The sequence below is a fragment of the Lithobates pipiens genome, unplaced genomic scaffold (assembly GCF_037356315.1).
Source record: "Lithobates pipiens isolate NorthernLeopardFrog02 unplaced genomic scaffold, aLitPip1_a1.2 Scaffold_13, whole genome shotgun sequence".
In the NCBI taxonomy this organism is placed as follows: domain Eukaryota; kingdom Metazoa; phylum Chordata; class Amphibia; order Anura; family Ranidae; genus Lithobates; species Lithobates pipiens.
Genome location: NW_027507718.1, coordinates 535035962 through 535108050, shown reverse-complemented (window position 1 = coordinate 535108050; position 72089 = coordinate 535035962). Strand labels below are relative to the sequence as shown.

At 47.1% G+C, this 72089-nt stretch overlaps 1 protein-coding gene and 1 long non-coding RNA gene across 2 annotated transcripts; both read right to left on the bottom strand.

Annotated features, from left to right (window-relative positions):
- Positions 1 to 2397: 2397 nt before the first annotated feature.
- On the bottom strand, positions 2398 to 10929 carry LOC143975721 (proteinase-activated receptor 1-like). Its single transcript, XM_077478223.1, has 2 exons — positions 10851 to 10929; positions 2398 to 5121 (listed from the first exon to the last, which is right to left on the bottom strand). The coding sequence occupies exons 1-2, from the start codon at positions 10873 to 10875 to the stop codon at positions 4109 to 4111; spliced, it is 1038 nt and encodes a 345-aa protein (XP_077334349.1). The 5' UTR covers positions 10876 to 10929; the 3' UTR covers positions 2398 to 4108.
- A 30219-nt stretch (positions 10930 to 41148) lies between these two features.
- LOC143976227 (uncharacterized) lies at positions 41149 to 67575 on the bottom strand. The gene is made up of 4 exons (XR_013272571.1): positions 67555 to 67575; positions 57154 to 57201; positions 46121 to 46138; positions 41149 to 41202 (listed from the first exon to the last, which is right to left on the bottom strand). It is a non-coding gene; the product is annotated as an uncharacterized LOC143976227 (long non-coding RNA).
- Positions 67576 to 72089: the final 4514 nt, after the last annotated feature.

Below are 72089 nucleotides of genomic sequence, written 5' to 3'. Positions count from 1 at the left end.
AATGAAGAGGACAACATTATCCTGGATGATGAGCAGGAGCCAGGCCACCACACCGCTTCCAGTTTAGTGCAAATGGGGTCCTTCATGCTCCAGTGTTTTAATAGGGACCCCCGTATAAAAAGCATAAGGGTCAAGGACCAGTACTGGGTGGCAACGTACTTAGACCCCGGTACAAACACAAAATGGCGGAAATGTTACCACCGTCACAGAGGGCTGTCAGAATGGAGCACTTCCAGGCCTTGCTTCGAGAAATGCTGCATTCTGCTTTTGCGTGCGCTGGCAGAGGAGCAATTCCCACTCCCAGAGAAGGAGTTGCGGGTACCAATCCGACAGCGCCTGCAAGAAGAGGGCGGTTTGAAGATTTGTTGGTGACTTCGGATATGAGGTCATTCTTTCAGCCAACCCATCGACAGGTGTCATCTCGATCCAGCATTAGGGAACGCCTAGACCGTCAGGAGTCTGACTACATGGGGTTAACGGCCGATGTGGACGCTCTGAGGAGTGATGAACCCCTGGACTACTGGGTGGGCAGGCTTGACCTCTGGCCAGAGCTTGCCCAATTTGCAATGGAACTGTTGGCTTGCCCCTCATCCAGTGTCCTGTCCAAAAGGACGTTCAGCGCAGCAGGGGGGATCGTGACCGATAAGCGTACTCGCCTAGCTCACGACAGTGTTAACTACCTCACATTTCTAAAAATGAATGAGGCATGGCTCTCGGAGGAATTCAACACATGTGACCATTAGACCATGTATATCTCTATAAACGATTTATTTAATCAAGCACACAGACCTTTTTTCTACATTTGGCTCACTTCCTTGTACAAAAAAAGCACACCGTACTATATGCCCGTACCCTCCTCTTTGAAGAGGTTGAGCGGTGTCATATTTTTGGAGCTTAGCAGCGAGTTGCTGGTATCAGTGCTGCTGTCAGTGCTCTCTATCTCGGTGCTGGTGTCAGTGCTCTCTATTACAGTGCTGGTGTCAGTGATCTCTATCATGGTGCTCATATCAGTGCACTCTATCACGGTGCTGGTGTCAGTTCTCTCTATCTTGGTGCTGGTGTCAGTGCTCTCTCTCTATCTCGGTGCTGGTGTCAGTGCTCTCTATCACGGTGCTGGTGTCAGTGCACTCTATCACGGTGCCGGTGTCAGTGCTCTAAATCACGGTGCTGGTGTCAGTGCTCTAAATTACGGTGCTGGTGTCAGTGCTCTATATCACGGTGCTGGTGTCAGTGCTCTATATCATGGTGCTGGTGTCAGTGCACTCTATCATGGTGCTGGTGTCAGTGCTCTCTATCTCGGTGCTTGTGTCAGTGCTCTATAACACTGTGCTGTTGTCAGTGCTCTATATCACGGTGCTGGTGTCAGTGCTCTCTATCTTGGTGCTGGTGTCAGTGCTCTCTATCACTGTGCTGGTGTCAGTGCTCTATATCACGGTGCAGGTGTCAGTGCACTCTATCACGGTGCTGGTGTCAGTGCTCTCTATCTCAGTGCTGGTGTCAGTGCTCTCTATCATGGTGCTGGTGTCAGTGCACTCTATCACGGTGCTGGTGTCAGTCCTCTCTATCTCAGTGCTGGTGTCAGTGCTATCTATCTCTGTGCTGGTGTCAGTGCTCTCTATCATGGTGCTGGTGTCATTGCTCTCACAGTGCTGGTGTCAGTGCTCTCTATCATGGTGCTGGTGTCAGTGCTCTCTATCACGGTGCTGGTGTCAGTGCTCTCTATCACGGTGCTGGTGTCAGTGCTCTATATCATGGTGCTGGTGATCATCTCCAGCACCCTCTTCATAGCCTACCCTGACCTTTCCTCTCCTCCATTGCCTTCATACTCTCCTGAGTCCTGAATTGTTAAAATTTCGCATATAAAAAAAGAATGCTTGTAGTTGTCGATCCCAGATTCACCTCATACATGTGTTATGTCAGTGGCCATGTGGTGGGACTATGTGTGCATAGCTAGTAAGTATTTTGTGGCTGAAAATATGACCTGTAGGTTTTTAAAGTTCGCCTGCCATTGAAGTCAATGGGGCCCGCCGCGAACTTTGCGGTTCGCAAACTTTTGGCTGCGTTCGCGTTCACGAAACGTCCCGTCGGAAGTTCGTCCATATCCAATGATCACATAAGCGCTGCACATTTCACCCAATTAGTGTAAAATCCTGTTTGGGGAGGGTCATTTCATATAATCCTCCAAAAAAAAAAATGCTAAACAACCTCTGATCAGACATGAAAGTTTATTTAGAAGAGAAAAGTTAGAAAGAAAAAATGATAAAGTAGAGAAATTAGAACACACCTATGGAGGTTGGACACAGTCAATGTGCCAGTTTTAATCTCTAATCCAGGACAGTCCCAACGTATGAATTCCCAAAATAGATCATTTTACATTTTAAGACATTCACTGAGGAGTTTTCACAAGTAACACATATAACAATGACAAGAGACATTCATTTCTGTTGTTTTGGAAGCATGACCACGAGGCGGACTGCGAAACGTCTCTCTGTACAATATTAGGAGACAAACCTCCCTACACACTGCGCAACAACGCGGTCCTAAGACATTATAACAAGACAGTCTATGGACATTCTAACAACATCTATTTGCAAACTAATTTCTAGAAAACAACAAACCTGTTATATAAAGAACCCAACACCAAGTATATACTGTAAGCACTGAATATTGAACCATTAGTAAAACCTATATGAATATATTTCTTAATAAAAGGCGTCATGGGGACCCTACTTCCCCTGATTGCCCTACTGTTCCCCAGCACCAGCCCTACAAGTGTTTGTGCCAAGTGTCACCGGGACGGGAGTCACTTTGGGGTGTGGTTGTATTCCATTGTTCTGTTGTGTCTGTCGGCTTTGGGAGAAAAATATATTAGGGGATGTATGTCTATGTGGTGGAGGAGGGGACTCCTCCAGCAGCCCCTCCCTGATGATAAGGCCGTTTACTGATTAGTAGTTTGAATACACCTGACCTGTATGTCTATTGTGATTGGACAGTTTACCCCGCCCCCCCCCCCGAATCCAAGGGAGGGGGAGTGTCTCTAAGTTGTATATCTGTGGTTACATGTGTTTAAAGAAAGAGTCTGATGTTTTTCACCCTACACTGAGTTACGGGTAGTGACTGGGTGGGCTAAAAGGGCCTTGGATCGCGTGGTGCCAGACAGGGGAAGCATTTATGGCAGACATAGTCCTGTTGAGGATGGAGATCCGTTACAAAAGGGATTACATTTCTGCAGAGGTTCCTCCTCATAAAGTTATTATTATTGCACAGGATGTATATAGCGCCAACAGTTTGCACAGCATTTTTTAATACAAAGGGAGTTAGTACAATTGCAATACAGGAGGATTACAAAGGCCTTGCTCAAGGAGCTTACAATCTAAAGGGGAGGGAGAGGTGGTACAAAAGGTAAAACCTGTAGGTGATGAACTGATGGTGGTCATCAACATACAATTGTTAGATGGAGGTGGGGAAGGCTTCTCTGAATAAATTACCTTTTTAAGGGTCACCTAAAGGCAGACAGGGCAAGAGATGACTGGACATAGTTCCAGAGGATGGGGGGTTCTGGAGATGTCTGTAGGGGAGCATGGGAAGGGGGGGGGGTGATGAGAGAGGTAGAGGTCTTGGAAGGAATGGATGATTCGGGCGATATCTTGAGATGAGGTTGGTGATGCAGCTGGGGGTAGAGTTGTGGATGGCTTTGTAGGTAATAGTTCGTATTTTGTATTTCATGCACTGGTCTACTGGAAGCTAATGGAGGAATTGTCAGAGTCGGCCAGCAGTTACAGATCAGTGAGTAAGGCGGATGAGTCTGGCAGCAGCATTCATGGTAGACTACATGGGGGGTCATCTGTGTAGAGGAAGACCAAGAAGAAGAGAGTTGCAGTAGTCAAGGCAAGAGATGAATAAGCTGTTTTGTGGTGTCATTAGTTAAAAAGGGGCACATTTTGGAAATGTTATGGAGATGAACGGGGAAAGATTTAGCCAGTGACTGGATATGATGTCTGAAGGAGAGATCGGAGTCTAGGATTACACCTAGCACCCAGGCATGCGTGGAGGGACTAATGGTTGTATGCTATTGATCTCTATGGTAATTTCAGGAGGCCTGGGAGTTTCAGGTGGTTTCTAGTGTCTCGTTTGTGGGGTTTACAAGTGGTGTCTGTCCTCTCTTACATCCCAGCAGGCTGTAGATGTGTCTCTGCCATTCCGAGGATGCAAAGTAATAGATCAGAGGATCCAGACAACAACTGACACTGCTCACACTGACACTGACGATGTAGACGACGTACAGGAAGTTACTGCCATCATTAGAGACCTGCAGGAAAAAAATGAACCAAATAACATTGGCTGGGCCAAAGCAGAAGACAAACACACACAACACAACCACAGTCAGGAGGACGGCCCGGGATCTCTTCTGAGCGCCTCCCATGCTCGGTGCACTGAGAGTGCGGATGATTCTAATGTAACAGAAGGTTGTACTAATTAAAGGTAAGAGATATAAAACTGCCATATAAATGGGGAAATAGACGTAAATATGAGAATTTTCAGCCACGTCGGCATCCTGAACATCATAACAAGTTGTAATATTTAGGCTGGGATAGTGTCGGGTTTGTTGCGCTATGAGAATCGGCACGGTGCTGACCATCGATATCACCCAGATGCTGCAACACACCAGCCAGGATCTTCTCACTGTGCGCCAGGGAAGGGACTGGACTGGGTAGACCAGAGCCAGGAACCGGTCTACACTCATACTCGTCATCAGCAGGATGGATCCACGCATGTTACAGGAATATGCGGCAGTGATAAATCGGCACATCCCTTCCCCCATCAGCCAGTTATTTCCTGAGAATCGGTACACAATGTGGAAAGGAAGAATACTAACAAAGAGAACATCAGCAGCGGCTAGGTTCAGCAGGTACACCACTGCCGGCTTCTTCACCTTCACCTTCACCAAGAACACGATGATCGCCATTATATTGAGAGGAAGTGACATGAGGAGAACCACGGTATAGATGGAGGGCACAAGCTTCGTCACCCACCAGCTGTTCATATACGCTTTAAATTCATTTATAAACTTTAATTTCAGTGCGTAGACCTTGATTGTTGAGTTCCCCGTAGTTTCATTACCTAAAAATATCAATATATGAGCTGTAAGTTATTGTACCGAACACTCCAATCAGACAAACAAGAAACCCATATGAATAATTCTTCCCCCAAGTACGAGATGAGGCTCTGTATGGAGGGTCAAACAGACTCTTTATTAGAACCAAAATTACAAGTCTTTATACACAGTTAAAGAGGAGGTTCCTGCCTTCCTACCTCCTGCTCATATTACTCTAAGGCCGCGTACACACGCAGGGACTGTTCGCCCAACTTTGTCCGCTGAACAGTGTTTCGGCGGACAGTCCGCTCGTGTGTGGGCTTTCAGCGGACAGTTTCAGCGAACAGTCCGCTGAACAAGGTTTTTCGGAAATTCTGAAAAACTGTCCGCTGAAACTTTGTTTCAGCGAACAGTCCCCTCGTGTGTAGGCTTGTTCGGCAAACTAAGTTCCGCGCATGCTCAGAAAGGATTTACACGCCGAAAGTTATAATGCAGTGTATAGGACGTCGTATTTTTCGTCCCGTCGTACGTGCCGTTCACGTCATCGCGCACGGTTTCAGCAAACTGTTCGTCCGTCGTGTGTGGCCATGTCCGTCCATGCTAATTTTGAGCGGACTGTTTGCCGAAACTGTTTGACGGACAAAGTTGGGCGAACAGTCCGCGCGTGTGTACGCGGCCTAACAATACACCTGTAACCAGAAACCTAATTAACATGAGCTAATTTACTAAATCATTTACCCAGACTAGGTTAGACTCAGAGACATGACCTTTAGGACAAACTTGCCGTCTTTTAGCTCAGAAGACACAATCAACACTATCATAAGTATAAACACAGGACACCTTCACACAATAGCAGAAGATAATTACAATTAACAATACAAACAGTGATCTCCCCCCCTCCCCCCTCAGCCTAGTAGACAACAAACTATAGTAGGAGTAGACTGTCCAGCCCCTACCCAGTTCTAGAGGCCAATGTGATCAGCTCTCTCAACTAACATGCTGAGTTCAGAATCAAACAACCCAAGAATAGTCTTTCCATATATTCTTGAGAGATATTGTTAATGAATATTACTGTCCCATTTGAAGTAATCCAATCATATTCTCGGGGTTCATTATTTTCTTGGTCACCCTGCGCCCAACAGTGACTCCCGTCACATAAAGGAACACCACTCTTTGGGAGATGTGTGCCTGGAGAGGTCTTGCTTCGGATTTGGGCCCATGTCTCCCTGAAACACCATGATTTGGGTCCTTTGTGCCCAAACCAGCAAATGACTGCGTTAGACTGTGAGACTCAGAGCAGATGTTACTATGATCCTCTCAAACCGACCTGATTCTGGGGTCTCCTGATATAGTCTGTTTATTGAGGTGTTATGTGTTTATTGTTAAGTACGTCTCTCCCATTGTGCGCCTCCTAGGTGTGCACCCCCATTGTTGAGTCACCTATTGTTTCTGTCTTTCTCACCATCTCTTGGAGATGTTATTAATATTGTGTCCAGGTTACCTTGTTATGGAACCATTGTGGGATGTTATGTGTTTATGTTTATATTAATGTGTAATGTACTTTGTATATCCAAGGTAGGTGGGCTTGGTGCCGAACGGTCTGGGCACCTAAGTTTTCTTTAAAGTGGCTGTAAACCCCTTACAACCACTTTAACCTACAGGTAAGCCTAGATTGAGGCTTACCTGTAGGTGCAAGAAATATCTCCCGAACCTAAAAGGTTTAGGAGATATTTGCTGAAATAGCGGCACCGATGTCTATGGCACATGCGCCGTGGACATCGAGCGCAGGCGCACTGAGCGTGCCGATAGTGGCGGCACCAGCATGCATGCACGGGAGTGACATCATCACGGCTCCAGCCAGTCGCATCAACGGAGCTGCGATACCCGGAAGTCACTTCGGGATAGATGACGGCGTCGGAAGAGGGCGAACGAGTGCCGATGTGGGGGCTTTGATCTCAGGTAAGTAATTCATAATGAGCTAGTATGCTATGCATACTAGCTCATTATGCCTTTGTCTTGCAGGGTGTAGTGGAGCATTATGGGAAATGTAGTTCCAAAACATGTGGGGTGCCAAGGTTCGCCATCGCTGCCCTAGAGAATAAAATGGCGGTCGTTGCAATGCATTATGTCACATCGTATTTGCGCAGCGGTCTTACAAGCGCACCTTTTTTTTTGGAAAAAAATACACTTTTTTTTATTAAAAAATAAGAAAAGGAAAGTTAGCCATTTTTTTTTTTAATATTGTGAAAGATAATGTTACAACAAGTAAATTGATTACCCAACGTGTCACGCTTCAAAATTGCGCCCGCTCGTGGAATGGCGACAAACTTTTACCCTTAAAAGTCTCCATAGGTGATGTTTAACCTTTTCCCGCCGAGCGTATGCAGATGTGCGTACTCGGCTTCCGGGGGGTATACCGGGATGATGCCCGCACCTGCAGGCATCATCCCGGTACCGTTTTGTTCAGCGGGCGATTGGCTATCCAGCCATAACAACCGATGCGGCTAAAAGCCACTCGGCTGTTATGCCGGAGGAGCGGGAGGGGACGTCCCCCCCTCCCGCCGCCTCCCGCCGCTGTTACCGGTGCTCCCGCTCGATCGGGAGCACTGATTCCTGTTGCGATGCCTCCGGCCGCTGGGGAGGAACTGGAACGAAGCTGTAATCGGCTTCGTTCCAGTCTCCTCATAGTAAACACGGAAGCGACGTCATGACGTCACTTCCCGTTTACTCGGTTGCCAATGGCGCAGGATTTAAAAAAATATTCGGTATTCAGAATCGCCGTTTTCGGCGATCTGAATACACTGAAGTGTAAAGGAGGGGTGGGGGGTCTTTTAGACCCCCGATCCCTCCATAAAGAGGACCTGTCACCACCTATTACTGTCACCACCTATTACTGTCACATGGGATGTTTACATTCCTTGTGACAGCAATAAAAGTGATCAATTTTTTTTTTTTATTTTAAACAATTTAGTCATTTTAAAATAAATAAAATAAATAAAAAAATAAAAAAACATTTTTTAAAGCGCCTGCCGTCCCCGCGAGCGTGCAAAGCAAAGAAAACGCATACGGAAGTCGCGCCCGCGTATGTAAACGGTGTTAAAATCACACATGTGAGGTATCGCCGCGATCGTCAGAGCGAGAGCAATAATTCTAGCACTAGACCTCCTCTGTAACGCTAACCTGGTAACCGTAAAAAAATGTTTAAAGCGTCGCCTATTGAGATTTTTAGGTACCGTATTTTGTCGTCAATCCACAAGTGCGCGCAATTATAAAGTGTGACGTGTTTGGTATCTATTTACTCGGCGTAACATTATCTTTCACATTATGCAAAAAAAATGGGATAATTTTACCGTTTTGTTTTTTTTAAATTCATGAAAGTGTCCCTTTTCCCAAAAAGTTGCATTTAAAACACCGCTGCGCAAATACCGTGTGACATAAAATATTGCAACAATCGCCGTTTTATTCTCTAGAGTCTCTGTTAAAAAAATATATATATATAATGTTTGAGGGGTTACAAGTAATTTTCTAGTAGAAAATATGGATTTTAACTTGTAAACACCAAATTCCAAAAATAGGCTTAGTCATGAAAGGGTTAAAAAAATTCCACAGGTTGCGTGCTTTGAGTTACAGAGGAGGTCTAGGGCTAGAATTATTGCTCTCGCTCTACCGATTGCGGTTATACCTCACATGTGTGGTTTGAAACACCGGTTACATGTGCGGGCGCTACTCATGTATGTGTTTGCTTCTGCGCGCGAGCTCGGTGGGACGGGGGGGCGCTTTCATTTTTTTTATTATTTATTTTCATTTTCATTTTTTATTTTTACACTGTTCTTTTTATTTTAAAAAATGGTGTCGCTTTTATAACTCTTAAATATGAGATCTGGGGTAAAAAAGACCCCAGATATCATATTTACACTAAAATGCAATAATAATAAATATATATATATATATATATATATATATATATATATATATATATTATATATATATATATATATATATATATATATATATATATATAATGTCCCTTTAAGAGCTATGGGAGAAAGTGAAGTTTTGACGTAGTTTCCGCCCTGCAATGGTATAGAGCCGAGTGGGGGTCATCTTCCCCTCGCTCGGCTACAAACCACAGAGGGGACAGGATCCAATCGCCTCCACCGCTGCTGGCGGCTCTGGTAAGCGGCGGAGGGCACCAGACGTGGCGGGAGGGAGGGAGGAGGGCCTGCCACCAAATAAAGTGAATCCACCGCTGAGACCACTTTTATCTGAAAGCCAGCCCCCCCCCCCCCCCCCCCGCTGAAGAAGTGGATACCGGGGTTATGGTAGCTAGCTGCTGCCATAACAACGATATTCCACTTCAAACAGCCAACGTATAACAACGGCGGGCGGTCGGCAAGTGGTTAAGGAAAGCATACTGACTGGCATGGTACCAGCTGATTGGCAAAAAGCTAATGTGGTACCAATATTCAAAAAAAAAAAAAAGAGCAGAGATACATGCCAGGAAAATACAGGCCAGTCGGCCTAACATCAATAGTATGTAAACTATTGGAGGGGATAAGGGGCTATACACAAGAACTTACTGATAAAAAAACAGCATCATTACTAGTAATCAGCATGGATTTATGGAAGATCATTCTTCCCAAACCAATCTGTTAAAATTCTATTAGGAAGGGAGATGTAATCTGGATAAGGAAAGGCCGGTGGACGTGGTGTATCTAGACTTCACCAAAGAATTTGGCACGGTACCCCATAAATTCTTCATCCACAAATTGAGGTCTGTTGACATTGATGATAGTGTATATACCTGGATAAAAAAAATGGCGTGCCAATGGGTGGTGATAAATAGCTTCAGAATGGCCTGGAGTTATAAGAGGGATACCCCCCGGGGGCTCTGCCTGAGGAGCAATCCTGTTTAATTTATTCATAAATCATGTAGAGGTTGGAATAAATTGTCCAGTCTGTTCAATTAGTGTTTGCTGATGACACAGAGCTAAGCAGGGTGATAACTTCACAGCGGGAGACTTTACAGGAAAACCTCGATAACCACTGTACCGAATCACATGGCAGTGTACAACAGCGCAGCTCATTGCATTGTTGTACACTGTCATAAATGAAGTATACGTTTGGTCATATAAAGTTTCTACAAAAAAGGGATCCATGTGATGTGGCGCACCACACAGCTCCCTACCTCAACTGGGAATGGACAGCTGCCAGAGTAATAAAGGGCTCCAGTAGCTGTCCATTCCTGAGAGTCCAGTATTGCACCACCAGCAGATGTTTATCGCTGATCATAGAAGAATGTGAAGAAACCTTTAACTTCATTGTGCTGATCCAGCAAATTTGGACGAAGAAGTCCAACCTCCTGAGAACATTCGGTCAACCTGGGCTTACCCACTATGTGCCCGGGTTATAGGTACCAGGACCAGCCGTGCCTTTGGTAATCCCAGTGTCCAACCTCTTAAAAACATTTGGGCGACCTGTGCTTACCCAGTATGTGCCGGGTTATAGGCACCAGGACCAGCTTTGCATTGGGTTTTCCCCAGTGTCCGTCCTCCTAGAGCACAATGTACACCAGAGACCAGACATTGTGTCCTCCAATCTATAAAGGTTTATACAAGTCCAAGATCACATTATAGACTGGTAAGCCCGTCAGATGCCTCCACCTCCTTTTCCTGCTATGTGAGATGAGTTTAACAAAGGCTGATTGGATATTCATCATAAAATAATATAATAAACAGAATAATGATGTCTTTACCTGAGATCTCAATGAAGTTGATCATATCTGATGTCTGTATGAGCCCATCTTCTGCTACAAGAACATAATAGAAAACCAGAATTCAGTGAGAACCTTGTATGTGTAGTTCTTCAGATACAATACAACACACGGTCAGGAAATAAGCAGAACATTCTCGGTGTGTCTGGAAACATACCACAGTCATCGCACATTGTATATATTGTGCAGTAGTGATGGCCGAACAGTTCGCCCGTCGGTCGTTTCGCGGCAATTTGGGCTGTTCGTGGTCCGCCCGATCGGCCCGGCGGACTTCCGTGTGTACTGTGTAAAAGAACTTTGACTTATGATGACACATCCATCATGGGGTACAGGACAGCCAATTGAGACATGACAGCACATGGACACTTGGACATTCCCCCTAACTTATAAATAGACCCGATCCGGCGGCCATTTTACATTCTTTCTTCTGTCACTATAGGGAGAGGTTGCTGTGTGGAGCAGGGAGAGATTGCAGTGACCCAAATCGCTAGCTATTTGGTACACAAAAGTTCTTTTCAGGACTGGTATAGGTGTTAAGCCCCGTACACACGAGCGGACTTTTCAACATCCAAAGTCCGACGGACTGATTCCATCAGACTATTCGATCGTGTGTGGGCTGCAACGGACTTTTGATTCACCAAAGTCTGACGGACTTTAGAATATGGAACATGCTTCAAATTTTTCAGACGGAACCCTGCCGGACCCGGTCCCTTCGAAAAATTCGCTCGTGTGTATGCTATTCCGACGGACTAAAACCGACGCTAGGGCAGCTATTGGCTACTGGCTATGAACTTCCTTATTCGAATCCAGTCGTACGTCATCACGTTCGAATCCGTCGGAGTTTAGTGTGATTGTGTGTGGCCAAGTCCGCTCAGCCGAAAAGTCAGTCAGAACTCCGTCGGAACTCCTTCGGAAGTCTGTCGGACATAAGTCCTCTCGTGTGTATGGGGCTTTAGGTGTATATAGGTTTGCTGTGCTACTGATTGTTGCAGCAGCCTGAGTGTCTTTTGTCAGTTTAGAGAAAGGGACAGAGCGCTGTGTGCTGCAGGGACAGTCAGTTTAGTCATTAGCTGTTACTATCAGGTCCACAAAAGTGCTATTCAAGTTATTGTTCCAGCAGCCTCTGTTTTGTCAGTTTATATAGGGACAGGCAGGAAGCAGTGTGTGAGGCAGTGAGGGTCAGTTTAAACAGTAGCTGTTACTATATTAGGTCCACAAAGGTTCTTTTCAGGACTGGTATCAGTGGTATGGTAATAGGCTTGTACACGTATAATATTCTTTCTTCCAAATATAGATAGAATATTATACTTGACTGCTGCCCTTCTGCTGCAGTCTGCTAATCATTCACAACCTACTTGTTCCACAAAGGTCCTTATAAGGACTGGTAACCTGGTGTAGGGTGCTACAGTACATAGGGTTGAGTGAGGTACAGTCTGCTATTCCGTAAGGACTGGTATAGGTCCACAATACATAGGGTTGAGGTGCACTACTGTTGACCGCTGCCCTATACTGCAGCAGTCCTTCATCGGTATAGGGACTGACGTACAGTCTGCTAATCAGTTACACACAACCTACTTGTTCCACAAAGGTCCTTATAAGGACTGGTAACTTGGTCTCGGGTGCTACAGTACATAGGGTTGAGTGAGGTACAGTCTGCTATTCTATAAGGACTGGTATCGGTCCACAATACATAGGGTTGAGGTGCACTACTGCTGACCACTGCCCTATACTGCAGCAGTCCTTCATCGGTATAGGGACTGAGAGTTTTGTCACAGGGTCATTTAAAAAATGACAGGCAGAGGAAGAGGAAAGCCCTTCCGCAGGGGTGGTAGGGGTAGGGCAGGAACAACAGGCTTGAGCCAAAGTGGGAAGTTGCAGAAGGTGCGTTCAATTTCTTTAAAGGACGCACCAGACTTGGTTGAGTGGCTCACTCAGCCTTACTCTTCTGCACCCTCCTCATCCTCTCGATCTGCACCCTCTTCTTAACTCGCTGCTATGTGCACCCCCAAAGACACTACCACCACCACCACCACCACATACCTTCCGCTTGAGTCACAGGAATTATTTTCCGATCCATATCAAGACATTTCTGATGCGCAGCCACTCTTGGTATTGGATCAGGAAGAGGAGGTAGCAACAACCGCTACTCAGCAGTCTGACGACAGTACCCAGTTCAGCCCAAAGAGGAGGTTGGTCCCCGGTGTTGCTGCCTACTCCGAGATCTCTACTTATAGCGGTGGGGAAGGTGACGTTGATGATGACGTGTCTAGTGATGTCACGTGGGTGCCCACAAGAGAGGAAGAGGAGGGGAGTTCAGAGGGAGATATGGACCAGCAGATAGGGAGGAGAAGCAGGAATAACTTACATTGCACAGGAGGGACAAAGCAGACTGCAAATGTATCAGGAGCGAGTCATCGACCATGTACGGTCACATCTGGCGCTCCCAGGACACCGGCACATGGCTCCGCAGTGTGGGCTTTTTTTAACGTGTCCACTGCTGACAATAGCGTTGCCATCTGCAATCTTTGCAGTCAACGCATTAGTCGCGGTAAGCCCAACACTCACCTAGGGATGACCGCCTTAAGAAGGCACATGGGCAGCAATCACCGAGCCCAGTGGGAGCAACGGAACACACAAAGCCACACTGCAGGCTCTCACCATCCAGCCTCGTCTTCTACTTCTCCTTCTCCTCTCTCCTCACAATTGTCCTCCACTCCACCTTCCATCACGCCAAGCTCACGTTTTTCTGGAAAAAGGCAGGCTTCCGTGGGCCTAATGTTCAAGCGTAAAAAAATGATGACGCCGGATAACCCTCTTGCCCAACGGTTGACGGCTGGCTTGTCAGAACTCATAGCCCGCCAACTACTGCCATATAAACTGGTGGACTCGGAGGCCTTTCGAAAATTTGTGCCCATTGGAACACCACAATGGAAGGTCCCAGGAAGGAAGTATTTCTCAGAGAAGGGCATCCCAGAGCTATATGGCCATGTTCAGCGGCAAGTGAATGCATCTCTGGCACACAGTGTCGGTGCCAAGATACATCTGACCACAGACACGTGGTCTACAAAAACACGGGCTGAGAAGGTATATCACTTTTACTGCCCACTGGGTGAACCTTCTGACGGCCGTCAAGCATGTATCCCATGGCACCCGTGTAGATTTGGTTTTACCGCCACGGATTGCATGCAGGCCTGGCCCTTCTTCTCCTCCTCCTCCTACTCCATCCTCCTCCCTCTCCTCCTCGGCTGACTCCTCCTTTTCCGCTGCTAGTGTCTCTTCCGCTGCGCCACCCAAGCTCCCCAGAACCTATTCGACATGCCAGGTGAGACGTTGCCATGCCGTGCTGCGTCTGCTGTGCCTGGAATCCAAGAGCCACACTGGCCCGGCACTCCTTTCAGCTTTGCGTTCACAGGCAGATCAGTGGCTAACACCGCTCAATTTGACAGTTGGTAAAGTGGTGTGTGACAACGGTGCCAATCTGCTTAGCGCATTGAAACAGGGCAAAATCCCGCACGTGCCATGCATGGCACACGTCTTAAACTTGGTCGTGCAGCGATTCCTTGTCAAATACCCTGGGGTCCAGGACATCTTGCGGCAGGCAAGGAAAATCTCGGCCCATTTCAGAAGATCTTACACGGCCATGTCTCGCCTTGCTGACATTCAGCGGCGACACAATCTGCCGGTCAGACATCTTATTTGCGATTGCCCGACGCGATGGAACTCAACCTTCTATATGCTTGATAGGCTGCTCCAGCAGAAACGTGCAGTTAACGTCTACCTGTATGAACTCTGCGGCAGAACAGGTTCTGTGGAGCTGGGGGGTTTTTTCACCGCGCCAGTGGCTGCTCATGCGTGACGCATGCAGACTTCTGCGCCCATTTGAGGAGATCACCAAACTGGTCAGTCGCAGCCATGGCGCCATCAGTGACATGGTACCTTATGCCTTCTTTATGGAGCGTGCATTGCGTCGTGTCATTGATCAAGCAGTGGAGGAGCAGGAGCGGGAAGATGAGGAAGTCGCAATGCTGGATGAATTCCCAGGGGGGGCTACTCTATCTGAGACAAGTCAACAACAGGAGTCTGAAGAGGAGTCAGAGGAGGATGGTGCCGGGGCGGATGAGGAGGAGCAAGAAGAGCATGCTTTAAACCTTTCTGGGATCCCTGTTGTGCGTGGATGGGGAGAAGAGAATGAAGAGGACGACATTATCCTGGATGATGAGCAGGAGCCAGGCCACCATGCCGCTTCCACTTTAGTGCAAATGGGGGCCTTCATGCTCCAGTGTTTTAATAGGGACCCCCGTATAAAAAGCATAAGGGTCAAGGACCAGTACTGGGTGGCAACGTACTTAGACCCCCGGTACAAACACAAAATGGTGGAAATGTTACCGCCGTCACAGAGGGCTGGCAGAGGGCTGGCAGAATGGAGCACTTCCAGGCCTTGCTTCGAGAAATGCTGCATTCTGCTTTTGCGTGCGCTGGCAGAGGAGCAATTCCCACTCCCAGAGAAGGAGTTGCGGGTACCAATCCAACAGCGCCTGCAAGAAGAGGCCGGTTTGAAGATGTGTTGGTGACTTCGGATATGAGGTCATTCTTTCAGCCGACTCATCGACAGGTGTCATTCGGATCCAGCATCAGGGAATGCCTAGACCATCAGGTGTCCGACTACATCGGGTTAACGGCCGATGTGGACGCTCTGAGGAGTGATGAACCCCTGAACTACTGGGTGGGCAGGCTTGACCTCTGGCCAGAGCTTGCCCAATTTGCAATGGAACTGTTGGCTTGCCCCTCATCCAGTGTCCTGTCCGAAAGGACGTTCAGCGCAGCAGGGGGGATCGTGACCGATAAGCGTACTCGCCTAGCTCACGACAGTGTTAACTACATCACATTTCTAAAAATGAATGAGGCATGGATCTCGGAGGAATTCAACACATGTGACCAGTAGACCATGTATATGTCTATAAACAATTTTTTTAATCGAGCACACAGACCTTCTTTCTTCATTTGGCTCACTTCCTTGTCCAAAAAAAGCACACCGTACTATATGCCCGTGCCCTCCTCTTTGAAGAGGTTGAGCGGCGTCATATTTCTACTGGGGCTGCTTATTATGAGGGGCTCCCACCATCCCTGTGCTGTGCTGACTTCCTCCTGGGGCTGCTTATTATGAAGGGCTCCCACCATCCCTGTGCTGTGCTGACTTCCTCCTTGGGCTGTACCTCTGCTGTGCATATTATGAGGGGCTCCCACCATCCCTGTGCTATGCTTATTATGAGGGGCTCCCACCATCCCTGTGCTGTGCTGACTTCCTCCTGGGGCTGCTTATTATGAGGGGCTCCCACCATCCCTGTGCTATGCTGACATCCTCCTGGGGCTACTTATTATGAGGGGCTCCCACCATCCCTGTGCTATGCTTATTATGAGGGGCTCCCACCATCCCTGTGCTGTGCTGACTTCCTCCTGGGGCTGCTTATTATGAGGGGCTCCCACCATCCCTGTGCTATGCTGACATCCTCATGGGGCTGCTTATTATGAGGGGCTCCCACCATCCCTGTGCTGTGCTGACTTCCTCCTGGGGCTGTACCTCTGCTGTGAATATTATGAGGGGCTCCCACCATCCCTGTGCTATGCTCATTATGAGGGGCTCCCACCATCCCTGTGCTATGCTCATTATGAGGGGCTCCCACCATCCCTCTGCTATGCTCATTATGAGGGGATCCCACCATCCCTGTGCTATGCTGACTTCCTCCTGGGGCTGCTTACGGTGCAGGTGTCAGTGCTGTATATCACGGTGCTGATGTCAGTACTCTCTATCACGGTGCTGGTGTCAGACCACTCAATCACGGTGCAGGTGTCATTGCTGTATGTCACGCTGCTGATGTCAGTGCTCTCTATCACGGTGCTGGTGTCAGACCACTCAATCACGGTGCAGGTGTCATTGCTGTATGTCACGCTGCTGATGTCAGTGCTCTCTATCACGGTGCTGCTGTCAGTGCTGTATATCACGGTGCTGGTGTTAGTGGTTTATGTCACGCTGCTGATGTCAGTGCTCTCTATCACGGTGCTGTTGTCAGATGACTCTATCATGGTGCAGGTGTCATTGCTGTATGTCATGCTGCTGATGTCAGTGCTCTCTATCACAGTGCTGATGTCAGTACTCTCTATCACGGTGCTGATGTCAGTGCTGTATATCACGGTGCAGGTGTTAGTGCTTTATGTCACGCTGCTGATGTCAGTGCTCTCTATCATGGTGCTGGTGTCAGATGACTCTATCACGGTGCAGGTGTCATTGCTGTATGTGACGCTGTTGGTGATCATCTCCTGCACCCTCTTCTTTGCCTACCCTGGTCCCTGACCTTCCGTCTCCTCCATTGCCTTCATGCGCTCCAGAGTCCTGAATTGTCACAACAATTTCCCATATAAAAAAAGAATGCTTGTAGTTGTCGATCCCAGATTCACTTCATACATGTGTTATGTCATTGGCCATGTGGTGGGACTATGTTTGCACAGCTATTAATTGTTTTGTGGCTGCAAATTTGACCTGTAGGTTTGCGAAGTTCGCCTCCCATTGAAGTCAATGGGGCCCGCCGCGAACGTTCCGGTTCGCGAACTATCAGCCGCGTTCGCGAAACGTCCCATCAGAAGTTCGTCCATCACTATTGTGTAGTATGTGGTGATGGATTTCTGTGTATATCACAGGGAGCATCATAGAGACTTGGTGGTTAGAACTTCTGCCTTGCAGCACTGGGGACCTTGGTTTGAATCGCAACCATGACACTGTCTGCATGGAGATTTCATGTTCTCCCTGTGCTTGTGTGGGTTTCCTCCCAGATTCAAAAGATATGCTGGTAGGTGTTGGAGTACTTCTTTAACAATGGTTTGTATAAGTTGCTTTTGTACAAGTAAATTTGTATAGCTTTTATTTCCTGCTTAGCTACCCACAATCATGGAGTCAGGATGTGAGCTACGCCTTGCCTTAATGTCTTAACTGTTTTTTGTTTTTTTTGCAATAAGTAAGAAAACTGAACTTCCTAATTTTCTAATGTTGTCTGTTCAACATATAACCACGGCGTTCTTCCTCTTTTGGTTTGAAGGCAATAATGTGATGTTTTCTTGTGATTGGTTTTACTCCAGTTACCGCCCCTCTCCTCTCTTTGTAAAGTCATCCTGCACTCAGTAAAATGTTGAATATCGATCCAAACCCTTGTGCTATGAGATCTTTATTCCAGAGCGCTCGATGGAACCAACACCGGGACGGATGGACAGATAGACTCGATAGTTGGTTATCGTACCTAACAGATTTCCTGGTGTCAGAAGTGGGATATTTCCCTCCGGATCGTACAGCCTTTTTTTTCTGTCTTGCCGTATCCATGTGGGTAATACCTAAACGAACCTTGTGGCAGTGGCACAGTCTTACTTTGGAAACAAAAGGCTAAAATTGGGTGCTGGGGAAGCAGCCCATAGTTGTAGGTAGAGAGGGAAAACAATAAAAGTCCCTCCGTGCCGGGAGGGCCTATTAGGTAATAAGTTGTATTAAGTGCTGTTATTAGTGTAGTACCCTCTAGTGTGCTAGATGTAAATAGGTTGTAAGTGTAGGAAAATTGGCTTGGCTGAGAGCCAGGCTTGGATGTGAATCTGGGTCAGGGTTGAGTGACTCAGGGAGGCTGGATGACTCAGCAAGCAGCTTCTCTGGTGCCTCCCCCTGTTCTTTGGAACATTAGAGAATGCTCTGGACATAGTGGGTAAAGACTAGAAGGCGCTGTTTGGCGTATTTGCGAGGTCCTCAGCCAATCCCCAGAGGACTGGAAGGGGGAAAGCTACCTCATAAATAAGCATTAGTCATGCCAGCAAAGGGCAGTCAGGTGGAAGATTGGGATTGGAGTGCTGAGGAGGCTGTCAGTGGTCCTTGAAGGTGCCCCCTAGTCTGGGGGGAGGGGTGACCTCAGGCCTGGGCTTGGGTGCTTGAAGATTCCCTCTAAAACAGAGAGGATACCCTTCCTGGAGGCACGGGAGCAAGGAGAGGACAGAAGGAACAGGTCAGCACTTATGGATGATCTCCTGAGAGTCAGTCTGGAGGACTGGGGAGAAGTTAGCCAGGAAGGCTAGTGAAAGGGGCTGCTGCAGCCAGGAGGGCTGGCAGGGCCTTAAGAGGTGGTGCTGAAATCAATAGCCACAGGTGTGATGGAAGCTGGACACTGGACTTTTTGCTAAACGACCAAGGGGCCCGAGGTCCCTGCCTGTAATGGGCTTTTGCTACATCCAACTGAGAACTTGTTGGATAATATTCAGTGTGCCAGCTGGGATCTGCAAACAAGGGAATGCTGGAGGAAGAAGAGGAGTGTATATAGAGACTGAGTATAGCTCTATAAAGGAAAAGTTGTCCCTGGAGTCAAGTGGGCATCCCATAATATCCCATCCCCATCCAAGTTTATGAACCCTCAATAAACCACAAAAACAAAGTTGCGGACTGCTCTCTGCCTCTGGAGTGACTGTGGAAATTCGGTGTGCCTGGCTGTGCAGGGTGGGGGATCCCAGTGACTTGGGGCCCTTAAGAGGGTGCGTTACATTCGAATATTTGCATGGTGATGTATGTGTAAGGTTGATAGTTATCAGCACAATATTAAGTCTATAGATGCCTGTAATAGGCGAGTCGGGAGAGGCTCTTTGTGAGTGTTGTGCAGCCGCTCCTACACAGCGAGTGTGGAAATATTGTGCTGGCTGATTTATTCTGCTTTTCTGCATTTCATTTTCTGACATGCCAGAGGGGTCGCAAGATGCCCCCTTGCCCCAGCGAGGCGAAAGCTGTTAACCCGGGTATCTTGGAAAGCAAGTGGCTTCCTAACGGCATTGTCAATTGAATTGCTACTACCTTTGCTTCAAAGGATGGGAAACTCCCAAGGTACCGGGAGGGACCCAAAGGCTAAAACCAGGAGATGTCACAGCGCCCTCAGAAGCCAAGTCCAGATCCCGGCAATGAAACTCCCAAAGAGTTTGTTTATCGCATGTCTGATGATTATTGGGTAGATCCAGAAGTGGACAATTTAACCAAATGGATGGAAAGTATAAACAGTTCCAACCCATTTCCATGTTTCCCCCTTCCACCTGACTATGGTCTTGGGAGATAAGGAGGTGTTCCCTTTGGTTTGGACCAGACCCAGGTTGTCATATATGAAGGAGTGGGGGCAGAATTTACTTAAGTGGGCACCTTATTCTAAAGCTCCTGAGACAATGGGTCCCACCCCATCTGCTTCACCCCCGTATGAGTCAGTTTATCCCAGTGTCCCTGATGTTAAAATTATGACTTCAAAGGAGGTGGAGGATTTGGTTGCTGCTACTTTCCTATTGACCCAATCCCCCCACCACCTCTGCCTGCTACTGCAGATCAGGATCAGCCCCTTGTCTGGATTCAGGCAGGTCCCCAGGCTCAGGCAGGTCCCCAGGATCAGGCAGGTCCCCAGACACAGGCAGGTCCCCAGGCTCAGGCAGGTCCCGAGGATCAGGCAGGTCCCCAGACACAGGCAGGTCCCCAGACACAGGCAGGTCCCCAGGCTCAGGCAGGTCCCGAGGATCAGGCAGGTCCCCAGACACAGGCAGGTCCTAAGGCTCAGGCAGGTCCCCGGGCTCAGACAGGTCCTGAGGATCAGGCAGGTCCCCAGGCTCAGGCAGGTCCCGAGGATCAGGCAGGTCCCCAGACACAGGCAGGTCCCCAGACACAGGCAGGTCCCCAGGCTCAGGCAGGTCCCCAGGATCAGGCAGGTCCCCAGACACAGGCAGGTCCTAAGGCTCAGGCAGGTCCCCAGGATCAGGCAGGTCCCCAGACACAGGCAGGTCCTAAGGCTCAGGCAGGTCCCCAGGCTCAGGCAGGTCCCCAGGCTCAGGCAGGTCCCCAGGATCAGGCATGTCCACAGACACAGGCAGGTCCTAAGGCTCAGGCAGGTCCCCAGGCTCAGGCAGGTCCCGAGGATCAGGCAGGTCCCCAGACACAGGCAGGTCCTAAGGCTCAGGCAGGTCCCCAGGCTCAGGCAGGTCCCGAGGATCAGGCAGGTCCCCAGACACAGGCAGGTCCTAAGGCTCAGGCAGGTCCCCAGGCTCAGGCAGGTCCCGAGGATCAGGCAGGTCCCCAGACACAGGCAGGTCCTAAGGCTCAGGCAGGTCCCCAGGCAGGTCCCCGGGCTCAGGCAGGTCCCCAGGCACAGGCAGGTCCCCAGGCACAGGCAGGTCCCGAGGCTCAGGCAGCTCCCGAGGATCAGGCAGGTCCCCAGGCACAGGCAGGTCCCCAGACACAGGCAGGTCCTAAGGCTCAGGCAGGTCCCCGGGCTCAGGCAGGTCCCCAGGCTCATGCAGGTCCCCAGGCTCAGGCAGGTCCCGAGGCTCAGGCAGGTCTCCGGGCTCAGGCAGCCTCTGAAATAGCCCCCCAAACGGCCCCTGTTAAGCAGTTAGTTAGAGGAGCCATGCCCAAAGCTAAGAAGAATCCCTAGGTAGAGGAGGAAGTTAGGTCAGACTCAGAAGAAGAAAAGTAATTATTGGATGATGATGGTTTCTGTACTCAAGCTAGGCATTGGATATTGGGGTGAATCTATGTATCTGGGGGTTCAGTATTACACTAAGCTAGGTATTGGGGTGATGCTATTTATCTGGGGGTTCAGTATTACGCTAAGCAATTTATTGGTTTCATAGTTTCATAGTTAGTAAGGTTGAATAAAGACATCAGTCCATACAGTTCAACCTGAGTGAGTGTCTACCCCTATCCCTGTACATTGCACACTCACATTGGTCCCTACCCTCAAGGAGCCCACAATCCAAGGTCCCCATTCATATACTAGGGCAAATTTTTGGACAGAAGCCAATTAACCTCCCTGCATGTCTTTGGAGTGTGGGAGGAAACCGGAGTACCCGGAGGAAACCCACGCAGGCACAGGGAGAACATGCAAACTCCAGGCAGGTAGTGTCGTGGTTGGGATTTGAACCAGCAACCCTTTTTACTGCTAGGTGAGAGTGCTAACCACTACACCACTGTGCCGCCCATGGGGTGAAGCTATGTATGTGGGGGTTCAGTATTACACTAAGCTAGGTATTGGATATTGGGGTGATGTTATGTATCTGGGGGTTCAGTATTACACTAAGCTAGGTATTGGGGTGATGCTATTTATCTGGGGGTTCAGTATTACACTAAGCAATGTATTGGATATTGGGGTGGTGCTATGTATCTGGGGGTTCAGTATAAAACTAAGCTAGGTATTGGATATTGGGGTGAAGCTATGTATCTGGGGGTTCAGTATTACACTAAGCAATGTATTGGATATTGGGGTGAAGCTATATATGTGGGGGTTCAGTATTACACTAAGCTAGGTATTGGATATTGGGGTGAAGCTATGTATCGGGGGTTCAGTATTACACTAAGCAATGTACTGGATATTGGGGTGATGCTATGTATCTGGGGTTCAGAGTTATACTAAGCTAGGTATTGGATATTGGGGTGATGCTATGTATCTGGGGGTTCAGTATTTTACTAAGCATTGTACTGGATATTGGGGTGATGCTATGTATCTGGGGGTTCAGTATTATACTAAGCTAGGTATTGGATATTGGGGTGATGCTATGTATCTGGGGGTTCAGTATTATACTAAGCAATGTACTGGATATTGGGGTGAAGCTATGTATCTGGGGGTTCAGTATTACACTAAGTAATGTATTGGATATTGGGGTGAAGCTACAGTATGTATCTGGGGGTTCAGTATTACACTAAGCTAAGTATTGGATATTGGGGTGAAGCTATGTATCTGGGGTTCAGTATAAAACAAAGCTAGGTGTTGGATATTGGGGTGAAGCTATGTATCGGGGGTTCAGTATTACACTAAGCAATGTATTGGATATTGGGGTGATGCTATGTATGTGGGGGTTCAGTATTACACTAAGCTAGGTATTGGATATTGGGGTAAAGCTATGTATCGGGGGTTCAGTATTACACTAAGCAATGTATTGGATATTGGGGTGAAGCTATGTATCTGGGGATTTGGTATTACACTAAGCAATGTACTGGATATTGGGGTGATGCTATGTATCTGGGGGTTCAGTATTACACTAAGCTAGGTATTGGATATTGGGGTGAAGCTATGTATCGGGGGTTCAGTATTACACTAAGCTAGGTATTGGATATTGGGGTGAAGCTATGTATCGGGGGTTCAGTATTACACTAAGCAATGTACTGGATATTGGGGTGATGCTATGTATCTGGGGGTTCAGTATTGTACTAAGCTAGGTATTGGATATTGGGGTGATGCTATGTATCTGGGGGTTCAGTATTACACTAAGCTAGGTATTGGATATTGGGGTGATGCTATGTATCTTACACTAAGCAATGTATTGGATATTGGGGTGATGCTATGTATCTGGGGGTTCAGTATTACACTAAGCTAGGTATTGGATATTGGGTTGATGCTATGTATCCGGGGGTTCAGTATAAAACAAAGCTAGGTGTTGGATATTGGGGTGAAGCTATGTATCTGGGGGTTCAGTATTACACTAAGCAATGTATTGGATATTGGGGTGAAGCTATGTATGTGGGGGTTCAGTATTACACTAAGCTAGGTATTGGATATTGGGGTGAAGCTATGTATCGGGGGTTCAGTATTACACTAAGCAATGTATTGGATATTGGGGTGAAGCTATGTATCTGGGGGTTCAGTATTACACTAAGCTAGGTATTGGATATTGGGGTGAAGCTATGTATCGGGGGTTCAGTATTACACTAAGCAATGTACTGGATATTGGGGTGATGCTATGTATCTGGGGGTTCAGTATTATACTAAGCTAGGTATTGGATATTGGGGTGATGCTATGTATCCGGGGGTTCAGTGTAAAACAAAGCTAGGTGTTGGATATTGGGGTGAAGCTATGTATCTGGGGGTTCAGTATTACACTAAGCAATGTATTGGATATTGGGGTGAAGCTATGTATCTGGGGGTTCAGTATTACACTAAGCAATGTATTGGATATTGGGGTGAAGCTATGTATGTGGGGGTTCAGTATTACACTAAGCTAGGTATTGGATATTGGGGTGAAGCTATGTATCGGGGGTTCAGTATTACACTAAGCAATGTATTGGATATTGGGGTGAAGCTATGTATCTGGGGGTTCAGTATTACACTAAGCTAGGTATTGGATATTGGGGTGAAGCTATGTATCGGGGGTTCAGTATTACACTAAGCAATGTACTGGATATTGGGGTGATGCTATGTATCTGGGGGTTCAGTATTATACTAAGCTAGGTATTGGATATTGGGGTGATGCTATGTATCTGCGGGTTCAGTATTACACTAAGCTAGGTATTGGATATTGGGTTGATGCTATGTATCAGGGGGTTCAGTATAAAACAAAGCTAGGTGTTGGATATTGGGGTGAAGCTATGTATCTGGGGATTTGGTATTACACTAAGCAATGTACTGGATATTGGGGTGAAGCTATGTATCGGGGGTTCAGTATTACACTAAGCTAGGTATTGGATATTGGGGTGAAGCTATGTATCGGGGGTTCAGTATTACACTAAGCAATGTACTGGATATTGGGGTGATGCTATGTATCTGGGGGTTCAGTATTATACTAAGCTAGGTATTGGATATTGGGGTGATGCTATGTATCTTACACTAAGCAATGTATTGGATATTGGGGTGATGCTATGTATCTGGGGGTTCAGTATTACACTAAACTAGATATTGGATATTGAGTTGATGCTATGTATCTGGGGGTTCAGTATTACACTAAGCTAGGTATTGGGGCGATGCTATTTATCTGGGGGTTCAGTATTACACTAAGCAATGTATTGGATATTGGGGTGAAGCTATGTATCGGGGGTTCAGTATTACACTAAGCAATGTACTGGATATTGGGGTGATGCTATGTATCTGGGGGTTCAGTATTGTACTAAGCTAGGTATTGGATATTGGGGTGATGCTATGTATCTGGGGGTTCAGTATTACACTAAGCTAGGTATTGGATATTGGGGTGATGCTATGTATCTTACACTAAGCAATGTATTGGATATTGGGGTGATGCTATGTATCTGGGGGTTCAGTATTACACTAAGCAATGTATTGGATATTGGGGTGATGCTATGTATCTGGGGGTTCAGTATGAAACGAAGCTAGGTATTGGATATTGGGGCGATGCTATTTATCTGGGGGTTCAGTATTACACTAAGCAACGTATTGGATATTGGGGTGAAGCTATGTATGTGGGGGTTCAGTATTACACTAATCTAGGTATTGGATATTGGGGTGAAGCTATGTATCTGGGGGTTTGGTATTACACTAAGCAATGTACTGGATATTGGGGTGATGCTATGTATCTGGGGGTTCAGTATTACACTAAGCTAGGTATTGGATATTGGGGTGAATCTATGTATCGGGGGTTCAGTATTACACTAAGCAATGTATTGGATATTGGGGTGATGCTATGTATCTGGGGGTTCAGTATTACACTAAGCAATGTATTGGATATTGGGGTGATGCTATGTATCTGGGGGTTCAGTATTACACTAAGCCAGGTATTGGATATTGGGGTGATGCTATGTATCTGGGGGTTCAGTATTACACTAAGCAATGTACTGGATATTGGGGTGAAGCTATGTATCTGGGGGTTCAGTACTACACTAATCTAGGTATTGGATATTGGGGTGAAGCTATGTATCTGGGGGTTCAGTACTACACTAATCTAGGTATTGGATATTGGGGTGAAGCTATGTATCTGGAGTTCAGTATTACACTAAGCAATGTACTGGATATTGGGGTGAAGCTATGTATCTGGGGGTTCAGTAATACACTAAGCTAGATATTGGATATTGGGGTGATGCTATGTATCTGGGGGTTCGGTATTACACAAAGCAATGTATTGGATATTGGGGTGAAGCTACAGTATGTATCTGGGGGTTCAGCATTACACTAAGCTAAGTATTGGATATTGGGGTGAAGCTATGTATCTGGGGGTTCAGTATTACCCTAAGGCTAGGTATTGGATATTGGGGTGATGCTATTTATCTGGGGGTTTGGTATTACACTAAGCTAGGTATTGGATATTGGGGTGATGCTATGTATCTGGGGGTTCAGTATTACACTAAGATAGGTATTGGATATTGGGGTGAAGCTATGTATCTGGGGGTTCAGTATTACGCTAAGCTAGGTATTGGATATTGGGGTGAAGCTATGTATTTGGGGGTTCAGTATTACGCTAAGCTAGGCATTGGATATTGGGGTGAAGCTATGTATCTGGGGGTTCAGTATTACACTAAGCAAGGTATTGGATGTTGGGGTGATGCTATGTATCTGGGGGTTCAGTATTACACTAAGCTAGGTATTGGATATTGGGGTGATGCTATGTATCTGGGGGTTCAGTATTACACTAAGCTAGGTATTGGATATTGGGGTGATGCTACGTATCTGGGGGTTCAGTATTACACTAAGCAATGTATTGGATATTGGGGTGAAGCTATGTATCTGGGGGTTCGGTATTACACTAAGCAATGTATTGGATATTGGGTGATGCTATGTATCTGGGGGGTCAGTATTACGCTAAGGCTAGGTATTGGATATTGGGGTGAAGCTATGTATCTGGGGGTTCAGTATTACGCTAAGGCTAGGTATTGGATATTGGGGTGAAGCTATGTATGTGGGGGTTCAGTATTACGCTAAGGCTAGGTATTGGATATTGGGGTGAAGCTATGTATCTGGGGGTTCAGTATTACACTAAGCAATGTATTGGATATTGGGGTGAAGCTATGTATGTGGGGGTTCAGTATTACACTAATCTAGGTATTGGATATTGGGGTGAAGCTATGTATCTGGGGGTTTGGTATTACACTAAGCAATGTACTGGATATTGGGGTGATGCTATGTATCTGGGGGTTCAGTATTACACTAAGCTAGGTATTGGATATTGGGGTGAATCTATGTATCGGGGGTTCAGTATTACACTAAGCAATGTATTGGATATTGGGGTGATGCTATGTATCTGGGGGTTCAGTATTACACTAAGCAATGTATTGGATATTGGGGTGATGCTATGTATCTGGGGGTTCAGTATTACACTAAGCCAGGTATTGGATATTGGGGTGATGCTATGTATCTGGGGGTTCAGTATTACACTAAGCAATGTACTGGATATTGGGGTGAAGCTATGTATCTGGGGGTTCAGTACTACACTAATCTAGGTATTGGATATTGGGGTGAAGCTATGTATCTGGGGGTTCAGTACTACACTAATCTAGGTATTGGATATTGGGGTGAAGCTATGTATCTGGAGTTCAGTATTACACTAAGCAATGTACTGGATATTGGGGTGAAGCTATGTATCTGGGGGTTCAGTAATACACTAAGCTAGATATTGGATATTGGGGTGATGCTATGTATCTGGGGGTTCGGTATTACACAAAGCAATGTATTGGATATTGGGGTGAAGCTACAGTATGTATCTGGGGGTTCAGCATTACACTAAGCTAAGTATTGGATATTGGGGTGAAGCTATGTATCTGGGGGTTCAGTATTACCCTAAGGCTAGGTATTGGATATTGGGGTGATGCTATTTATCTGGGGGTTTGGTATTACACTAAGCTAGGTATTGGATATTGGGGTGATGCTATGTATCTGGGGGTTCAGTATTACACTAAGATAGGTATTGGATATTGGGGTGAAGCTATGTATCTGGGGGTTCAGTATTACGCTAAGCTAGGTATTGGATATTGGGGTGAAGCTATGTATTTGGGGGTTCAGTATTACGCTAAGCTAGGCATTGGATATTGGGGTGAAGCTATGTATCTGGGGGTTCAGTATTACACTAAGCAAGGTATTGGATGTTGGGGCGATGCTATGTATCTGGGGGTTCAGTATTACACTAAGCTAGGTATTGGATATTGGGGTGATGCTATGTATCTGGGGGTTCAGTATTACACTAAGCTAGGTATTGGATATTGGGGTGATGCTACGTATCTGGGGGTTCAGTATTACACTAAGCAATGTATTGGATATTGGGGTGAAGCTATGTATCTGGGGGTTCGGTATTACACTAAGCAATGTATTGGATATTGGGTGATGCTATGTATCTGGGGGGTCAGTATTACGCTAAGGCTAGGTATTGGATATTGGGGTGAAGCTATGTATCTGGGGGTTCAGTATTACGCTAAGGCTAGGTATTGGATATTGGGGTGAAGCTATGTATGTGGGGGTTCAGTATTACGCTAAGGCTAGGTATTGGATATTGGGGTGAAGCTATGTATCTGGGGGTTCAGTATTACACTAAGCAATGTATTGGATATTGGGGTGAAGCTATGTATCTGGGGGTTCAGTATTACACTAAGCTAGGTATTGGATATTGGGGTGAAGCTATGTATGTGGGGGTTCAGTATTACGCTAAGCTAGGTATTGGATATTGGGGTGAAGCTATGTATCTGGGGGTTCAGTATTACACTAAGCTAGGTATTGGATATTGGGGTGAAGCTATGTATCTGGGGGTTCAGTATTACACTAAGCTAGGTATTGGATATTGGGGTGATGCTATGTATCTGGGGGTTCAGTATTACACTAAGCTAGGTATTGGATATTGGGGTGATGCTATTTATCTGGGGTTCAGTATTACACTAAGCAATGTATTGGATATTGGGGTGAAGCTACAGTATGTATCTGGGGGTTCAGTATTACACTAAGCAATGGATTGGATATTGGAGTGAAGCTACAGTATGTATCTGGGGGTACAGTATTACACTAAGCAATGTATTGGATATTGGCGTGAAGCTACAGTATGTATCTGGGGGTTCAGTATTACACTAAGCTAAGTATTGGATATTGGGGTGAAGCTACAGTATGTATCTGGGGGTACAGTATTACACTAAGCAATGTATTGGATATTGGGGTGAAGCTACAGTATGTATCTGGGGGTTCAGTATTACACTAAGCAATGTATTGGATATTGGGGTGAAGCTACAGTATGTATCTGGGGGTTCAGTATTACACTAAGCTAGGTACTGGATATTGGGGTGAAGCTACAGTATGTATGTGGGGGTTCAGTATTACGCTAAGCAATGTATTGGATATTGGGGTGATGCTACGTATCTGGGGGTTCAGTATTACACTAAGCAATGTATTGGATATTGGGGTGATGCTATGTATCTGGGGGTTCGGTATTACACTCAGCAATGTATTGGATATTGGGTGATGCTATGTATCTGGGGGTTCAGTATTACGCTAAGGCTAGGTATTGGATATTGGGGTGATGCTATGTATCTGGGGGTTCAGTATTACACAAAGCTAGGTACTGGATATTTGGGTGAAGCTATGTATGTGGGGGTTCAGTATTACGCTAAGGCTAGGTATTGGATATTGGGGTGAAGCTATGTATCTGGGGGTTCAGTATTACGCTAAGGCTAGGTATTGGATATTGGGGTGAAGCTATGTATCTGGGGGTTCAGTATTACACTAAGCTAGGTATTGGATATTGGGGTGAAGCTATGTATGTGGGGGTTCAGTATTACGCTAAGTTAGGTATTGGATATTGGGGTGAAGCTATGTATCTGGGGGTTCAGTATTACACTAAGCTAGGTATTGGATATTGGGGTGATGCTATGTATCTGGGGGTTCAGCATTACGCTAAGGCTAGGTATTGGATATTGGGGTGATGCTATTTATCTGGGGTTCAGTATTACACTAAGCAATGTATTGGATATTGGGGTGAAGCTACAGTATGTATCTGGGGGTTCAGTATTACACTAAGCAATGGATTGGATATTGGGGTGAAGCTACAGTATGTATCTGGGAGTACAGTATTACACTAAGCAATGTATTGGATATTGGGGTGAAGCTACAGTATGTATCTGGGGGTACAGTATTACACTAAGCAATGTATTGGATATTGGGGTGAAGCTACAGTATTATCTGGGGGTTCAGTATTACACTAAGCTAAGTATTGGATATTGGAGTGAAGCTACAGTATGTATCTGGGGGTACAGTATTACACTAAGCAATGTATTGGATATTGGGGTGAAGCTACAGTATGTATCTGGGGGTTCAGTATTACACTAAGCTAGGTACTGGATATTGGGGTGAAGCTATGTATGTGGGGGTTCAGTATTACGCTAAGCAATGTATTGGATATTGGGGTGAAGCTACAGTATGTATCTGGGGGTTCAGTATTACTCTAAGCTAGGTATTGGATATTGGGGTGATGCTATATATGTGGGGGTTCAGTATTACGCTAAGGCTTGGTATTGGATATTGGGGTGAACCTATGTATCTGGGGGTTCAGTATTACACTAAGCAATGTATTGGTTATTGGGGTGAAGCTATGTATCTGGGGGTTCAGTATTACTCTAAGCTAGGTATTGGATATTGGGGTGAGGCTAAGTATATGGGGGTTCAGTATTACACTAAGCAATGTATTGGATATTGGGGTGAAGCTATGTATCTGGGGGTTCAGTATTACACTAAGCTAGGTATTGGATATTGGGGTGATGCTATTTATCTGGGGGTTCAGTATTATACTAAGCAATGTATTGGATATTGGGGTGATGCTATGTATCTGGGGGTTCAGTATTACACTAAGCTATGTATTGGATATTGGGGTGAAGCTATGTATCTGGGGGTCCAGTATTACACTAAGCTAGGTATTGGATATTGGGGTGATGCTATTTATCTGGGGGTTCAGTATTATACTAAGCAATGTATTGGATATTGGGGTGATGCTATGTATCTGGGGGTTCAGTATTACACTAAGCTATGTATTGGATATTGGGGTGAAGCTATGTATCTGGGGGTTCAGTATTACTCTAAGCTAGGTATTGGATATTGGGGTGAAGCTATGTATCTTGGGGTTCAGTATTACACTAATCTAGGTATTGGATATTGGGGTGAAGCTATGTATCTGGGGGTTCCGTATTACGGTAAGGCTTGGTATTGGATATTGGGGTGAACCTATGTATCTGGGGGTTCAGTATTACTCTAAGCTAGGTATTGGATATTGGGGTGAAGCTATGTATCTGGGGGTTCAGTATTACGCTAAGGCTTGGTATTGGATATTGGGGTGAACCTATGTATCTGGGGGTTCAGTATTACACTAAGCAATGTATTGGATATTGGGGTGAAGCTATGTATCTGGGGGTTCAGTATTACTCTAAGCTAGGTATTGGATATTGGGGTGAGGCTATGTATCTGGGGGTTCAGTATTACACTAAGCTAGGTATTGGATATTGGGGTGATGCTATTTATCTGGGGGTTCAGTATTATACTAAGCAATGTATTGGATATTGGGGTGATGCTATGTATCTGGGGGTTCAGTATTACACTAAGCTATGTACTGGATATTGGGGTGAAGCTATGTATCGGGGGTTCAGTATTACACTAAGCAATGTACTGGATATTGGGGTGATGCTATGTATCTGGGGGTTCAGTATTATACTAAGCTAGGTATTGGATATTGGGGTGATGCTATGTATCTTACACTAAGCAATGTATTGGATATTGGGGTGATGCTATGTATCTGGGGGTTCAGTATTACACTAAACTAGATATTGGATATTGAGTTGATGCTATGTATCTGGGGGTTCAGTATTACACTAAGCTAGGTATTGGGGCGATGCTATTTATCTGGGGGTTCAGTATTACACTAAGCAATGTATTGGATATTGGGGTGAAGCTATGTATCGGGGGTTCAGTATTACACTAAGCAATGTACTGGATATTGGGGTGATGCTATGTATCTGGGGGTTCAGTATTGTACTAAGCTAGGTATTGGATATTGGGGTGATGCTATGTATCTGGGGGTTCAGTATTACACTAAGCTAGGTATTGGATATTGGGGTGATGCTATGTATCTTACACTAAGCAATGTATTGGATATTGGGGTGATGCTATGTATCTGGGGGTTCAGTATTACACTAAGCAATGTATTGGATATTGGGGTGATGCTATGTATCTGGGGGTTCAGTATGAAACGAAGCTAGGTATTGGATATTGGGGCGATGCTATTTATCTGGGGGTTCAGTATTACACTAAGCAACGTATTGGATATTGGGGTGAAGCTATGTATGTGGGGGTTCAGTATTACACTAATCTAGGTATTGGATATTGGGGTGAAGCTATGTATCTGGGGGTTTGGTATTACACTAAGCAATGTACTGGATATTGGGGTGATGCTATGTATCTGGGGGTTCAGTATTACACTAAGCTAGGTATTGGATATTGGGGTGAATCTATGTATCGGGGGTTCAGTATTACACTAAGCAATGTATTGGATATTGGGGTGATGCTATGTATCTGGGGGTTCAGTATTACACTAAGCAATGTATTGGATATTGGGGTGATGCTATGTATCTGGGGGTTCAGTATTACACTAAGCCAGGTATTGGATATTGGGGTGATGCTATGTATCTGGGGGTTCAGTATTACACTAAGCAATGTACTGGATATTGGGGTGAAGCTATGTATCTGGGGGTTCAGTACTACACTAATCTAGGTATTGGATATTGGGGTGAAGCTATGTATCTGGGGGTTCAGTACTACACTAATCTAGGTATTGGATATTGGGGTGAAGCTATGTATCTGGAGTTCAGTATTACACTAAGCAATGTACTGGATATTGGGGTGAAGCTATGTATCTGGGGGTTCAGTAATACACTAAGCTAGATATTGGATATTGGGGTGATGCTATGTATCTGGGGGTTCGGTATTACACAAAGCAATGTATTGGATATTGGGGTGAAGCTACAGTATGTATCTGGGGGTTCAGCATTACACTAAGCTAAGTATTGGATATTGGGGTGAAGCTATGTATCTGGGGGTTCAGTATTACCCTAAGGCTAGGTATTGGATATTGGGGTGATGCTATTTATCTGGGGGTTTGGTATTACACTAAGCTAGGTATTGGATATTGGGGTGATGCTATGTATCTGGGGGTTCAGTATTACACTAAGATAGGTATTGGATATTGGGGTGAAGCTATGTATCTGGGGGTTCAGTATTACGCTAAGCTAGGTATTGGATATTGGGGTGAAGCTATGTATTTGGGGGTTCAGTATTACGCTAAGCTAGGCATTGGATATTGGGGTGAAGCTATGTATCTGGGGGTTCAGTATTACACTAAGCAAGGTATTGGATGTTGGGGTGATGCTATGTATCTGGGGGTTCAGTATTACACTAAGCTAGGTATTGGATATTGGGGTGATGCTATGTATCTGGGGGTTCAGTATTACACTAAGCTAGGTATTGGATATTGGGGTGATGCTATGTATCTGGGAGTTCAGTATTACACTAAGCTAGGTATTGGATATTGGGGTGATGCTACGTATCTGGGGGTTCAGTATTACACTAAGCAATGTATTGGATATTGGGGTGAAGCTATGTATCTGGGGGTTCGGTATTACACTAAGCAATGTATTGGATATTGGGTGATGCTATGTATCTGGGGGGTCAGTATTACGCTAAGGCTAGGTATTGGATATTGGGGTGAAGCTATGTATCTGGGGGTTCAGTATTACGCTAAGGCTAGGTATTGGATATTGGGGTGAAGCTATGTATGTGGGGGTTCAGTATTATGCTAAGGCTAGGTATTGGATATTGGGGTGAAGCTATGTATCTGGGGGTTCAGTATTACACTAAGCAATGTATTGGATATTGGGGTGAAGCTATGTATCTGGGGGTTCAGTATTACACTAAGCTAGGTATTGGATATTGGGGTGAAGCTATGTATGTGGGGGTTCAGTATTACGCTAAGCTAGGTATTGGATATTGGGGTGAAGCTATGTATCTGGGGGTTCAGTATTACACTAAGCTAGGTATTGGATATTGGGGTGAAGCTATGTATCTGGGGGTTCAGTATTACACTAAGCTAGGTATTGGATATTGGGGTGATGCTATGTATCTGGGGGTTCAGTATTACACTAAGCTAGGTATTGGATATTGGGGTGATGCTATTTATCTGGGGTTCAGTATTACACTAAGCAATGTATTGGATATTGGGGTGAAGCTACAGTATGTATCTGGGGGTTCAGTATTACACTAAGCAATGTATTGGATATTGGCGTGAAGCTACAGTATGTATCTGGGGGTTCAGTATTACACTAAGCTAAGTATTGGATATTGGGGTGAAGCTACAGTATGTATCTGGGGGTACAGTATTACACTAAGCAATGTATTGGATATTGGGGTGAAGCTACAGTATGTATCTGGGGGTTCAGTATTACACTAAGCAATGTATTGGATATTGGGGTGAAGCTACAGTATGTATCTGGGGGTTCAGTATTACACTAAGCTAGGTACTGGATATTGGGGTGAAGCTACAGTATGTATGTGGGGGTTCAGTATTACGCTAAGCAATGTATTGGATATTGGGGTGATGCTACGTATCTGGGGGTTCAGTATTACACTAAGCAATGTATTGGATATTGGGGTGATGCTATGTATCTGGGGGTTCGGTATTACACTCAGCAATGTATTGGATATTGGGTGATGCTATGTATCTGGGGGTTCAGTATTACGCTAAGGCTAGGTATTGGATATTGGGGTGATGCTATGTATCTGGGGGTTCAGTATTACACAAAGCTAGGTACTGGATATTTGGGTGAAGCTATGTATGTGGGGGTTCAGTATTACGCTAAGGCTAGGTATTGGATATTGGGGTGAAGCTATGTATCTGGGGGTTCAGTATTACGCTAAGGCTAGGTATTGGATATTGGGGTGAAGCTATGTATCTGGGGGTTCAGTATTACACTAAGCTAGGTATTGGATATTGGGGTGAAGCTATGTATGTGGGGGTTCAGTATTACGCTAAGTTAGGTATTGGATATTGGGGTGAAGCTATGTATCTGGGGGTTCAGTATTACACTAAGCTAGGTATTGGATATTGGGGTGATGCTATGTATCTGGGGGTTCAGCATTACGCTAAGGCTAGGTATTGGATATTGGGGTGATGCTATTTATCTGGGGTTCAGTATTACACTAAGCAATGTATTGGATATTGGGGTGAAGCTACAGTATGTATCTGGGGGTTCAGTATTACACTAAGCAATGGATTGGATATTGGGGTGAAGCTACAGTATGTATCTGGGAGTACAGTATTACACTAAGCAATGTATTGGATATTGGGGTGAAGCTACAGTATGTATCTGGGGGTACAGTATTACACTAAGCAATGTATTGGATATTGGGGTGAAGCTACAGTATTATCTGGGGGTTCAGTATTACACTAAGCTAAGTATTGGATATTGGAGTGAAGCTACAGTATGTATCTGGGGGTACAGTATTACACTAAGCAATGTATTGGATATTGGGGTGAAGCTACAGTATGTATCTGGGGGTTCAGTATTACACTAAGCTAGGTACTGGATATTGGGGTGAAGCTATGTATGTGGGGGTTCAGTATTACGCTAAGCAATGTATTGGATATTGGGGTGAAGCTACAGTATGTATCTGGGGGTTCAGTATTACTCTAAGCTAGGTATTGGATATTGGGGTGATGCTATATATGTGGGGGTTCAGTATTACGCTAAGGCTTGGTATTGGATATTGGGGTGAACCTATGTATCTGGGGGTTCAGTATTACACTAAGCAATGTATTGGTTATTGGGGTGAAGCTATGTATCTGGGGGTTCAGTATTACTCTAAGCTAGGTATTGGATATTGGGGTGAGGCTAAGTATATGGGGGTTCAGTATTACACTAAGCAATGTATTGGATATTGGGGTGAAGCTATGTATCTGGGGGTTCAGTATTACACTAAGCTAGGTATTGGATATTGGGGTGATGCTATTTATCTGGGGGTTCAGTATTATACTAAGCAATGTATTGGATATTGGGGTGATGCTATGTATCTGGGGGTTCAGTATTACACTAAGCTATGTATTGGATATTGGGGTGAAGCTATGTATCTGGGGGTCCAGTATTACACTAAGCTAGGTATTGGATATTGGGGTGATGCTATTTATCTGGGGGTTCAGTATTATACTAAGCAATGTATTGGATATTGGGGTGATGCTATGTATCTGGGGGTTCAGTATTACACTAAGCTATGTATTGGATATTGGGGTGAAGCTATGTATCTGGGGGTTCAGTATTACTCTAAGCTAGGTATTGGATATTGGGGTGAAGCTATGTATCTTGGGGTTCAGTATTACACTAATCTAGGTATTGGATATTGGGGTGAAGCTATGTATCTGGGGGTTCCGTATTACGGTAAGGCTTGGTATTGGATATTGGGGTGAACCTATGTATCTGGGGGTTCAGTATTACTCTAAGCTAGGTATTGGATATTGGGGTGAAGCTATGTATCTGGGGGTTCAGTATTACGCTAAGGCTTGGTATTGGATATTGGGGTGAACCTATGTATCTGGGGGTTCAGTATTACACTAAGCAATGTATTGGATATTGGGGTGAAGCTATGTATCTGGGGGTTCAGTATTACTCTAAGCTAGGTATTGGATATTGGGGTGAGGCTATGTATCTGGGGGTTCAGTATTACACTAAGCTAGGTATTGGATATTGGGGTGATGCTATTTATCTGGGGGTTCAGTATTATACTAAGCAATGTATTGGATATTGGGGTGATGCTATGTATCTGGGGGTTCAGTATTACACTAAGCTATGTATTGGATATTGGGGTGAAGCTATGTATCTGGGGGTCCAGTATTACACTAAGCTAGGTATTGGATATTGGGGTGATGCTATTTATCTGGGGGTTCAGTATTATACTAAGCAATGTATTGGATATTGGGGTGATGCTATGTATCTGGGGGTTCAGTATTACACTAAGCTATGTATTGGATATTGGGGTGAAGCTATGTATCTGGGGGTTCAGTATTACTCTAAGCTAGGTATTGGATATTGGGGTGAAGCTATGTATCTTGGGGTTCAGTATTACACTAATCTAGGTATTGGATATTGGGGTGAAGCTATGTATCTGGGGGTTCAGTATTACGGTAAGGCTTGGTATTGGATATTGGGGTGAACCTATGTATCTGGGGGTTCAGTATTACACTAAGCAATGTATTGGATATTGGGGTGAAGCTATGTATCTGGGGGTTCAGTATTACTCTAGGCTAGGTATTGGATATTGGGGTGATGCTATGTATGTGGGGGTTCAGTATTATACTAAGCAATGTATTGGATATTGGGGTGATGCTATGTATCTGGGGGTTCAGTATTATACTAAGCAATGTATTGGATATTGGGGTGATGCTATGTATCTGGGGGTTCAGTATTACACTAAGCCATGTATTGGATATTGGGGTGAAGCTATGTATCTGGGGGTTCAATATTACACTAAGCTAGGTATTGGATATTGGGGTGAAGCTATGTATCTGGGGGTTCAATATTACACTAATCTAGATATTGGGGTGAAGCTATGTATGTGGGGGTTCAGTATTACTCTAAGCAATGTATTGGATATTGGGGTGAAGCTATTAATCGGGGGGTTCAGTATTACGCTAAGGCTTGGTATTGGATATTGGGGTGAACCTATGTATCTGGGGGTTCAGTATTACACTAATCTAGGTATTGGATATTGGGGTGAAGCTATGTATCTGGGGGTTCAGTATTACTCTAAGCTAGATATTGGGGTGAAGCTATGTATCTGGGGGTTCAGTATTACTCTAAGCTAGGTATTGGATATTGGGGTGATGCTATGTATCTGGGGGTTCAATATTACTAAGTATTATACTAAGCTGCATATTGACTCCTGGCATGAATCTTCATACCTTGAGTCCCATTATGACACTTAAGCTGGCCATTATCGGGATCTTGTAGCGCTCTTGCTCCATGCTGGATCGAGTATCCTGGTTTTGGCTATGATGCATTTCCCTGTCCACCTGCAAGGTGATTGATGTAGCCAATCTCTGGGTGGAGACCAAACCTGATTTAAGCCAGCCAAGCCTGCAGTCTCTTGCTTGTGACAGCGTGTGTAACACGTGCTCCAAGCTCCCTCTTTGTCTGCAATGCTGTTCAGATTCCCCTGTTTATGACCTCAGATCAGATATTGACTATTCTCTGAACGCTGCCTGCCTTTTGACTACAGATTGGACCCTGACTACTCTGAACCTCGCCTGCGTTGTACCTGGACTGTCACTCCACCACTCTGCCTGTCTGCCAACCGCAAGTACCTGTTCTGTGCTCAGTTCACCCCTGCCCCAGCGGAGTGGCCAGGCACTATAGCATTGTGTATAACTCCTGAGGGAAACCGAATACCAGTAGGCCTGCTTGCCTTATGGGAAAGGACGCTGTAGGTGAAGAACACAGAAGCCAGCTATAACTGACCACCTGCGTTAGGGGTAAGTGTGACAGCCATACTCTGTGAGTTCCTTCCGCCCAGTGGGCACAGAAAGGTGGATAGAGAAGTCCCCCCCCCCCCGCTGGCTCCCCGCTGCTGTCAGAATACACTGATCGGTGGCTACAGCCATTGAATGAAAATAGTTTTCCAACTTCTCCATTCTGCAGAAGTCAATCAAAAAGGGGCGGCCACATACTCATCACCCAACCGATCAAACTTATTGGCTGCTGGGCTGAATCTTAGACATGTGCGGTTCCTTTTGTTCCGAATGGAAGTTCAGATGAAATGTTTCATTATACGGAGATTCTGATGTATCTGGATTTTCAAATTCCAATAGTAACAAATTTCAATGAATCTCGATAGATGATAATGAAGAAATAACAAAATATAATTTGTTTCATTTGGATGTTTGAAGCATCGGAACGAGGTAAATGATATGAAATAATTTGAATAATAGCCGGTTGCTAAGGAGTGGGGCGGCCGCTGGCGTCCTTAACGACCATGACTCTGGATTCCCCGGTGACAGCACAGATTTTGACAAGACCTTTATTTAAAAAATTACAAAACAATGCCCCCCCACACAAAAAAAAAGAACCTGCCTCCTGCTGAACACGATGGGTCCTGTACAGGGACACAGAGGAATGACAAGTAAACATGGAAATGGGGTTACCCGGTGATGTCACCGGATGACCCCACTTCCATGTCTACCTGTTATTGAGTTAGTCTCTTTCCTCAGATGATAGGTAAACATGGGGGCGGGGTGCCCCAGTGGGGCCCCATACTCATTCACATAGGGGGCTGTTGAAGGAAGCTTTCAGATTCCGATAAGCCCCCTGCTCGCCGACTGCCACAGTTGCAGAGTCGGGGTTGTGGGGAAGAGGCCCTTCTCCCCGTCAACATAGGGACAAGGTGCTTTGGGGGGAGCCCCCCGTGACACAAAGCATTTGGCCTGGTATGGTCCAGGAGGGAGCGGCTGGTCCCCCCCGTTTATCTGGCCTGTCGGATTGCATGCTTGGATAAGGGACTGGCATGGCTCTTGGACAGTTGCCGGGGCAATAAAGTGCCCCAACAGATGTCCGTTCCTGAGAGTCCAGTATGACATCACCAGCCGATGTTTATTGATGATCACAGAAGAGTGCAAAGAAAGACTTCATTATGCTGATCCAGCAAATTTGGACAAAGAAGTCCAAGCTCCTGAGGACATTTGGTCAACCTGGGCTTACTCAGTTTGTCTAGGGCCTGTAGGGTCATAGGCACCTGGACCAGCTGTGCCTTTGGTTTTCCCAGTATCCGTCCCACTAGAGCAGAATGTATGTACCGTATTTATCGGCACATAACACGTGCCGGCGTATAACACGCACCCCAAGTTTAGGATGGAATTTTAAGGAAAAAAACCTTACATTTAAATGCCCATCAATGCAGCCTTATCAGTGTCCATCTGAAGCCTTGTCAGTGTCATTTGCAGCCTTGTCATGCAGCCTGTGCATCATTGCAGCCTTGTCATTGCAGCCTGTCCATCACTGCAATCTTGTCATGCAGCCTGTCCATCATTGCAGCCTTGTCATGCAGCCTGTCCATCATTGCAGCCTTGTCATGCAGCCTGTCCATCATTGCAGCCTTGTCATGCAGCCTGTCCGTCATTGCAGCCTTGTCATTGCAGCCTGTCCATCATTGCAGCCTGTCCGTCATTGCAGCCTTGTCATGCAGCCTGTCCATCATTGCAGCCTTGTCATTGCAGCCTGTCCATCATTGCAGCCTTGTCATGCAGCCTGTCCGTCATTGCAGCCTTGTCATTGCAGCCTGTCCATCATTGCAGCCTGTCCGTCATTGCAGCCTTGTCATGCAGCCTGTCCATCATTGCAGCCTTGTCATTGCAGCCTGTCCATCATTGCAGCCTGTCCGTCATTGCAGCCTTGTCATGCAGCCTGTCCATCATTGCAGCCTTGTCATTGCAGCCTGTCCGTCACTGCAGCCTTGTCATGCAGCCTGTCCATCATTGCAGCCTTGTCATTGCAGCCTGTCCATCATTGCAGCCTGTCCATCACTGCAGCCTTGTCATTGCAGCCTGTCCGTCACTGCAGCCTTGTCATGCAGCCTGTCCATCATTGCAGCCTTGTCATTGCAGCCTGTCCATCATTGCAGCCTGTCCGTCATTGCAGCCTTGTCATAGCAGCCTGTCCATCATTGCAGCCTTGTCATTGCAGCCTGTCCATCATTGCAGCCTGTCCATCACTGCAGCCTTGTCATTGCAGCCTGTCCGTCACTGCAGCCTTGTCATGCAGCCTGTCCATCATTGCAGCCTTGTCATTGCAGCCTGTCCGTCATTGCAGCCTTGTCATTGCAGCCTGTCCGTCATTGCAGCCTGTCCGTCATTGCAGCCTTGTCATTGCAGCCTTGTCCCCTCAGCTTTTGTTTTTAAAAATGGCGCCGCCGAGATGTCCTTCGTATCTTGGCGGCGCCCGGAAGTTCTCAGCGGCTTTAGGCCACCTCGGCTGTACTCGGGGGCTTTTGGCCGCCTCGGCCGTACTCGGGGGCTTTCGGCCGACTCGGCCGTACTCGGGGGCTTTCGGCCGCCTCGGCTGTACTCGGGGGCTTTCGGCCGCCTCGGCCGTACTCTGAGCCTTTCGCCCGCCTCGGCCGTACTCGGAGCCTTTCAGCCGCCTAGGCCATACTCGGAGGCTTTCGGGCGCTCTCGAAAACCGCCGAGAGGGGCCGAAGGCGGCCGAAAGCCGCGAGAAGGGCCGAAGGCAGCTTAAAGCTGCCCAGAGCCCAAAAATTGCAAGGGAATCATGGCGGATCGGCATATAACACGCACCCGGCAATAAATACGGTATATATGAATGTATATCAGAGAACAGGTGTTGTTCCCTCCAAAGTACAAAGGTTTATACAAGCCCATGAGATGCCTCCACCTCCTTGTCCTGATATGTGAGGGGAGTTTAATGAAGGCGGATTGGATACATATTCTTCATAAAATAATATAATAAGGTATTTACCTAGGATCCCGAGGGACTTTGCCTCCTGAAATGTGTAACTGACCCCGGGATCATCTACAAGAACATCATTCAAAAACAGAAATCAGTGAGAACATTGTATGTGAGAAATGTCACATTGTATATATTGTGTAGTATGTGGTGATGGATATCAGTGTATATCACAGGGAGCATCATAGAGACTTGGTGGTTAGAACTTCTGCTCTGGAAATAGCATGTGCTGGTAAAAGAAGAGCCTTAGGTGGTAAGCTACATAAGGGAACTGACTGATGTGAGAATGCATTATGTAAATACTGGAGGATGATAGAAGAGAGATCACAGAGATGTACTGGAGGATGATAGAAGAGATCACAGAGCTGTACTGGAGGATGATGGAAGAGAGATCACAGAGCTGTACTGGAGGATGATGGAAGAGAGATCACAGAGCTGTACTGGAGGATGATAGAAGAGAGATCACAGAGATGTACTGGAGGATGATAGAAGAGATCACAGAGCTGTACTGGAGGATGATGGAAGAGAGATCACAGAGCTGTACTGGAGGATGATGGAAGAGATCACAGAGCTGTACTGGAGGATGATGGAAGAGAGATCACAGAGCTGTACTGGAGGATGATAGAAGAGATCACAGAGCTGTACTGGAGGATGATAGAAGAGATCACAGAGCTGTACTGGAGGATGATGGAAGAGAGATCACAGAGCTGTACTGGAGGATGATGGAAGAGAGATCACAGAGCTGTACTGGAGGATGATGGAAGAGATCACAGAGCTGTACTGGAGGATGATGGAAGAGAGATCACAGAGCTGTACTGGAGGATGATGGAAGAGAGATCACAGAGATGTACTGGAGGATGATAGAAGAGATCACAGAGCTGTACTGGAGGATGATAGCAGAGAGATCACAGGGCTGTACTGGAGGATAATGGAAGAGAGATCACAGAGCTGTATTGGAGGATGATGGAAGAGAGATCACAGAGCTGTATTGGAGGATGATGGAAGAGATCACAGAGCTGTACTGGAGGATGATGGAAGAGAGATCACAGAGCTGTATTGGAGGATGATGGAAGAGATCACAGAGCTGTATTGGAGGATGATGGAAGAGAGATCACAGAGCTGTACTGGAGGATGATAGAAGAGATCACAGAGCTGTCCTGGAGGATGATAGAAGAGATCACAGAGCTGTATTGGAGGATAATAGAAGAGAGATCACAGAGCTGTATTGGAGGATAATGGAAGAGAGATCACAGAGCTGTATTGGAGGATAATGGAAGAGAGATCACAGAGCTGTACTGGAGGATGATGGAAGAGAGATCACAGAGCTGTACTGGAGGATGATAGAAGAGATCACAGAGCTGTCCTGGAGGATGATAGCAGAGAGATCACAGGGCTGTACTGGAGGATAATGGAAGAGAGATCACAGAGCTGTATTGCAGGATGATGGAAGAGAGATCACAGAGCTGTATTGGAGGATGATGGAAGAGAGATCACAGAGCTGTATTGGAGGATGATGGAAGAGAGATCACAGAGCTGTACTGGAGGATGATAGAAGAGATCACAGAGCTGTCCTGGAGGATGATAGCAGAGAGATCACAGGGCTGTACTGGAGGATAATGGAAGAGAGATCACAGAGCTGTATTGGAGGATGATGGAAGAGAGATCACAGAGCTGTATTGGAGGATGATGGAAGAGAGATCACAGAGCTGTATTGGAGGATGATGGAAGAGAGATCACAGAGCTGTATTGGAGGATGATGGAAGAGAGATCACAGAGCTGAATTGGAGGATGATGGAAGAGAGATCACAGAGCTGTACTGGAGGATGATAGCAGAGAGATCACAGAGCTGTACTGGAGGATAATGGAAGAGAGATCACAGAGCTGTACTGGAGGATGATAGAAGAGATCACAGAGCTGTCCTGGAGGATGATAGCAGAGAGATCACAGAGCTGTATTGGAGGATAATGGAAGAGAGATCACAGAGCTGTATTGGAGGATGATGGAAGAGGGATCACAGAGCTGTACTGGAGGATGATAGAAGAGATCACAGAGCTGTACTGGAGGATGATGGAGGAGAGATCACAGAGCTGTACTGGAGGATGATGGAAGAGAGATCACAGAGCTGTATTGGAGGATGATGGAAGAGAGATCACAGAGCTGTATTTGAGGATGATGGAAGAGAGATCACAGAGCTGTATTGGAGGATGATGGAAGAGAGATCACAGAGCTGTATTGGAGGATAATGGAAGAGAGATCACAGAGCTGTACTGGAGGATGATAGAAGAGATCACAGAGCTGTACTGGAAGATGATTGAAGAGAGATCACAGAGCTGTACTGGAGGATGATGGAAGAGAGATCACAGAACTGTACTGGAGGATGATATAAGAGAGATCACAGAGCTGTACTGGAGGATGATGGAAGAGAGACCACAGAGCTGTACTGGAGGATGATAGAATAGAGATCACAGAGATGTATTGGAGGATGATGGAAGAGAGATCACAGAGCTGTACTGGAGGATGATAGCAGAGAGATCACAGAGATGTACTGGAGGATAATGGAAGAGAGATCACAGAGCTGTACTGGAGGATGATAGAAGAGATCACAGAGCTGTCCTGGAGGATGATAGCAGAGAGATCACAGAGCTGTATTGGAGGATAATGGAAGAGAGATCACAGAGCTGTATTGGAGGATGATGGAAGAGGGATCACAGAGCTGTACTGGAGGATGATGGAAGAGAGATCACAGAGATGTATTGGAGGATGATGGAAGAGAGATCACAGAGCTGTACTGGAGGATGATAGCAGAGAGATCACAGAGATGTACTGGAGGATAATGGAAGAGAGATCACAGAGCTGTACTGGAGGATGATAGAAGAGATCACAGAGCTGTCCTGGAGGATGATAGCAGAGAGATCACAGAGCTGTATTGGAGGATAATGGAAGAGAGATCACAGAGCTGTATTGGAGGATGATGGAAGAGGGATCACAGAGCTGTACTGGAGGATGATAGAAGAGATTACAGAGCTGTAGTGGAGGATGATGGAGGAGAGATCACAGAGCTGTACTGGAGGATGATGGAAGAGAGATCACAGAGCTGTACTGGAGGATGATGGAAGAGAGATCACAGAGCTATACTGGAGGATGATAGAAGAGAGATCACAGAGATGTACTGGAGGATGATGGAAGAGAGATCACATAGCTGTACTGGAGGATGATGGAAGAGAGATCACAGAGCTGTATTGGAGGATTATGGAAGAGAGATCACAGAGCTGTACTGGAGGATGATAGAAGAGAGATCACAGAGCTGTACTGGAGGATAATGGAAGAGAGATCACAGAGCTGTACTGGAGGGTGATATAAGAGAGATCACAGAGCTGTACTGGAGGATGATGGAAGAGAGATCACAGAGCTGTATTGGAGGGTGGTGGAAGAGAGATCACAGAGCTGTACTGGAGGATGATGGAAGAGAGATCACAGAGCTGTACTGGAGGATGATGGAAGAGAGATCACAGAGCTGTACTGGAGGATGATAGAAGAGAGATCACAGAGCTGTACTGGAGGATGATGGAAGAGATCACAGAGCTGTACTGGAGGATGATAGAAGAGAGATCACAGAGCTGTACAGGAGGATGATGGAAGAGAGATCACAGAGCTGTATTGGAGGGTGATGGAAGAGAGATCACAGAGCTGTACTGGAATATGATAGAAGAGATCACAGAGCTGTACTGGAGGATGATGAAGAGAGATCACAGAGCTGTACTGGAGGATGATGGAAGAGAGATCACAGAGCTGTATTGGAGGATGATAGAAGAGAGATCACAGAGCTGTACTGGAGGATGATGGAAGAGAGATCACAGAGCTGTACTGGAGGATGATGGAAGAGAGATCACAGAGCTGTATTGGAGGATGATAGAAGAGAGATCACGTAGCTGTACTGGAGGATAATGGAAGAGAGATCACATAACTGTACTGGAGGATGATGGAAGATAGATCACAGAGCTGTACTGGAGGATGATGGAAGAGAGATCACAGAGCTGTACTGGAGGATGATAGAAGAGAGATCACGTAGCTGTACTGGAGGATAATGGAAGAGAGATCACAGAACTGTACTGGAGGATGATGGAAGAGAGATCACAGAGCTGTACTGGAGGATGATGGAAGAGAGATCACAGAGCTGTACTGGAGGATGATGGAAGAGAGATCACAGAGCTGTACTGGAGGATGATAGAAGAGAGATCACAGAGCTGTACTGGAGGATGATGGAAGAGAGATCACAGAGCTGTCCTGGAGGGTGATAGAAGAGAGATCACAGAGCTGTACTGTAGGATGATAGAAGAGATCACAGAGCTGTACTGGAGGATGATGGAGGAGAGATCACAGAGCTGTACTGGAGGATGATGGAAGAGAGATCACAGAGCTGTACTGGAGGATGATGGAAGAGAGATCACAGAGTTGTACTGGAGGATGATGGAAGAGAGATCACAGAACTGTACTGGAGGATGATGGTAGAGAGATCACAGAGCTGTACTGGAGGATGATGGAAGAGAGATCACAGAGCTGTACTGGAGGACGATAGAAGAGAGATCACAGAGCTGTACTGGAGGATGATGGAAGAGAGATCACAGAGCTGTACTGGAGGATGATGGAAGAGATCACAGAGCTGTACTGGAGGATGATGGAAGAGAGATCACAGAACTGTACTGGAGGATGATAGAAGAGATCACAGAGCTGTATTGGAGGATGATGGAAGAGAAATCACAGAACTGTACTGGAGGATGATGGAGGAGAGATCACAGAGCTGTACTGGAGGATGATAGAAGAGAGATCACAGAGCTGTACTGGAGGATGATGGAGGAGAGATCACAGAACTGTACTGGAGGATGATGGAGGAGAGATCACAGAGCTGTACTGGAGGATGAGGGAAGACATTTTGGTGACATAATGATGGAAACATAAAAAGACATTTAATAATGAAGCTCCTTACCTCTATAGAGCATGGTCACTGACAATAAGAGAAGAGAAGACACAGAGTTAGGTTTGATCTTCCATTGATATAAAAGTTACTTTATACAGAGTGATGAGGATGTACCATGTGATCTGAGCCCCAGAAACCAATCAGCAACCAATCAGACCCGCTCCCAGACCCACATAATCACTAGGCCAAGGTTGTACCATGTGATCTGAGCCCCAGCAACCAATCAGATCTCAGCTCACTGTGGTCACAGGATAGAAGATATGATTTTTGTCAATGAGCTCTTATGGTGTTCATAGCTCTGATTTGATGTATAATCTGAGGACCATCTATATCAGTGCTGGTCAAAGTTCTTGAACTAGGAGGCCTTTAACATGCGATAAGAAAACTGCTTTGTTCTCCTTCAGAAGCAGAATAATAATATTCCAGGGTAAGAAAAGCAGCTCTAGAGTGTGATTGGACAACACAAACATGGAGAACAAACCTGTGGGTTGGTCAGTTTATCTTGTTGACTCGGCACAGTCCTTTAACTACATTGTTTACCACAATGGGACTGGGGGTGGGTTCAGTGGCAATTACTTAGGGTGTTTCACGTGGACCGATGTGACAGCTTCTGGTTGCTAAGGAAGCAGCCGGTGCTTGTACCCACCCCATCCCTACCAACCACTGACATCACCTAAATATGGTCACATGGGCATATTGGGGTAGTTATGTCAATACTATCTCCATTCTTGCCTTCATATTGCTGATGACATCTTTTGGAGCTGGCATTCGGCGAGTGGCGCCATGGAGTTAGGGAATTTTCTTTCAGAGGGTGCTGGGCATCATGGATCTATATCGTGGAACTTATCTTTTTTTTAATAAAGGCCTTGTCCAAAACTGCCCTTGTGCTTTTGTTTTTCCTTTACAATTTTTTTGTGAATGTTTACTATGTATCCCATGACTTATTCACATGGAGGGCAGTATCTGGATGACCCTTATTGTTAAAAGGGAGCTTCAAGATTAAAAAAAAAAAAAAACCCGCTCCCAGACCCCCACAACCACTAGGTCAAGGTTATGGGGAAGAAGCCTTTTACTTCATCCACATGGGGAGAAGGTGCTCTGCCTGGGGGATCATCTCCACCTTCTCTAGCGAGCCGGGCTGCATGCTCAGATAAGGGTTTGGTATGGAAATTTTGAGGGACTTTATATTTTTTTGAGAATGATCGAGACTAGGGTTCGTACCGGACTTTGGGGTTTTTGGGTCCCGAACCCGAACAATTGACTGTATGTTCGGGTTCGGGTCCGGTGTTTGGCAATGTAATGGCGCATTTTAAAAAGCCTTGCAGGGCAGCCAATCAACATTCGTTTAACTGGTGTGCCCTTAGAAGCCATCACAGCCATGCCTACTAATGGCATGGCTGTGATTGGCCAGTGCAGCATGTGACCCAGCCTCTATATAAGCTAGAGGCACACAGCACAGCACGTCACTCTGCTTTAGACAGTGTAGGGAAAGGTTGCTGCTGCTGTTTTGAGGAAGAGAATTAGATAGGAGTCCTGATTCTGAAATCTATTCTAATTAGTCAGCGATTTTACACTGCACTGAGAGAAAAGAGACAATGTAGGGGAAGGTTCCTGTTGGTGCTTTGAGGGAGAGAGAATTATCTAGGAGTCCAGATTCAGAAATCTATTCTAATAACTCAGCGATCTCCATAGATTTACCTGGGTGGGTTGCAGTGCTCAGTCTTCTTACACTGCCATGAGGCCAGTGCCAGAGAAAATCTTCTGCAAGCTCAGTGCACCAGCACTGCCTATGTTACTGTGAGATACACCCTGTACATACTCTGGGTGTATTCTGCTCTTCCAAAAACACCCATTTAGGGCAAAAAAATATATATTTTGCAGTGATTTCTGCATATGTGGAGGTGTGTGTTACACAATTTATATATTTTTCTTCTATTGTGCTATTCAAAAAAAAAAAAATGCAGGGCAAAAACATTTTTTTAATAGCATTTCCAGCATTTCTGCAGCTCTTATGCCACGTACACACGATCAGATTGTCCGGCATACTTAGTCCGCCGAAATACATTTCAGCGGACAATTCGATCGTGTGTGGGCTTCAGCTGACTTTTCCAGCGTGAAGTCCGGCGGACTAAGAAAGTATTTTTGCACTCCAATCTTCCCGTGGGACTTGGGTTTCAGCGGACAATACGTTCGTCAGTATGCTAGTACGGCAGACTAAGAATGACACATGCTCAGAAGCAAGTACGAAAAAGGAAGCTATTGGCTACTGGCTATTGAACTTCCTTTTTCTAGTCCCGTCGTACGTGCTGTACGTCATCGCGCTAGCAAACGCCGGACTTTCTGTGTGTCTGTGTGTGTCCAAGTCCGTTCGATAGAAAGTCCGTCGGATTGTATGTCGGACTAGGTACGCCAGACAATTCGCTCATTAGATACACCGTTTACATACTCTGGGTGTATTCTGCTATTGCAAAAACACCCATTTAGGGCAAGATCCTAAATTTGGAAAATATGAGGAGAACATCAAAGAAGGGACGTGGCCCCGGTCGTGGTGCTGCTGGTGGAGCTTCTGTTGCAGGGAGAGGATGCGGCTCCGGTCGTGGTGCTGCTGGTGGAGCTTCTGTTGCAGGGAGAGGACGTGGCTCCGGTCGTGGTGCTGCTGGTGGAGCTTCTGTTGCAGGGAGAGGACGTGGCTCCGGTCATGGTGCTGCTGGTGGAGCTTCTGTTGCAGGGAGAGGATGTGGCCCCGGTCATGGTGCTGCTGGTGGAGCTCCTGTTGCAGGGAGAGGACGTGGCTCCGGTCGTGGTGATGCTGGTGGAGCTCCTGTTGCAGGGAGAGGACGTGGCTGCGGTCGTGGTGCTGCTGGTGGAGCTCCTGTTGCAGGGAGAGGACGTGGCTGCGGTCGTGGTGATGCTGGTGGAGCTCCTGTTGCAGGGAGAGGACGTGGCTCCGGTTGTGGTGCTGCTGGTGGAGCTCCTGTTGCAGGGAGAGGACGTGGCCCCGGTCATGGTGATGCTGGTGGAGCTCCTGTTGCAGGGAGAGGATGTGGCTCCAGTCGTGGTGCTGCTGGTGGAGTTCCTGTTGCAGGGAGAGGACGTGGCTGCGGTCGTGGTGCTGCTGGTGGAGCTCCTGTTGCAGGGAGAGGACGTGGCTGCGGTCGTGGTGATGCTGGTGGAGCTTCTGTTGCAGGGAGAGGACGTGGCTCCGGTCGTGGTGCTGCTGGTGGAGCTTCTGTTGCAGGGAGAGGATGTGGCCCCGGTCGTGGTGCTGCTGGTGGAGCTCCTGTTGCAGGGAGAGGATGTGGCTCCGGTCGTGGTGATGCTGGTGGAGCTCCTGTTGCAGGGAGAGGATGTGGCTGCGGTCGTGGTGATGCTGGTGGAGCTCCTGTTGCAGGGAGAGGACGTGGCTGCGGTCGTGGTGATGCTGGTGGAGCTCCTGTTGCAGGGAGAGGACGTGGCTCCGGTCGTGGTGCTGCTGGTGGAGCTCCTGTTGCAGGGAGAGGACGTGGCCCCGGTCGTGGTGATGCTGGTGGAGCTCCTGTTGCAGGGAGAGGATGTGGCTCCGGTCGTGGTGCTGCTGGTGGAGTTCCTGTTGCAGGGAGAGGACGTGGCTGCGGTCGTGGTGCTGCTGGTGGAGCTCCTGTTGCAGGGAGAGGACGTGGCTGCGGTCGTGGTGATGCTGGTGGAGCTCCTGTTGCAGGGAGAGGGCGTGGCTCCGATCGTGGTGCTGCTGGTGGAGCTCCTGTTGCAGGGAGAGGACGTGGCTCCGGTCGTGGTGCTGCTGGTGGAGTTCCTGTTGCAGGGAGAGGACATGGCTGCGGTCGTGGTGCTGCTGGTGGAGCTCCTGTTGCAGGGAGAGGACGTGGCTGCGGTCGTGGTGATGCTGGTGGAGCTCCTGTTGCAGGGAGAGGACGTGGCTCCGATCGTGGTGCTGCTGGTGGAGCTCCTGTTGCAGGGAGAGGATGTGGCTCCGGTCGTGGTGCTGCTGGTGGAGCTTCTGTTGCAGGGAGAGGACGTGGCTCCAGTCGTGGTGCTGCTGGTGGAGCTTCTGTTGCAGGGAGAGGACGTGGCTCCGATCGTGGTGCTGCTGGTGGAGCTCCTGTTGCAGGGAGAGGACGTGGCTCCGGTCGTGGTGCTGCTGGTGGAGCTTCTGTTGCAGGGAGAGGACGTGGCTCCGGTCGTGGAGCTGCTGGTGGAGCTTCTGTTGCAGGGAGAGGACATGGCTCCGGTCGGGGTGCTGCTGGTGGAGCTCCTGTTGCAGGGAGAGGACGTGGCCCCAGTCGTGGTGATGCTGGTGGAGCTCCTGTTGCAGGGAGAGGACGTGGCTCCGGTCGTGGTGCTGCTGGTGGAGCTCCTGTTGCAGGGAGAGGACGTGGCCCCAGTCGTGGTGATGCTGGTGGAGCTCCTGTTGCAGGGAGAGGACGTGGCTCCGGTCGTGGTGCTGCTGGTGGAGCTCCTGTTGCAGGAAGAGGACGTGGCTCCGGTCGTGGTGCTGCTGGTGGAGCTCCTGTTGCAGGGAGAGGACGTGGCCCCAGTCGTGGTGATGCTGGTGGAGCTCCTGTTGCAGGGAGAGGACGTGGCTCCGGTCGTGGTGCTGCTGGTGGAGCTCCTGTTGCAGGGAGAGGACGTGGCTCCGGTCGTGGTGCTGCTGGTGGAGCTCCTGTTGCAGGGAGAGGACGTGGCTCCGGTCGTGGTGCTGCTGGTGGAGCTCCTGTTGCAGGAAGAGGATGTGGTCGATCTGTGCCAGCTACACGCACAAGTGAAACACCTTCCTCAGGTGCGAGTAGATGACAGAGCCTGCAGCGGTATTTGGTCAGGCCTAATGCGGCTGTAGGAATGTTGAGATCAGGACATGTACAGGCGATAGTAGATTGGGTTGCTGACAGTGCCTCCGGTTCCTTGACATTGCCTCCCACCCAGTCTCCTGATGAAAGATCAGAGTTGGCACCTGCAGCCAATGTCCATCAGTCTTTCACATCACCCCCTTGCAAATCATCCAAGCAGTCTGAGCCCCAAATCATGCAGAAGTCTCTTCTGATTTTTGATGATTCTGTTAGCAGGGTTTCCCAGGGCCATCCACCTATCCCTGACCCAGAAGTGGAAGAGATTGGGTGCACTGATGCCCAACCACTTATGTTTGAAGATGAGTACATGGGAGGACGTCGCAGTATGTCGCAGTACGTCGCAGCACGTCTCGGATGATGACGAAACACAGGTGCCAACTGCTGCTGCTTTTGCAATTGTGCAGCTCGACAAGGAGGGCAGGGGTGAAGACTGGGTGGAAGATGATGTGGAGGACGATGAGGTCCTGGACCCCACATGGAATCAACGTCATGCAGGTCACATGTGTAGTTCGGAGGAAGAGGCGGGGGTTGCACAGAGCCACCAGCACAGCAGAAGAGACAGCAAAAGCGGAGTGTCCGTCCCCTAGACAGTATGCCTGCTACTGCCAAACACAGCAAGGGACCGAGCACACCAAAGCCAGGTCCAAGAAATTCCCTAGCGTGGCAGTTCTTCAGACAATGTGCTGATGACAAGACACGAGTGGTTTTCACGCTGTGCAATCAGAGCCTGAAGCGAGGCATAAACGTTCTCAACCCGAGCACAACCTGCATGACCAGGCATCTGAGTGCAAAGCATGAGCTGCAGTGGAGTAGACACCTCGAAAACCAAGAAAGGTCTCTGGCTCCTCCTGCTTCCTCTTCTGCTGCAGTCTCGGCCTCTTCATCCATCTCTGTAGTGACAGTGGCACCTGCCAACCCGCAAACAGAGGATCTGCCAGCAACACTACCACCTGGGTCACCAACCATCTCCACAATGTCCAATGGAAGCGTTCAGGTCTCTATCTCCCAAACACTGGAGCGGAAGAGGAAGTACCCCCCTAGCCACCCACGATCCCTGGCCCTTAATGCCAGCATTTCAAAATTCCTGGCCTTTGAAATGCTGCCATTCCGTCTGGTGGAGATGTAGAATTTTAAAAGCCTGATGGCATTGGCTGTCCCACCGTACGTTGTGCCCATCCGCCACTACTTTTCCAGGCGAGCCACCCCTTCCCTGCACAACCAAGTGGGGGACAAAATCCGGTGTGCACTGCGCAACGCCATCTGTGGCAAGGTCAACCTAACTACGGATGCGTGGACCAGTGAGCATGGTCAGGGACGTTATATCTCCCTAACAGCACACTGGGTAAATGCAGTGGCGGCTGGGCCTGAGGCGGATAGCAGTTTGGTGCATGTCCTTCCACCACCGAGGATTGCAGGGCACTTCAGTTTCCCTACTGTTGCTAACTCCTCCTACTCCGCTTCCTCATCCTCTACCGCCTCCTCATCCGGTCAGTGTAACACCTTCACCACCAACTTCAGCACAGCCAGGGGTAAACGACAGCAGGCAGTTATAAAACGTTCCTGTTTGGGGGAAAAAACCCCACACTGCGCAGGAGTTGTGGAGGGACATGGAACAACAGACCGATGAGTGGTTGGTGGCAGTGAGCCTCAAGCCCGGCCTGGTGGTGTGCGATAATGGGCGAAATCTCATAGCAGCTCTGGGCCTAGCCGGTTTGACGCACATCCCTTGCCTGGCGCATGTGCTGAACTTGGTGGTCCAGAGGTTCCTTAAAAATTACCCCCATATGTCAGAGCTGCTGCAGAAAGTGCGGGCCGTCTGTGCGCACTTTCGGCGTTCTCACCCTGCTGATGCTCGCCTGTCAGCGATGCAGCGTAATTTCGGCCTTCCCGCTCACAGCCTCATATGTGATGTGCCCACAAGGTGGAACTCCACCTTGCACATGCTGGCCAGACTGTGCGAGCAGCAGCAGGCGATAGTGGAGTTTCAGCTGCAGCACGCACGCGTGAGTCGCTCTGCAGAACAGCACCGCTTCACCACCATTAACTGGACCTCCATGTGAGACCTGTGTGCCCTGTTGTGCCATTTTGAGTACTCCACCAACATGGCCAGAGGACACAGACGATACACCTCCCACAGAGGACAGCTTTTCATTGCCTCTGGGCAGCCTGGCACACATGAGCGATTACATGCTGCAGTGTCTCCGCAATGACCGCCGAGTTGCCCACATTCTAACTGGTGCTGATTACTGGGTGGCCACCCTGTTGGTTCCCCGTTACAAGGACAACGTACTGTCCTTAATTCCCTCACTGGAGCGTGACCGTAAGATGCACGAGTACAAGCGCACGCTGGTAGACGCGCTGCTGGTGGCATTCCCACCTGACAGCGGGGGTACGGTGGAAGCACAAGGCGAAGGCAGAGGAGGAGGAAAAGGTCGCCAACGAAGCCAGGGCACCGCCAGCACCTCAGAAGGCAGGGTTAGCATGGCCGAAATGTAGAAAAGCTTTGTCAGCACGCCACAAGAACCAGCACCACCAGCTGAGATGGAACGTCTTAGCAGGAGGCAGCATTTCACCAACATGGTGGAGCAGTATGTGTGCACGCGCTTACACGCACTGATTGACGGGTCTGCCCCCTTCAACTTCTGCATCTCCAAATTGGGCACATGGCCTGAGCTTGCCCTTTACGCCTTGGAGATGCTGGCCTGCCCTGCAGCCAGTGAATTATCGGAACGTGTATTTAGCACGGCAGGGGGCGTTATCACAGACAAGCGCAGCCGCCTGTCCAGAGCCAATGTGGACAAGCTCACATTCATTAAAATGAACCAGGCATAGATCCCACAGGACTTGTCCATACCATGTGCAGAATAGACATGTATACCGGTGTTGTGACCAAAACTGTCTGGCCATCGGATAGTGTCTGGCCCGAGGACAAGGAGATTCCGAAAATCTCGGAAGGTGAACGGCGCCTGCGCCGCGAGTGCAGATTCAAGCCCCACCATCCAAGTGGGCATACGGTAGCACATAGTAACAGGGCCCCTCACGGGCTCGCTTCGCTCGCCGCGCTTCGGGCACGGCCTCGTTTCGCTCGGCTTGAACCTCGGATGGTGTGGCTTGAACCTGGACTCACCACGCAGAGTCGTTCGTCTTCGGAGATTTTAGAAATCCCCTTGTCCTACATACTGAGCAAACGCAGTACAGGGCAGACACTATCCGACGGGGGACAGAATTCGGCATATCATCGGCCTTACCCAGCCATTGTTTTATTTTTGAACCAGTGTTGTCTACCTCGTCCTCCTCCACCGCCGCTTCCACCTACACCGCCACATTCACCACCACCTCAACCTCCTACTCCATATGGACCTCGTCCTCCTAGGTCAAGATTATAATTTTTCATTTTTTTTATGTCAAAGTATTTTATTTTCCCACTAGCTTATCCATTAAATTGAATATTTTTTTTCCAGAAAGGGCATTCTCACCATATGTGTGACATCGTGCCGTTGAGTTTCTGAGGTTCTTAATCACTTCCTGTACCTCTTCTTCTGAGAAAGGGGCCTCCAGAAAATATATATATTTTTTTTATTTATTTTATGTTATTTTAAGTTATTTCCCTATCCACATTTGTTTGCAGAGCACTTGCCATGCTCTTAACAACATTTCGTTGCCATTTGCCGCCCTCTAGCCCTTTCCATTACTTTTTTAGAGCCATTTTAGTCCTCAAAAGTTCGGGTCCCCATTGACTTCAATGGGGTTCGGGATCAAGTTCGGGATCAAGTTCGGGTCCCGAACTCAAAAACTTTTTTCCGAAGTTCGGCCGAACCCGTCGAACCCGAACATCCAGGTGTCCGCTCAACTCTAATCGAGACGTGTATGGTATTTTTTTTTCTTTGGGCAAGTGATTGGCATGATGATTGAGATGGATCAGCATTGCTGGACGTTGTGATGGATGGAGATTGACATTGTGGGACTTTTTTTTTTAAATTAAAGGACTTGTCATAAACGGTCTTTGTTTTTGTAAACAATTTATATTTTTTTCACCCAGTTTAAGGGTCTGGTATGTATTTTTCTTGGGGGGGACCCCATGATTTTTGTGTTATTTTAAAGTATGGAACCCCTTAAAATCCATACCCAAATCAAAGGGCCTAGTGTGAATTTTATAAGGGAGGAAGGTGAAGAGAAATGCATGTAGCGAGATGGTCACCGGGGCTAGTAAAGTTTACAGACACAATACAATAGGAACCCGTCTGGAAAAATATTAGCGCTCCCACTACACGGGATAAGGAGGATCCGGATGTTGGAGCATTTACTGATACAGAACTATTCTATAAAGGATGTGATGTCTGGGCTCAGACGGACTTTCCGAATGAACGGACTTGGCCACACACAATCACACCAAAGTCCGACGGATTCGAACGTGATGACGTATGACTGGATTAGACTAAAGAAGTTCATAGCCAGTAGCCAATAGCTGCCCTCGCGTTTTTGTCCTTCGGACCAGCATAGACACGAGCGGATTTCTCGGTCCGGCGGAGTTCCGGTGGAAAAATTTAAAACATGTTCTATTTCTAAAGTCCGCTGGATTTTTGGCAAGCAAAGGAGCCCACACACAATCGAATTGTCTGACGGATTCGTTCCGTTGGACCTTTGCTGTCAAAAAGTCCGGTCGTGTGTACGCGGCATTACATAACGTTTCAAGCAAAAAAAGGAAAAAATTTGATTTTTGAGGCACAAGTCACACATCAATGTGTTATAAAATGACAAATATTTGATTGTATAGTTCCATCAGTTACATGTAAATCACATGACACATTCAAATCAAACAAGGCCAAACAAACCCTCAATTGTCAAATTCAACCATCAATTACCAGACAACATAGCACCTTGGTGGCAATACCACCTACAACTTTCTCAGGATTTGCCAAGTGGTGGTATAGGATTGGATTTGTACAGATCTACGCGTTTCGTGGATAATATTTCATGTTGTTTAGGAGCAGACAGGGGGAGAATAACTGCTCTATAAACACCAAAAATAGGGTAAATCAAAAAATCAATAATCACATTTTTGTTTGGGGAGAATTTTGTCTTGCAGAGGGAATTTATGTTTTTGTGAGGTGATGGTAAAGATGTTTGGGTTCAACTCATGAAAGGGTTTTGGCCCACTCATTAAAGGTTTACTGCCGATTCATGAAAGGGCTTTGACCCATCGAGGAAATATTTTCCCTGGGCCCATCAATGTCTTAAAGTGACCCTCATACATCGGATCATTGTTAGCATCTAAAGTGTTACTGTGACGGGAGTCACTTTGGGCGGGGAGCCCGTGGAACCCAGAATCCCTTGGAGAGGTTGGGAAACCCCAAATGACCCAGCACAGAGCACACCATAGTATGAGACTATATACTATGGTGTGCTCTGTGCTGGGTCATTTGGGGTGTGGCTGTATTCCATTGTTCTATTGCGTCTGTCTGCCTTGGATATTATGGGATGTGTGTGTAGATTAGCTGTGAGAAGGGAGGGGGTGAATTCCTCCAACAACACCTTACTTTGCAGTATAAAGGAAATGAATGATGCTTTATATATACAATATATTTTCTTTCCCGATGTTCAGAACTAAAAAATATAATCAAAAATTATGGGTTTCTCTTTTAGCCTAATAAATATAAAATAGTGTATACCAGCCAGCAGGGGCAGCTCTCGGCTCCTGTTCACATCCACCAATCAGGGCAATAGAAGTCTACAGCCATTTGCAGCAACTGATCCCATTCAGAGAAGAGCAGGACCTGGAAGCAAAGCTCTCACTCACTGGAGGTGTTGGGTCATGTGATCAGTACGCTCTGGGGACGGGTTTAGTGGAGATGTATATGGGAAAGGACAGCGTATTACCCTGACCTGCTGATCTCCTTTCTATAGATAACTCCGGGATAAATCCCAGCTCAGACCTGGATGGAAGGCGGAGCGGTGGAGTCTCCCATCCCCCCCACATTACTCCCTGGACAATGATCTCCTCTCCAGGGACACAGCATGGACACAATGAGAAGGTATTGGGGATCTGAGAACCCTATTGGATGGTATGATGAGGAACGCCAATAGAATTACAGAGGCCATGACAGTTATGGAGGGAGCCCCACCTAATTTACATGGAGATATTTCCACCTAAACCTGGAATGTGTAGGAATAGAACAGGGGAGTCTACAATATGATACTCACTGTTGTCAGGTGGCCTATAAATATAATCTGAGTCAGATGCGGGACGACCTGCAAAGAGAAAATCATTTAGAACGGAGTTGATTCTCAGGATTCATCTTTACACACAAACACAAAATTTCTTCCGTCACATTTGTTTAGAATAATTTATCTTAAACCACTTGCCCCTCACCCACTAGACACGTGCGATTTGTTTCATTCCAAACTAAAATTTGGAAGCATTTTTGTTTTTTCTGAAATTCGGATGTATCTGAATTTCCGAATTAGAAAAGTACAGAATTTAAACGCATCCGAAATAACGGAAAAAGAATTTGGATGGAATTCAAATCGTTTTTATAAGGATTATCGAGTCTCCATACTGTATTCCATTTTGTTATACTGTATTCCATCTTCAAACTCTGTATGACCAAGCTAGAATTCTAACTGCTAAGACATAGATGCTCGCTATCTGGGAAATATGCTGTTTTCTTAGAATGCCCTTGGCCGCGAGAGTTTGTGCAAAGAAAGCCAGACTTACGGTCATCTCACATTCCCTTAACTGCGTCTGTGACCTAGAACGTCTGGATCACAGGCTACTAGCACAATGTTGATGAATATTGTAGTCTCACTCTTATCTCGTGTGAAGGTTAATGATGTGCTTAGCCATGAAGACACGATTTCTGCTTATTCTGCTTGTTCTGTCAATAAATCTGTTACTAGGAAAAGTTTGGTGTATAGCTACGAGGGGATCCCTGATTGGCTCCTCCACAGGGCGCTGCCCCTATTGTCTCAGCATATAACCTGTTGTATTCAAAACATTAAATGTAATCATTATTCACATACATCTCGTGTATGTGTCTTGGTTATCTCACCGGTGAATGGGACTCCCAAGTTCATCCAGACCACGGCCTAGGCAAGATAGGAAGAGGGAAATCGAGCACCTAACAGAGCAAGGACCTACCTTTACAGCTGGTACCAGGGAGTGGGGTCATCGATCGGCAGGTGAGTGACTACTGATTTATTTACCTTATTGGTGAGGATCTTTTGGTGTCACTCATACTGCCGCGGTGACCGCCACGTGCGGGACCTGTATTGCTGCTGTGCCTCCGCGGTGGGCTAGGCTGGCCCATCGGGAGAAGTAGAGGGCTCGTACCTAAAAAAGAGAGTCCGGCTAGGTTGGCCTGACTTAAAACTATTAAGTAAAATAGATTAAAAGAGAGTCCGGCTAGGTTGGCCTGACTTAAAACTATTAAGTAAAATAGATTAAAGAGGAACATTACAGGGAAGGGAAGCAATAGATTGCGCCCTCCCCAAATAAGGTCGGATGTTCAAGGGACGCCCGAAGGGTAATTTGATCAAATCAAACACAGTGCACATTTTATCTAGTCATGTAAAACGATTGTATGTGATTTAGTTGTTCATATTTTTCATTTTATCTGGTCATGTAAAACGATTGTATGTGATTTAGTTGTTCATGTTTTTCTTTCCAGGTTACGTAAGTATTTCAAACTTGCCTTTTCAATAGTTTTTTTGTATTTTGCTGTTCTTTCAATGTCTTTACCTTGGGATCCAGATTGCTGTGAAATTGTTAACCCTTGCCCTCGCTGTACTGTTGGTTTATTGTTTCTTAAACAAATTGATATCCTGATATTGATAGCCACTCGCCCAGGGGGATATTCCACTAGACTAGGAGAACGCCCCGTGTACCCCCAGGACGAAACATCTCCCATTGTCATGCTAGTCAGAATAAACCTGCATAGCCCAGTCAGTGAATCCCACCTCCTTGCTGAATCTTCCCTGGAAGAAGTTCAACAACAGGTGATTCGTGCCACTGGCTGCTATCACCTCTGCCCCCTTACCAAGCATCTCATAACACCCCCCCATAATGGGGAATATTGTAGGCAAAGACGGGACCCCTTATGAACAACCTACTCCCTATCAGTATGTGCGGATCTATAGTGCCCGGTCCCTATGTAGAACCATTTTGGAGTCAGGTTAGGGAAAGGTGCCAGCAATTAGGGATCCATGATATAGGTCCCGCGGGCCCCTGCAACACAGAAGATTGGCATGTAGTAAAAAAGATTTGTCAGTTACATAAGCACTCATACCCCCCCGGGAAGTGGGATGTAGATTACATGAAAAAATCTTGCAGGATATGGGAAGCCCCTCTAAAAATTTATAAAAAAAAGCATGCCAAAAATCATGCCCTCACAAAAGGAAAACCAATACCCTTGGCACCTATAACTACACCCCTGAATGCCCCAGAGATACCCCCTCCTTATGTCCTTGTCAAAACTGAAGAGGGCGAGGTTGCCCAGGCCTTGGCCATCTACCCCAGCCTTGGGGTAGACATGGCTGCCATATCCGCTGCACTGTACAACGCCTCCACCCCGCACCAAAGACAACAATGGGACAGGGAATCCCAAGCCAAAAGAGACAGGGAGGGCCAGGAGTACCAGGACCGAGTAGAAGCCGATGGGAGGGTGAGGGAGACCCCTGAGCAAAAAGACTTTAGGGAAGAGAAGGAACGGTTTGCCCTTGAAGTAGAGGCAGCCAGAGCTAAAATAGAACAGGGACATAGAATTTTGAGGGAAGCCCGAGCCGCCCTAGCACAAACAAAACGAGAAACAGAGGGAGACCCGGACCAGAGCCCGGGAACCTCCCAAAGCAGTGATCCCACTGAGGGAGAGGCTGTAGTCCTGAGTCCCGAAGACAATCGGGCCATGGAAAAACTCTCTAAGATGGGGGTGGTCACCAGGAGTAAGGTCAAAATCAAGTTGGCTACCGAGAAACCACTACCCGTACCCATACCAGCGGCAGGACCCATTATCTCACCTATGGCCACCCCCGTAGTTACTGATGAGGATGATGAGGACACCCCCGATATTAAGGCCCCCCTTATGACCATTGGTAACACAGAAATTCACCTACCCCTGCCCCTAAGCACACTGACAAAACTCAAAGAACTCTGTCCATCCCCCAGAAAACATCCTAGGGAAGCTGCCACCTTCCTGTTGCACCAGTGCGCCGGGTCAAATCTGGACCCGATTGATCTTGAGAGTATAATACATATTCTAGACCCCGACTGCCCCGACCCCCCAAAGGTAAAAGACCTGTTTAATGCCCATGTCCAGGGAAAAGGGGGCTGGCCAGTTTTCTGGAAAACCCGGGTCAACTGCTTGGAAGGCAGCTATGCTCACCACTATACCACCAACGCCTCCATTCAGAGATCCGAACTGTGCAGGAACTGATAAAAATGAGGCAGGAACAACTTTTGGCCGCTATCACTGGGATTTGTAACCTCATGTCCAATTCGGAGATGTGTTGCACCTTCATACACAACTTCACCGTTCCTGTGGAAAGTCTGTCGGTACCCGATTATTATGATATTATCAAAAGTCATTCAGCCCAAAGACAGACCCTCCTACAGGAAGCAAAAAACTTGGGAGATGATTGGAACCTTTTCTCGGGTACAGGAGGGTGGTTTGGAGGTATTTGGGGGGGCATACTGGGATTTTTTTAGAAAATATTTCTCGTATTAGTGATGATAGTGTTGTTGATAGTAATGTTCTATGTGATCGCCAAGTGTTGCTGCCTAGCAGCCTCCAAGGTTTCCCATCTAACAATAGCAACCAAGCCCAATGACGAAGAGAAAGCACTTATGGCTTTCTCTAAGGATGTCTGGTATAAAGGATGATCATAACTTCGTGCCAAAGTTATGATCACAGGAGGGATTATAAGGATTATCGAGTCTCCATTTTGTTATACTGTATTCCATTTTGTTATACTGTATTCCATCTTCAAACTCTGTATGACCAAGCTAGAATTCTAACTGCTAAGACATAGATGCTCGCTATCTGGGAAATATGCTGTTTTCTTAGAATGCCCTTGGCCGCGAGAGTTTGTGCAAAGAAAGCCAGACTTACGGTCATCTCACATTCCCTTAACTGCGTCTGTGACCTAGAACGTCTGGATCACAGGCTACTAGCACAATGTTGATGAATATTGTAGTCTCACTCTTATCTCGTGTGAAGGTTAATGATGTGCTTAGCCATGAAGACACGATTTCTGCTTATTCTGCTTGTTCTGTCAATAAATCTGTTACTAGGAAAAGTTTGGTGTATAGCTACGAGGGGATCCCTGATTGGCTCCTCCACAGGGCACTGCCCCAATTGTCTCAGCATATAACCTGTTGTATTCAAAACATTAAATGTAATCATTATTCACATACATCTCGTGTATGAGTCTTGGTTATCTCACCGGTGAATGGGACTCCCAAGTTCATCCAGACCACGGCCTAGGCAAGATAGGAAGAGGGAAATCGAGCACCTAACAGAGCAAGGACCTACCTTTACAGTTTTCTAATCACTTTTCAAATTCGAATAGTTTTCCAATTTCCAAAGAGAAGAAAATAAAATAGAAAATAAAGGAATAGAATAAAAAAAAAAAAAATCTGTTCGATTCCTTTATTTTCTATTCTATTTTATTCTCTTTGGAAATTGGAAAAACTATTCGTATTCGAAAACCATTCCAAATATCTTGACTGCCTTATGCTGGGGCTGGTGCATATGCGTAGAATACTATGGTTGAAAAATTGGTCAGCCGAAGAGCCCTGCAAAAAGCATCTGGCTAGTTTTCCTTTTTGTGGTGAACAGCTGTTTGGGGATGATCTGGATAAGTACATCCAAAGAATTTATAATGGGAAAAGTACCCTTTTGCCAGTTAGGAAAAGAAGTAAGCATATTTCATTTAAACGAGCCGCTTCGTCAGTGCCAGGAGCATCGGCCTTCAGGCAGTCTCGACGGCCTCCACCGTCAAATTCAAGCGGTAAACCTCAGGGTCAACCCCGGGGACAAAAGAAATCCTGGGGAAGGAAACCTACAAAACAAAATACTAAAGCCTCCTTATGAAGGGGCATCCCCGCTCGCTCGAGTGGGGTGAAGACTTTTGCAGTTCTCAAGGGTCTGGCAGGAAGAGCGTCAAGACAAATGGGTGGCTTCCTCAATAACTCTAGGGTACAAATTAGCATTCCGAGAGTCCCCGTCTCCTCGTTCTCTCAGATCAAACATTCCTAGGGATCCAGAGAAAAAGAAATCTCTCTTTCAAGCATTGGATCTTTTGTCTCAAAAGATGATATTGGTGGTCCCCATGGAAGAGCAGGGATTGGGGTTTTATTCAAACCTTTTCACGGTACCCAAACCAAATGGAGATGTCAGACCCATTCTAGATTTCAAAGATCTAAACCAGTTTTTGATTATCTGCTCTTTTCGCATGGAGTCAATCCAATCAGTAGTTTGCATCCTACAAGTGGGAGAACTGGCATCAATCGACATCAAGGATGCATACTTCCATGTGCTGATTTTCCCCACTCACCAGAAGTATCTACAGTTCGAGATAGAAAATCTTCATTTTCAGTTTGTAGCTCTGCCTTTCGGACTAGCTACTGCTCCTTGAGTATTCACAAAAGTTCTGGCGCCTCCTCTAGCCAGAATAAGGGCTCAAGGTATAACAGTTTTAGTGTACCTAGATGATCTACTCTTGATAGACCAGTCGGTAGCCCGCTTAGATCAAAAGTATGGTCACCACAGTTAACTACTTGCAATACCTAGGTTGGATTCTCAACCTAGAGAAATCTTCCTTAAAACCATCAAGGAGATTGGAATACTTGGGTCTGATCATAGATACAGCCCAGAAAAGGGTATTCTTACCCCAGGCAAAGATCAGTGCCATAAGGGAGCTGATTCAGGTAGTCAAGGCAAAGAAAAATCCTTCTATTAGACTTTGCATGAGGTTGTTGGGAAAGATGGTGGCTTCATTCGAGGCCGTTCCTTATGCTCAGTTTCATTCGAGACTGGAACAAGAAGGTCCAAGCTCTAGATTTCCCAATGTGCTTGTCTCCAAAAGTGCGCCAGAGCCTCAGTTGGTGGTTGATAACCAAGAATCTGCAGAAAGGAAAATCCTTCCTACCTGGAAGGTGGTAAAAACAGATGCCAGCCTTTCAGGTTGGGGAGCAGTCCTGGAAGAGGCGACTGTCCAAGGAAAATGGTCCTTGCCCATCAATATTCTAGAGATTCATGTAGAGCGCTTGGCCCTGAGGGCCTGGACATTCAGATTATGGAATTGTCCTGTATGGATCCAATCCAACGTGACCTATATCAATCACCAAGGGGGACGAGAAGTCATGTGGCCCAGTGTCATGAAAAGGTCCACCCGTTGGTGGCAGGCATGTACTGGCCATTGGGACTACCGGGAGTTTCCCGGTGGGCCGATGGCTCAGTGGGCCACTTTGAGTGACAGCCTTTCAAAGTAATGGCTCAAACAGGATCACAGGAGACCCCATGATACTCTCCTGTTCCCCCCATGCTGTCCCCCTCTGTCCTCCACCCCCCACGCTGTCCCCCTCTGTCCTCCACCCATACTGTGTCCTCCACCCCCCCACTGTGTCCTCCACCCACACTATGTCCTCTACCCCCCACTGTGTCCTCTACCCACACTGTGTACTCCACCCCCACTATTTCCTCCACCCCCCACTGTGTCCTCCATCCGCACTATGTCCTCCACCCCCCCATTGTGTCCCCCTGTGTCCTCCACCCCCCTGTGTCCTCCACTGCCCACTATATCCAACGGTGTCCTCCACCCCCCTCGGTGTTCAACTGTGTCCTCCCCCCCCACAGTGTCCTTCTGTATCCTCCACCACCCACACTGTCCCTCTGTGTCCTCCACCCCACTCTCCAACAGCATATATATATTACTGTTTTTGTGCATGTTCGCAAAATTAAAGTGGCCCGGTCTGGATGAAGTCCAGGGCCAAATTTTTGTCCCAGTCCAGCCCTGGTTGGTGGCGCTGTTGGTCTCTTGGATTGCAGTACCAGTGTCCACCAGCGAGTGTCTTCTAACACCCAGGGCCTGTAATAAGAGGACCTACCTCCTGGTGGCACTGTTGGATCCTTGGGCTGTAGTACCGGTGTACACCAGCGGGTGTACTCCGGCAGTGTGGAGCAGACAGCACCTTCTGCGCTCAGATGTTACGTGAGGTTAATCATTGGCAGTCTTATAAATACCCGGAAAGCCCTCACATGCTTGCCTTGGTATCTCTCTCTCCATATGCCCTAACCTTGTTGCCTGTACTCTGACCTTGATCCTGCATCTACCCGGCCTGATCCCTCCTGATCCGGAGCCCATCCTGGACCTGTCCCTCTTGTCTCCTGTTACCTAAAGATCCCTGCTCTGCAGCCCATCCATCCGTCCTTTCCCTCTCCTGCTGGTTTCCCATCCTTACCCATCTACTGATTCCCCGGTGTATGACCTCAGCCTGGCTTTTGTTTAGGACTCTGGTATTTCCCATTTATTGTATATATTACTTGTTGTTTGTGGTTGGTAGTGCACTGTTTGTTTTCACTTTCTTGTCACTTATTATAATAAACACTATTGTTATTTCACCTACATGCATTTTTGGGTTTCCTCTGTGCAGTCCACACAGTCTGGTCTACTAATTCCCTGATACCCAGAGAGAGGTGAATCATAATCTAACTTGGGCAGAAAACAATGTGCCTTGCCCGTTGGCAGTCTTCATTCCAGGAGTGGAGAATTGGCAGGCGGACTACTTGAGTCGCCAGCAGTTGTTCCCGGGAGAAAGGTCTCTTCACCCCGATATCCTCCTGACAATATGTCAAAGATGGGGGATTCTGGACGTAGATCTGTTTTCTTCCAGGTCCAACAAGAAGATCGACAACTTTGTGTCAAGAACAAAAGATCCGCTAGCTTGCGGACCAGATGCCTTGGTACGCCCGTGGAATCGGTTTTCAGTGATTTATGCATTCCCTCCTGTTCTGCCGCTTCCACGACTTCTTCGCAGGATCAAGCAGGAAGGGAAGTCGTAGTTCTTGTGACCCCGGCGTGGCCCAGGAGATCTTGGTTTGGAGAGATCATAAAGATGGCGGTAGAGGACCCATGGACTCTACCTCCACGTCCGGGCCTTGTCTCGCAAGGTCCGGTATTCCATCCTACCTTACAAATGCTAAATTTAATGGTTTGGCTATTGAGACCCACATTCTGAAGAAGCGTGGGTTTTCAGGTTCAGTGGTATCTACCTTGGTTAATGCAAGGAAGCCGCCTCCAGAATCATATATTATAGAGTCTGGAAGGTAAATGTCTCCTGGTGTGAATCCAGGGGTTGGCACCCCAGGAAATATGTCATAGGTAGAATCCTTGACTTTCTACAGATGGGGTTAGAAATTACGTTGGCCTTGAGTACTATCAAGGGCTAGGTCTTGACCTTATCGGTATTATTTCAGAGACCCCTTGCTTCGCATTGTTTGGTTCATAGCTTAATCTCCGGTTAGGTTACCTCTGAACCCTTGAGAATTGAATTTTGTTCTGTCAGTATTAAAGAAACAGCCTTTTGAGCCGATACGACATATTCCCTTGGTCCTTTTGAAAAGGAAATTCGTTTTTCTGGTAGCCATATCCTCTGCAAGAAGGGTATCACAGTTGGCTGCTCTTCCCTGTAAAGAGCCATATTTAATCATTCACAAGGATAAGGTGGTATTGCGTCCTCATCCTAACTTTCTAAACCAGGATATTGTTCTACCTTCATTCTTTCCAGAACCCTGTTCTACGGAAGAAAAGTCACTACATTCTCTTGATGTGGGGAGAACAGTCTACTTGAAGGTGACCTCTCAGATATGAAAAATTTATGTTTTGTTTGTATTTCCTGAAGGTCCTAAAAGAGGACAGGCAGCATGGAAATCTACTATTTCTAAATGGGTTTGACAAGTAACCGTTCAGGCTTATGGTTTAAAGAGGAGGATTGCACCCTCTCAAATCAAAGCGCACTCCACTGGGACTGTTAGTGCTTCGTGGGCAGTACATCCCCAGGCCTCCATGGCTCAAATCTGCAAGGCCGCAACTGGGTCTTCAGTCCATCCATTCACCAGATTCTATCAGGTGGATGTAAAGGTCATGAGGATGTCACTTTTGGGCGCAGTGTACTGCAGGCAGTAGTATAAGTCCTCTGGTCTCTTGGTGCCCTACTTTTGTTGTGTCTCCCTCCCCTCAGTTGCCATTGCTCTGGGACATCCCATATAGTAATTACTGTGGCTCTGTGTCCTGTGATGTACGATTAAGAAAATAGGATTTTTATAGCAGCCTACCTATAAAATCCTTTTCTTGGAGTACATCACGGGACACAGGGCTCCCGCCTCTCTTTCTGGTATACACGTGTATTGCTTTGCTACAAAATGTGAGGTACTCCCAGTAGTGGGAGGGGTTATATAGGGAGTGGACTTCCTGTCTTAGAGTGTGCCAGTGTCTATCACCTGAAGGTGGCCCTATAACCCACATAGTAACTACTATGGCTCTGTGTCCCGTGATGTACTTCAAAAGAAAAGGATTTTACCGGTAAGCTGTTATTAAAAAAATCCTATTTTCCACTATTCAAAATTGATTCAAATCTTTTCAAATCGATCCGAATTCGAAAAATTTTAATTGATTGGAAAACGAATGAGTGAAACGAATTCCGAAAACAAATTAAACAAATTCAACTAAATAAATTTATGTAACTAACAAATCAAAACTAATTTTTTTTCATTCTGCACATGTCTATCACCCGCGGTACATCTACTGCGGGCGGGCGGCAGCTACGGGGGAGGTGACATACCCATACATCGCCGCCTGTTTCCAGGTCTGGCACAAGTTTGTCAGCAAGTTTCAGCCAATGATTTTGGCTGTACACCTGCTGATCGGCTGTGTCCAATCACAGCGCAGAGTTCTGTGTTTACAAACACACACAGAGCTCTGTACACAGACAGCAATCTGGCTGCTTCTTCTCCCTGAAATCCACTCCAGGGAGTCCAGGGAGAAAAGAGCAGCCAGATCTGTAAGAGCGGCACATATTACCCACAATACACGTGTTAGGCACACAGTGAACCCCTGAGATCCCCCCTGATGTTAGCCCCTTCCCAGCCAGTGTCATTAGTACAATGTACAGTATTATCACTGATCTCTGTATTAGTGTCTCTAGTGATTGTCAGTGTCAGGCAGCTTCCCTCCCAGCCATCGTCTGTTAGCACCAGATTGTCCACCACACAGTCACACTATACGATCCCCACCATTACATTTTAGCCTAAATTTATGAAGAAATTTGAGTTTATAGGATAAGTTTTATAACAAAAAGTAGAATATATTGTTTTTTGTTTTTTTATTATTTATATAATATATAATAAAAACCCTTGTGGTGATGATGAAATACCACCAAAAGAAAACTCTATTTGTGTGAAATAAATGATATAAATGTAGTTTGGGAGAAGTGTTGCATGACCGCACAATTACCAATTACAGGGGAAGTTCCCCTTTCCCACCAGGGTACATCTTAGTGCCGCCGAATGATGGAAACAGAAAAATACATTTAATACTGAAGCTCCTTACCTGGGGGGGCCATGGCCACTGAGAATAAGAGGAGAGAAGACACAGAGTTAGGTTTGATCTTCCATTGATATAAAAGTTACTTTATACAGAGTAATGAGGATGTACCATGTGACCTGAGCCCCAGCAACCAATCAGATCTCAGCTCACTGTGGTCACATGATAGAAGACATGATTTTTGTAAATGGGGCCCTTATGGTGCCCACACCTCTGATTTGTTGTACAATCTGAGGACCATCTATATCAATGATGGTCAAAGTTCTTGAACTTAGGGGCCCCTAACATCACCAAAGGGCCACACATAATATTCAGGGGCCAGTCCTAGACTCATTATATGAGACTGCTAAGATCTGTGCTATTACACCCCTTTACACATCGATTCCCCCCTGTAGAACCCTCTAGAAGTGTGCTGGACTTAGGATAGGTTAGCTGTTAGTGTAGGAACATGTTAGCTTGGCATAGTACCAAGCCTAGGCTGTGAACCTGCGTCAGGGTATAGAGACTCCGGGGCAGGGGGTAAGGAGGACCTCAACCAATCCCCAGCACAAAGGGTCTGGAAGGGGGCAGGCCACCTCATAAATGGAGATGAGCCGTGCCAGCAGGGTGAGTTGGGTGGAAGATGGAGATAGAGTGCTGATGAGGTTGTTGGTGGCCCTTGAGGGTGCCCCCCTAGTCTGGGGGGTGAGCTCGGGCCTGGGCTCAGGTGTTGGAAGGTCCCTTCTATAACAGATGGGAGGAGGCTTTCCTGGAGACACGGGAGGAAGGAGAGAGGACATCAGGGGAAGGTCAGCACTTCTGGGAGGTCTCCTGAGAGACAGCCGGGTGGGCTGGTGAGTGTCAGTCTGGGGGACTGTGGGGAGAAGAGAGCCTGGAGGGCTGGTGAAAGGGGCAGCTGCAGCCAGGTGGGTTGGCAGTGCCTGGAGAGGTGGTGCTGGGAGAAGTAGCCACAGGCTGGACATTGTATTCCTTGCTATACAACCAAAGGGGCCTCAGGCTCCTGCCTGGAATGGGCCATTGCCCTTAATCTGACTGTCAGATCTCTACACAGCGATCCGGCTGGGCTCTGCAAGCATGTGCTGGAGGAAGAACGAAGCTGTATACACTATGTTGTCAAAAGTATTGGGACACCTGTCTTTACATGAACTTTAATGGCCCCCCAGTCTTAGTCCGGAGGGTTCAATATTGAGTTGGCCCTTTGCAGCTATAACAGCTTCACCTCTTCTGGGAAGGCCGTCCACAAGGTTTAGGAGGGTGTCTATGGAGATGTTTGATCATTCTTCCAGAAGAGCACTTGTGAGGTCAGGCCCTGATGTTGGACGAGAAGGCCTGGATCACACTCTCCACTCTAATTCATCCTAAAGATGTTCTATCGGGTTGAGGTCAGGACTGTGCAGGCCAGTCAAGTTCCTCCACCCCAAACTCACTCATCCGTGTCTTTATAGACCTTGCTTTGTGCACTGGTCCAAATCATTTGGGGGAGGGGGGATTATGGTGTGGGAGTGGAGGGGGGATTATGGTGTGGGAGTGGATGGGGGATTATGGCGTGGGGGTGGAGGGGGGATTATGGTGTGGGGGTGGAGGGGGGGGATTATGGTGTGGGGGTGGAGGGGGAATTATGGTGTGGGGGTGGAGGGGGGGATTATGGTGTGGGGGTGGAGGGGGGGGATTATGGTGGGGGGATAGAGGGGGGATTATGGTGTGGGGGTGGAGGGGGGGATTATGGTGGGGGGATAGAGGGGGGATTATGGTGTGGGGGTGGAGGGGGGGATTATGGTGTGGGGGTGGAGGGGGGGATTATGGTGGGGGGATAGAGGGGGGATTATGGTGTGGGGGTGGAGGGGGGGATTATGGTGTGGGGGTGGAGGGGGGGATTATGGTGTGGGGGTGGAGGGGGGGATTATGGTGTGGGGGTGGAGGGGGGATTATGGTGTGGGGGTGGAGGGGGGATTATGGTGTGGGGGTGGAGGGGGGGATTATGGTGTGGGGGTGGAGGGGGGGGATTATGGTGTGGGGGTGGAGGGGGAATTATGGTGTGGGGGGTAGGGGGGATTATGGTGTGGGGGTGGAGGGGGGATTATGGTGTGGGGGGATGGAGGGGGGATTATGGAGTGGGGGGAGGGGGGGATTATGGTGTGGGGGTTGCTTTTCAGGGGTTGGGTTTGGCCCCCTTAGTTCCAGTGAAGGGAACTCTTAAGGCGTCAGCATACCAAGACATTTTGGACAATTTCATGCTCCCAACTTTGTGGGAACAGTTTGGGGACGGCCTCTTCCTGTTCCATCATGACTGCCCACCAGTGCACAAAGCAATGTCCATAGAGACATGGATGAGCGAGTTTGGGGTGGAGGAATTTGACTGGCCTGCACAGAGTCCTGACCTCAACCCCATAAAACACCTTTGGGATGAATTAGAGAGAAGACTGCAGGCTAGGCCTTCTCGTTCAACATCCCACCCCCAATCCTCACTGTGACAGCGGACCGGGGATCTTCTTCACACAGACATCTTTCCACACTCCACCCAAGAAACCAGAAAGCTTTGTCTGGAGTTCCACTTTAAGTGACATTTTTGATACAGAATGATGGAAACATAAAAATACATTTAATAATGAAGCTCCTTACCTGGAAGGGCCTTGGGAACTGATAATAAGAGAAGAGAAGACACAGAGTTAGGTTTGATCTTCCATTGATGTAAAAGTTACTTTATACATAATAATGAGGATGTACCATGTGATCTGAACCCCAACAACCAATCAGATCTCAGATCACTGTGGTCACATGATAGAAGATATGAATTTTGTCAATGGGCCCTTATGGTGTTCATACCTCTGATTTGTTGTCTAATCTGAGGACCATCTATGTCAGTGGTGGTCAAAGTTCTAGGTCAGTGATGGAGAACCTCGGCCCCCCAGATGTTTTGGAACTACATTTCCCATGATGCTCATGCATTCAGCAGTGTAGTGGAGCATTATGGGAAATGTAGTTCCAAAACATCTGGGGTGCCAAGGTTCACCATCACTGGTCTAGGGGGCCCCTGACATCACCAAAGGGCCACACATAATATTCAGGGGCCAGTCCTAGACTGGAGACACATTATATGAGATCTCAGATATGATGCCCCTTTACTCATCAATGCCCCCACATATTTGCTATGAACAGCCCTCAGCAAGATCCATAGTAAAGGATCAGAAGCCAAAAATAAAAATGATTGGGCGGCACAGAAAATGGAAGATGGAGTAAAAGAAACAAATCAAATCATTGAACTACCAGAATCCCGTCATTCACCGGCCTTAGGAAGGACCTGGGTAAGAAATACACAGACTTCTGTATTCCGGGGCCCTGAGGGCCACACAGTAAGTGCCAAATGGCAGCATGTGGCCCCTTGGAGGCAGGTCGGTCTCCGGGGATCTGGAGTCGGTGGAGGGAAGTTCCTGGTCTATTGTACAGTGAGAACTCTATGATGAGGATGATAACAGATGGAGCGCCCCCTAGTGTACTAGAAGTGTAAATTGATTTTTGGGGGTAGTGTAGGTAAATGTGTGCAAGTTTGGCTGGTGGCCAAGCCTGTCTGTGTTTATTCCTGGGTTGGCAGAGTTCCAGAGAGAGCTGGATGACTCAAAGGCCACATCACTGAGACCTCCCCCCCCACTTCTCAACCTTGCTGGAAGCTTCCAGAAGGATTATTTTTTTACCGAATTTACATAGTGCCAGCAGTTTACGCAGCGCTTTACAATATAAATAGGAGACAATACAGATATAATACAATAAAATAAAAGAGCATTAAGAGGGCCCTGGTCAGAAGAGCTCACACTCTAATAGGGTGGGGCAGGAGGTACACAAGGTTGTAGCTGTGGGGAAGTGGTAGAAGATTCGTTGGAGATGTGATCGGCTTCCCTGAAGAGATGAGTTTTCAGGGATCACCTGAAGGTAGAAGAGTAGGGGGATAGCCGGACAGGTTGAGGTGGAGAGTTCCGGAGGATGGGAGAGGCTCTGGAGAAGTCCTGGAGATGAGCATGGGAGGAGGAGACAAGGGAGTGTGAGAGGAGGAGGTCTTGAGAGGAGCGGAGAGGACGGTTTGGGTGATATTTGGACACAAGATCAGTGATGTAGCTCGGGGCAGAGTTGTGAATGACTTTGTATGTTGTGGTTAGTATTTTGAATTCAATTTGCTGGCCAATCGGGAGCCAGTGTAGAGATTGGAGGAGAGGGTTGGCAGACACTGATTGGGAGCCAGTGTAGGGATTGGAGGAGAGGGTTGGCAGACACTGATTGGGAGCCAGTGTAGGGATTGGTGGAGAGGGTTGGCAGACACTGATCGGGAGCCAGTGTAGGGATTGGGGGAGAGGGTTGGCCGACACTGATTGGGAGCCAGTGTAGGGATTGGAGGAGAGGGTTGGCAGACACTGATCGGGAGCCAGTGTAGGGATTGGAGGAGAGGGTTGGCCGACACTGATTGGGAGCCAGTGTAGGGATTGGAGGAGAGGGTTGGCAGACACTGATTGGGAGCCAGTGTAGGGATTGGAGGAGAGGGTTGGAGGACACTG

Excerpts from the sequence above, each read along its gene's own strand:
- LOC143975721 (XM_077478223.1), bottom strand. The coding sequence starts at position 10,875 with ATGATCAACTTCATTGAGATCTCAG. Across the intron at positions 5,122-10,850 it reads CAACTTCATTGAGATCTCAG|GTAATGAAACTACGGGGAAC; the intron begins GTAAAGACATCA and ends TGATATTTTTAG.